Source organism: Cryptomeria japonica, chromosome 8, assembly GCF_030272615.1.
Source record: "Cryptomeria japonica chromosome 8, Sugi_1.0, whole genome shotgun sequence".
Taxonomy (NCBI): Eukaryota; Viridiplantae; Streptophyta; class Pinopsida; order Cupressales; family Cupressaceae; genus Cryptomeria; species Cryptomeria japonica.
The window spans coordinates 586444337-586516425 of record NC_081412.1 but is presented as its reverse complement, the minus strand read 5'-3'; positions in this window follow the sequence as shown (position 1 = coordinate 586516425).

Genomic DNA, 72089 nt, shown 5'->3' with positions numbered 1-72089 from the left:
ACCCATTCTCACAACTTCAGAGTGAAGATGCCTTATTGTTTCAAATTCTACAAAATAACTCTGATAAAGGTGGTTCATCTGATCCAAATGATACTCATTTACAATATTTCCTGCAGCAACCAGATTCTGAAAATTCACTGCCTAAACTTCCAGCGATTTTTCATAGTTTAATTCCACAAGAGATACAAACATTACCTATAGACTCTATGAGTGATCTCATGGAGTAGATAGAATTGTCTCAAGGTCATTGTCTGAATATCAATAATAAGCTGTCACAGTCTCAATAGACTGACCTATTAAAGATGCTACAAGAACAACATAAAGCTTTTGCATGGGAATATGGGGACATGCAAGGAATAGATCCTCAAGTTTGTACTCATAGGATATATATCAAAGAAGACTGTTCACCAATTAGACAACCTCGAAGAAAAGTAAATTCAGCACTTAGGGAAATAGTTAAAAGTGAACTTCAAAAATTGCTTGATGCTGGCTTTATTTATCCAATCTCTGATAGTCAATGGGTTTCTCCCTTAGTTGTTGTTCCCAAGAAAGGTGGAAAATGGAGAGTATGTGTAGATTACAGAGAATTGAACAATGCTACTAAAAAAGATCACTTTCCACTACCTTTTGTAGATCAAGTACTAGATTCACTGTCTGGCAAAAAATATTTTTCCTTTTTGGATGGTTACAGTGGATACAATCAGATAAAAATAGCCCCTGAAGATCAAGATAAGACCACTTTTACCTGTCCATGGGGAACATTTGCTTATTCGGTCTTGCCTTTTGGCTTATGCAATGCGCCAGCAACATTTCAAAGAGCAGTAATTAGTATCTTTGCTGATATATCTCATGAATGTATGGAGATTTACATGGATGATTTCACTGCCTATGGAGTCACATTTGAAGAAGCACTGCTAAATTTAAAAAAAGTATTGAAAAGATGTAGAGAGCAAAATTTGTCTCTAAACAGTGAGAAGTGTTTTCTAATGATGGAAGAAGGTATTGTTCTAGGTCATCATGTTTCAAAAAATGGAATTCAGGTTGACCCTGCTAAAATTGAAGTAATTCAGAATTTACAAACTCCTGCAAAACCGAAAGATGTCAGAAGTTTTCTTGGTCATGCAGGGTATTATAGAAGGTTTATAAAAGACTTCAGTAAAATTGCCAGTCCACTTTATGCTTTGTTAACAAAGGATTCCCAATTTGAGTGGACAGAAGCCTATGAAAAAACCTTCCTACAATTAAAGGACTTGCTTACTAAAGCCCCTGTTCTTCAAGGTCCAAAATGGAATTTGCCTTTTCACATACATGCTGATGCTTCTGACTTTGGCATAGGAGCAGTTCTGAATCAGAAAGAAAATTTAGTTGAACATGCTATTTACTTTATTAGCAAGAACCTTCAAGGTCCTGAGCTCAACTATATTGTCACAGAAAAGGAGTTGCTTGCAGTAGTATATGCTTTGAATAAATTTAGATATTATGTCACAGGTTATCAGATATTCGTCCATACTAACCATGCAGCAATCAAATATCTGATGAACAAACCTGCCATTTCTGGTAGGTTGGCACGTTGGCTCCTGTTGTTACAAGAATTTGATATTTTCATAATTGATAAACTAGGGAGAGCTAATGTTGTAGTTGACTTTTTATCAAGACTCCAATTAGCTACACCTTTTGAACATGAGATCATTGATGATAAGTTCCCAGATGAACACTTGTTTTCCATCACTGCACATATACCCTGGTATGCAGACATTGCCAATTATCTAGCAGCAAACAAGATACCAGACTACTTTTCTCCAAAAGAAAAGAAATTGTTAATAGAGAAAAGTTTTAACTTTTCGTGGATTGCAAATAGTTTGTTTTATACTGGAGCTGATCAGGTAATATGAAGATGTGTAAGAGAAGACGAAACTTATGACATATTGCATTCTTGCCATGATGAACCATGTGGAGGACATTTTGCAGCAAAAAGAACATCAATGAAAGTTCTTACAACAGGGTGCTACTGGCCAACATTACATAAGGATGTTGTGGCCTATATAAGAAAATGTGACAAATGCCAGCGTATGGGAAGACCAACTAAGTCCGATGAAATGCCACTACATCCACAGATAATAGTCACCCCTTTTGATAAATGGGGGATGGATTTTGTAGGACCAATTGATCCACCATCAAATGGAAAGTCATACATTCTAGTTTGCACGGACTATGTAACAAAATGGGTTGAGGTAACAGCTATGGCTCATGCTCGAGATAACAAAGTTGCTGAGTTTCTGTATGAACAAATTTTCACAAGATTTGGGGTTCCCAGATAGCTTGTAATCGATCAAGGAGCTCAGTTTACGTCTAATCTGATCATAGCACTAATGAATGAATATAAAATCAAACATAGGAAGTCTAGCCCTTATCACCCTCAAGCCAATGGTCAGGCAGAAGTAACAAACAGAGAAATTGAGGTGATCCTCACAAAGACAGTACAAATACATAGAAAATATTGGAGCAATAGACTTCCTGAAGTAGTTTGGGCTTACAGAACTACATGGAAAACAACAACTGGGTTTACACCTTTTGAGCTGCTTTATGGGAAAATAGCCATGTTACCCATAGAATTTGAACACAAAACTTTAAGGACAGCTCTTGAACTCAATATAGACATATCTGAAGCACAGAAGGACCGTCTCCTGCAGCTAAATGCTTTGGACAAAATGAGAAAAGCCGTCGTGCAGCATACAGAAGCAATCCAACAGCAAAGGAAAAAATGGCATGATCAGCACATCAAAACTAGAAAATTTTCTACTGGAGATTGGGCTCTGTTATATGATTCCAAATATCAAGAAAACCAAGGTAAGCTCACAACACGTTGGCTAGGCCCCTATGAAGTTGAAAATGTGTTCGACAATGGAGCTGTACAGCTGGTAACAATAGACCCAGTCTGCTTCAAATTGCTAGTGAATGGCCACCGACTCCGGTTATACCACAAACCAGTCTCCAAGGAAGAATTCATGTAGCAGTTCATTCAGGTTCCTCCCGCTACTCTTCCTGCAGCTGAAGGCTTTTGCCTTTCACCTGCCGCGTCACCGTAATTTTTAAAAAGCATGCCCATAATAAAGGTTTTCTTTTTACAAAAAGGAAACCCCTTTTCTCCATTCTCATTTATCACCCCCCCATTTCACTTCTTTCACTTCTGTCCATTCATTTCATTTGTTCATTTCATCCACCCATTTCACCCATCCACGTCATCCATTCGCATCAAGCTTAATTAAAATATCTTTCCCACTTGCCAATCCATGCAGCTGCCATCATATTTCTTCACACGTACGTGCAATTATCAAAGGTACGCCATATCTTTTCTTATCACATATTTTATTTATTTCATTCTATTCATTTTCTGATATGCATGTACTGATCATTATTGCCTAAATTATGCCTGTTCTTTGCGACATGTGAGGACACATGTCATATTTTAAGTAGGGGGCGGGGTAATCCATTTTTTAAAACCTGTCTTTTCGTCGCTGCCATAACTGCAAAATAATCTTCTTTAATACTTTTCTGGTACTTTCCAACTATGATCGCATGTCTTTCTTTATTGCACAATCATGATTAAGACTGCTTGTTCAAAAAAGTTTATTTTTGGAAAAGAAAGAAAGTAATGTGACGGCACGGAAAAAAAGAAAGAAACCAGAACAGAAGGGAAGCAGTGAATTTGAATCTTCAGCAAAGAATTGAGTTCAGCTGAAGGAAAAACTGTAAACATGGGTGGTCAGTTGGTGCAACATGAGCCTACAGCTCATGAAACATTATTGCAAAATCCGCAAACAGTCCACACATTCAGCCTCTGTGGATGGTTAAATTATTTTTTGAGCTTAAATGATTTCAATGAGGAGGCTGCTGCAGAATTTCCGAGAACCCTTTCTGAAGGGGAAGCCACCATATGGGGTCTAACGGTTGTTGCAACCGAAAATAGAATTGCAGAAGTAACAGGGCTTCTAGTTGTTGGAGAAAACTTTTCTTCAGATGCTGCAGCAGCAAGGGCCGAGTTTTCTATGCCTACTGATGGACCTCTGGAAGTCTCCAAGCAGGGATGCAAGCATGTATCGTTGCCTCCTCCTTATTCAGAGTATGCTATTTACATAATCAGATATTTGACCTGTGAAGGGCATTTTTCCTATCTGCATTCTCATCATTTCAAATTATTGAGCCATATGAGGCATGGGTTAGTTATAAATGTTCCAAATTTCTTGTTAAAATTTTTAGAACACAATACCCACGGAACTCAACAAGGAAAAGATAATTCTGTCACTCATCATGGCCTCATTAAATTACTGATTGAGTGCTCTTTAAGAGATGTCTCATCTCTCTCCTGGCAACAATTTGTTGCCCAAAAGAGTTTGCAAATTCCACAACCTCCTAGGGTACTTACCCCACGGCCTCAGAAAAAGAAGAAAGAAAGTCCATCTACCAGTAAAACAGGGCAAGGGTCATCTACTCCTGTAGCACCTAGTCCTGCAGCTTTCGTACCCGAATCCTCTGCTAGGATTCAAAATAGGTCTACCACTAGGAGTGAGAAGGGAAAAGCAAAGGCAGAAGGGTCCCCAGAATCTGACCCTCGGTCTCGGAAAAGGAAATGCCCTTCTCCTGCATCACCTTCCCCTGCAGCTGTTTCTCCTACAGCAACGCCTATTGCTATTTCTAGTTCGCTGTCATCCTCTGGTAGGGCAAAGCCCTCTAAGCAAACAAAGAAGAGGAAAACCTCTAGAACTCGTCCTGCAGCCGCATCAGTGTCAAGAAGGGTGTCCGCAAGGAAACAATCTAAGACCTCCCCTGCTTCACCACAACTAGAGGTGATTGTAATTTCAGAAGAATCTATTGAGTCTGAATTTAATGTTTCTCAAAATGTGTCTGAAAATGCTGCCTAGAGTTTGATCGTTCCTGAAGTGGAACAAGTTGAGACAAAAGAAACAGGGCATAATGAGCAAGGGTTACCAAATCTTGATGATTTGGCTACTGCTGCTATGCAATTTTTGGAGAAAGCACATGCTTTTCCACCACAGGAACAAGAAGAATTTATCTTACAACAAGAGGAAGAATAGACTGAACAATCAAATGTTCCTAGTGAAGTTGTATCTCATCCTGAAGTTTGCAAAGCCATTGTTGTGTATAAGAAAATATTTTTAATGGAGTTTCGAGAATATGTTAAAGCTAATTGGGAAACAGTTACATTGAAAACCCTGACTTTCCGATACATAGCCTAGACTGTCATGCAGCAAAGTCTATGGGAAATAGAAAAGAAGAAATTAAATAAGAAAATTGAAAGTCAGAAGCAAGAAATTGCTAAGTTGAAAGCAAAAACAGACGAAATGTTGAAACTAACTGGCCAGATTATGGAATGTAGACCCCCACCCAGAGTTTATGCTCTGTGCCTTAAAGAACAGTTTTTATGGTTCTAATTAATGAGAATTTCCAAAAACCAAGATCCTATAATTCATAATGCCAAAGACTTCTATGAAGCATACCAGGCAGCCCCTAACTGGTTAAGGAATTCTCTCTGTGAATTCTATTTGCATGGCTTTTTAATACCATTTGAAACAGAATGGAATCCTCTTCTATATATTGGTGATATTCATTTAAGAGAATTTATGTCATGGGCAGCAAATGAGACAAATTATGGCAGGCAATGGGAAACATATGAGGAAGTTCAGAAAACAGAGCCTGTTCCATTACGATCTCACAGTTCAAACCCTTATGCAATGTTGAAAGATTGGTTTGCTCTGACATATGGTGTTAATAATGTTTCAGCAAGAGGGAAAATATTTGATATCAGAAAACAGGTATATGATGAATTCCAGGCACAACAATATTCATTTTGGAAATTGGCATTCTCCAGAAGTGAGAAGAGATGGGAAAGGTTAACTGTTGGGTTAAGAAAGTCAGAACCGCATAGTCCCTTAAATTTCACAGCAACTCTCAAACGAACCAGCATATATATTCAATTGGGACTTCAAACAAGATTTGAACTATGGTTGCCGCTGACATTCAGACCCCCTGTGCTAATGTGGCCACTTTATCCTCACCAGGCTACAAAACTCAACAATGAATTAGAAGACCAAAGGTATGAAAAATGCCAGGATTTCAGAGGATTTTATTACAAGTTTAAAAATCCATTTCAGAGTCATGTAGCAGCCACCAACTTCAGAGAAACCACTAGGAAAGTTAATGCTGGAGGACCAGCATTGGGCTAAGTAGGGGGCAGTGATGAGCTTAAAATATGCTCATAATTTGGATGTTTTGATAAAACTTTTAAATGCCTTTACTTTTGTTATTTCATGGATGTTCAGACTTTGTGAAACCTTTTTGGGATATCCTGTAGCAAGAGACTTTTATATTCCTGCAGCTCTTTGTGATTGACTTGATTGCATTTATTGCCCCGTTGACTCCCTAAAATGACTAGTATATCATATACAGTTTTTGAGTGATGAAGTAAATCTAAAATGTGTGATTAATGAATGGATATCGTGTATGTGCCATATGCCTTTTCTGTTGCCTGTTACCTTTTGTTTTGCAGGTTGTTGAAGAATGATCGAGTCAAGCGCAGCCAATCTCGGCCTTGCAATAAAGTCCATTTCCTGCACAACTTCGAGGAAGCTCCGGCAAAGACTCTTTGACTGAAATCATGGGAAAGAATTTTAATGACAAAGAGTGGAGTGCTAGATTCTCTCTGGATTGGGTTGAATGCATAAACTCATTTATGAAGTTTGTTCCTTGATTCGAGGATATGTTTTACTTCCACGTCTTTCTTTAATGGAGTTAGTTAGTTAGTTGCTCCCCTGTTTTTAAATAAAGCTTCTCCTCTTGCGCAAGAGAGGGGCAAGAGAAGGATAGAATAAGAGTAGTAGATGTCATGTAAGAATCAAGATGATAATGAAATATAGAATCTGTTTAACCAGAAGTAGAGTTTGTTGTTAGTTTCCATATCAACAAAACAATGTATATCATTTTGTTTTTATGAATAAAGTTCAATGAAGTTCTGAGTTTCATATCTGTGTAATCAGGAGATGCTTGCTAAGGGGGCCCACTTAGTAGGTATCTGTAGCTAGTTAGTTAGTTGTTCTTTCTCGTTAAGCTTCAGTTTGCTTTCATCTTTAAAGTTTTTATACAAACTCAGCTTTACATTGCTCCTGCAGCACAAGGAATCCATCACTGTGTCTGTCCCTGTAGCATAAGGCCAGTTCATAGTTTGTGTTTCAGTTGTAGTTATTATGGTTTCTATCGTAATCAAATCATAGTTGAGTTAAAAAGCTTTGCATTTCCTTCCTGTAGCATAGGTAGGATTTCTTTTCAGTATGTATTTCCGCTAAAGAGTTGAGCAAAATAAGTTCCTAGTGCATATATTTTGCTGCGCCATTTAAAGTATGCGTCCGCTGGTTTGACAAGTAAATGAACGTCTATAGAAAGAGATAATGGTCGCCTGTTGGAATGCCCAATTCCCAGGAAAGGTTTTTTTTTTACTGTGATCTTCATATCCTTTTGTGGGTGCGACCATCACATCCATCTTATTTTATTCCCATTGGATAATATAAGACTATATTTATGGAAGGTAAGGCGTAAGGTATTTGAAGGCAAGCAAGTCAGGAAATAGTATTGTCACTCTCCCATTCACACACATATTTGAGATACGGTTTAAAACCCATTCATTCCTCGGTTGGCTAACTTGAGTAGTGCCTATCAAATATACAATGCCGGCTATGAAGAACATATGGTCCTTAATTCAAAATGCTCTGACAAATATATATGGCAGCTGCATGTATGATTTTTTACAGATTCCCTCAAAGGCTCAAGAGATGTCATCACTTGAAATCTAGAGATTACAAGATTTGAAGAAAATGATTTTGTTGAAAATGTTTTCAAAACTTTGAGACAAATCTAATTGGCAGGTATAAAGGCAAACTCTTTGACAGCATTCTCCTTGCCTGTGCGAAAATGGGAGCTTTTGAATAGGGCATGCAGATGCATCAAAGCATAATGGCATGGGGATTTTCATTAGATATTATAGTTAGAAATAATTTGGTAGACATGCATGGAAGATGTGGAATCATAGACATAGCATAAGGCTAGATGTCATCTTCCTCTCCTAAGAAATACAACAATTAAAATAGTAATCATGTAAGGATTCTATAAAATAAATAAAGGTCACAGGATCAATATCTTTAATGCATTGTAAAAAGGAATAGGATTCACTATTTTATCACTCATATTCTTTAATTTATTCTTTTTCCCCTATTTAAAACCTGCATAAATCATCAAGAAAGATAGTTATCCTTAGAAAAGATGCATAAAATAGCTATCTAAATATCAGGAAAAGAAGCATAATGCTAATAAAAAATAATTCTGGTCATAGCTTTGAGAATCTACAACAAAAAGGTTGTAAATCTTTTCTCAAAATCACTCTAATGAGATCTATTTATCTTGTTGGCTTCACTTAATACACAAAGGGGTAGATAATGTTTCATCAATTCTCCAAAAGGCATGACTCACTATTATGCATAGATGTTGAATCCATTCCAGCCATAAACCACATGGAAACTATCCTTGGACATGCACAATGGATCCATCGGAAAACACACTTCAACCGTAACACTAAACCTTAACGCTTTTGGCGGTGCAGTATTGGAGGAGAGAAGGATGTGGTTATCTACATATTCGTTTGATCTTTATTTACAAATTACTAATGCAATAGAGTAAATCTAAATCAAGGATATTTTTGCATTAAAATATAATAATTTTCCAGCCATTCATTAACCCTAATCGATTGGAAATTCTCATGCAAAATCATTTGCTCTTAGTAGATGCTATCTTTGCAGTTCAAACACTTCTCCTTTTCCAGATTGTAGTCTGGATTTCTATGTAGTTAGTGAGACTCCTTTTCCTTTTGTGATGAGCAGTGTTTTGGGCTTTCGTATTAAAGTTTTAATTGCTTAATTTTATGGTATAATTTGATTTAGGGCCAGAGTTCAATCAACTATAATGTTCAATTATCTTAAGAATTAAGATTAAATTTGTTTTATTGTTAAATTAGATCTAAGATTAGAATTCAATATTTCACTTTATTTATCTTAAAAGATATTAATGTCATAATTTTAAATTGATCATGAAATGTCAAATTAATCCACTCAAAGTAATCCCCCATGAGAATACATGGTTGAAGCTACAACAAAGCAACTCTAAATACAGTACAAGATTAGGGAAAAACATAGTGTCGACTGTCGAGGTAGCCAACACAATGAAATAAAGCATGGAACTATTAAATGAAAATATAAATCCATGAGAACTACCAAATACAAAACTAGTACACACTAAGGATTGCAAAACCGTAACAACATATGTAGAAATATGTGAGATTATATAAAAATTAATTGATTCAAAACAAAAAAAAAATTAATTATGTTGCCTCCAATCCTATCGTTGTCTCATAAATTATTCTGTACAAATTTAAAATGGAGCAGTAAAATCTCAGTATGAAGTGACTTACCATAAGATTGAGCACAAATGAAGGCATTCTCTCAATGATGTTGATATTGCAAAATCATAATTGTTTGCAGGTTGGAGGTGACCAATGTTTCAGTTGTAAAGAAAATGATGCTGAGCTTCCTTTTCAAATTCTTTGAGCTGTGTCTCTTTTTTCTTTATAACTAATCGATACATCTTAGTCACATCTTAATTGAAGATAAACATGAACTAGTTGGTCTTCCACATCACCATTGCACCTGAACCAGTTGGTCTTCCACATCATCGTTGGTGCAATTCACTGATTCAATTAAGTTTGGTAACTGACAGGGATACGAATTATTATTTTTTCTTATATCCATAGGTCTCATGACTTCTATTTGATGTCATTGTAGGTTAGGCCTCTTGACATAATAAACAATAGAAATTTAAAAGTAAAAACCTCTTAGAACATAAGAAATAAATTTGTTATAAAAACCATCTTTTACAAAATATTTACAGGCTAATTATTAAATATATAAAAATAACTTTAGAGTTGTTAAAAATCTTTTTAAAACTATTGTACTCGGTCTCTCTCGAGTTTTTGTGTATGCTCTACTTAGAGATTTTATTACCATTTTCTAATTGTAAAACACAATTTACATTGACAACGGATTACTCATATCCAATTAATATATATATATATATATATATATATATATATATATATTCTTTTGGACTTTAATGTGATATTCTAATAAAAGTAGACATCTAAAAAAGGATATGTTTGGGGTTATTCTATATATATTATTAAATATATAAAAGCTAATGCAAATTGGAAGACATTAAATAAATTAATTTTAAATTATATATTATTATATTGTTATATCATTATGTTAGTCTATAATATATTATATTATAGTTATTATATATAAATATAATTTTATTGTAAACTTAACCAAAAGTCTAGTTGAATCTAATAAGTATAATATTATTATATTATATTTTTTATTGTTCAATTTGGTTTAGTGCGAGGGTTAGGGTTCAATTTGTTTTCGTATTAAATTGACAATAAAAGAGGGGTAAAAATTTATTCAAAACAAGGAAAACAACAAAGCACCAAGGGTCAAACCACCCTATCCATATCCAATAAGTTATCTAACTGATGAGCCAAATCAAGAGACAATCAACTCCTATCAACAATACCAATTTTTTAAGTGTTTAGAGGCCCATTTGGCCAAAAAATCAACAACCCCATTCCAGTCTCTAGAGATATGCTGAAAAGAAACACATTCCAGTGAAGCAGACAGTTGAAGAATCTGACTGCATCCGATTTAGTAATCTAGCAACCACCTGCAAGTCAGACTCACAAATAATGCTATGCCACCCACGCTCACAAGCCTTCTCCATAACAAATAAAAGAGAAAGAGCGAGTCAAACTCACAAATAATCATGTGCCACCCACACTCACAAGCCTTCTCCATAACAAATAAAAGAGAAAGAGCCTCCATCAAATTATTGGTGCGATTTCCTTTATAAATAGAGAAAATAAACTGGACATTCCCCAAACTATCTCTCCCAACACCACCAATCCCAGCAGGGCCAGGGTTACCATGAGAAGACCCATCCGTGTTAATCTTCAAAACCCCCAGTGGAGGAGGGAGCCACTTCCCTTGCATATTAATTTTTTGGAAGGGGTGTCGGCCTCTATTTCTCTTGATTTGACACTGTGAAGGAGGAAAATAAAGACGAACATAGCAAGTGGTGTAGCAAGGTCAACAACCTCCAACATGTCACATTTGGCACACATAGTTTCTCCCAAAGAGTAAAGAATTTCCCTCCACAAGTGTTGAACTCCTAATTGAACATCCTGAAAAATTTGCTGATTCCTTTCCAGCCAAATATGCCAAATAATAAAAGATGGCCCCAAAGTCCAAGCTATTAAATTAGGCTTAGGGTTATGGTTAAATTTAATTTAGTGTTCAATTAGTTTTACAGTTAAGGTGGAATTTGGGTTAGTTTCTAATTAGGTCTAGTGTTACATTTAGGATTTCATTTGGTTTAATTCTAGATTTAGAATTATAGTTAGGATTGGGATTAAAATAGTAGCCCTAATTCAATAAGGATTTGGGTACATTTAAGTTTACTATTAGGGTTAGGGTTTTATTTGTTTTAGAGTTACAATATGATTAGGTTTAGAGTTAGTGTATGATTTAGCTTAGGGTTAGGGTATGGTTTGGGTTAGTTAGGGTTAGGAATCAATTTAGTTTAGTGTTTGATTTTGTTTCAAGTTAGTGTTCAATATGGTGTTAATGTTACTTTTTCTTTTGGTTTAGTGTTGAGGTTTCTTTTGGTTTATTGTTTAATTAGGTTTAGGTTTAGGCTTGAATTTTGTTTTAATTTTATGGTATAATTTGATTTAGGGCTAGGGTTCAATCAACTATAGTGTTCAAATAGCTTAAGAGTTTCGATTAATTTTGTTTTAATGTTAAATTAGGTCTTTGGTTAGAGTTCAATTTGGTTTAGCATTAGGGTTAGGGTTCAATTAGGTTTAGGATCATGGTTTAATCAAGTGGTAGGGTTAGAATTTAATTTAGTTTTGGATATGAGTTAGGGTTTAGTTTTATTTAGTGTTTAATTTTAGGTTTAGGTTTATGGTTCAATTTGGTTTATTATTCAATTAGGTTCAAAGTTAGTATTCAATCTGGTTTAGTGAACTTTCACCATAAATTTTAATTATAATTAAATATTCATTTAAGCCTAATGCTAATTGAACCCTATCCCCAATTTAAATTTAACCTTGACCCTTAACTCCAAGTTAAGTGCAATTTGTTTAAGAGGTGATTGGTATTTTCTTCTTTTAATCATGGATGTTGATAAATTTATATAAAAATCAAATTGATAGAAATATTCTAATCTATATTTTTCAACATAAAATATTATAGCACATTTAGCAAAAGTAATGTTTATCACTATAATAAATTTTTTATTATTATAATCTCTATAGTATACCACTATGATCATGTCATATGTCTAAAATTTGAAATTAAGAAAGAGAATTAAATGCTTCCATATAAAAAAGTTTAAATACTTTATGAAAAAATATACGAATGCTATTGAAATTTACAATATATGAATAATTATTAGAATATAAATTATATATATTTATTAAGTCGATAGGCTTCCTACAATAGCAACAAAAATATAAGTTAACATTTCTCTTTTTGAATAAATTTGACTTCTATTATCTTGTAATTAACTATCTAATTTCCAATATTAATATATAATTTGACTAACATAATAACCCAAAAATAATTAAAAATGAATAGTGATAAACTAAGATAGTTTCATAATTACATACTACTGATAGTGTAATTAAAATATGTTTATATTTTATTCTTTCTCTATGATTTTTCCATACCTAATTGTGCTTGCATCAAGCTTTGGGCATAGATTTTTTTTGGTACATAATATATTATTCCTAAAATATGTGTATTCAATGGAGGGGGGTTTCTTCTTTAAGAAAGAGGAGGAAACTAGATGGAAGTAGCCAAGTTCAACATGTCAATTCTCAAGGAGAGGTGGAGAGTTTGTAGTTATAGGAAGGGTTGACAACCTTCAATCAGTAGAGATCCCTATTTGTTATATATCATTTTTTTGTAATGTGTAGGGTATGGTAGGGACGAGGCCAAAACAAACCTTCTCAAGTCCCTATAAAAGTATTCTTAAAACATATTTACCTGAAGAATTTAAACCCAACTATTCTCTATTTTTTTTTATGATTTATTATCATGCCATGCCCTCCCAATTTCTTGATAGAAAATATTTGTTCATATCCTTCTTTTTTAAATCTATAACCCGTGGCTATAAGGGTCTTGGTAGGGCAGATACAAGCTTGGTGCCCATCGAAGGAAGGATCCAAGTTTATAAATATCATCTCATTCTAGAATGGATGTAATGAAAGGTGTGTAAAATATTTACATATCACTTCAAATATTTTAATCCGATTCCTGCTAACTAACATAAAAATCCAAACATTCCTTCCATTATACAATTTATTGCCGAATAAAGGACTTCTTAACATAAGTAATTTTCCTATTTAAACCTCTTACCATTGAAATGTTATAAATAATTTTAAAAGTAATTGCAAATAAAAAATATGCAAATTTTCCATATAAACATTTTCATTTATTGTAGCAGGGGAGCCCGTTGAATGTATATCTGGATGTGAAGTGTAACATGCAATTCTATACATATTTTGCCATTTTTTATTTGAGCATTTTCAAGAGCTTGACTAATGGCATCAATTACATATAAATTTCTTGTTTCTATTGTTCCTTTAACTATCATCAACAATGACACTCCATTTTCATTTCTCTACTAGTGTGTCATAATTATGTTAACTACCTTTTTTTGTTTATTATCGAGGGTTATATAGTTGATACATTGGGGTATATCATCATATATATGACATCCATGATCCTTCATGTTATTTATGAAATTGATTTCTCTAGTTGTGTACTCTTTACCTTGTCAATCAACAAACCAATTTGTATGTCTATCAATGTCTCTTCTACCCAACATATCAATTTCTAAAAATTGTATATTTTGATCTTGATGTAGCCTAGATATAATTTGTCATTCATGCTCTATGATGTTTCCTTAGATAGCCTCATTGTCTTCAATTTTAAAATCACTTGTATTTTCAATATTTTTCATAGTTGTTGTTAATTCCACATGCCAAGGATTGTAATTGAATGACTCCTAGTTTACTATTATAGATTCGTCACCATGACCAATATCTCTTTATTTGTCACAAAATGGTTTTTGCAATAATAACTGTAATAAATATTATAGGAAATCTAATTTGATGAAGCACAAATGTCAATTTTGTATGACGTTTAGCCTAATGTGACCTTGTATCCCTCAATGATGTTGCAAACCACATTAATATATCAACCAAATTTGAGTGAGGAACATTTTCCATATGTTGACACAACTCATTGATAGTTATCGACATGTCTTGGAAGTTTTTGTTTACAAACACTAAAGATGAATTATGTGCATAGTCTCTTATTATCATGTTCATCATAAAATATCTAAAAATTGGACGTTGATCAAAATGATGGTCTCTATACCACAATAGATGCTTCAAAAATTCATGGGGATGGACACGCTTAATTCTTGGTTCTAACTAGTCAAATCTACCATCATGAAAAAATGTTGGAAATGCCATATTAAGTAATCTCAATATGATGTGTTCATTTATAGGAGATGCACCAATACTCGACCAGTCAATTAGTGTAGTTGAATTTGCATTGGGGTTATTAATTCATGCTTGAATTAATTTTATTTATTTTCAAGCATTAGGTGGTCTTGAAACCATTGATTTTGTGTTCTCTATTATATTATCTCCATCTGTCCTCATGATTGGACCCATAAATATGATTTCACTTGCATTGGAATCAAATTCCATATGCACAACCTTCAATTTGTTAAAAACTCTTTCATCAGAATTTGTTGATAGATGATTGAGAGAATCTTCATCAATTGTAACATCAAAGCAAAAAACTTTATGCTCTAGATTGTATTTGAGTGCTTTGTACACAGGATCCCTATTCACTATAAAGTTATAGTTTGTTCAATGTTTATCCCTCTCTCTTTTCAACATATTATTTTAGACAAATGTAGCACACATTTAGCACTCTAGAGATATCTAATTGATCATGAAATTATATTTAGAATATTTAAAAATCATCACGAGGAATATCATTTAGGTTTTGTATATTTTCTACATTTCCTTCTTCAATTAAATTAATCCCAATTTGACTTGGAGAATAAGGTGTTTTAGACACACATTCTGTTATGCTTCAATTTACATTTTGAAGACTCAATTCCATTTTTTTTTAATGGTTGATTATACATCCCACTTGATTCAAATCAACTTGATGTCTTCCTTCTATATCAGAATGAGAGACTTCTTCAGATGTTCTTTGATGACTATTTATGTTCATGTTTCCTTGCTCTTTATTTTCAAATTAAAACTTCTTATACTATTAATGATGAACTTCATCTAGCATACCTCTATCTTTGAGCTTTGTTGTTCCTTTTGATTTCCTCTTCCCTTTGAGAATCTGTCATTTATTCCTTCTGTCATCTTCAATATTCCCTTTGAAATGCTCTTCGATATTATCTTCTTTCCTCCTCCATATCAAATTGTATTCTCGATGGGATGATAGATACAAAATATATATTTTTAATTCATGTGCTCTTATAGAAAATTAAATAAAATTAAAATTAAAAAAATAATATAGTAAATAAAGTTGATTTTTTATTTGTTAACTATGACATGTTTTGATGGCTAAGTTATAGTATTTTTGTTCTTTCTATCAAGGTTTGAACCCTATGAGGGTGTTTGTTGAATTCTTCATTGATTATGAGGTCCCCCATCTATTAAATCACAAATTCATAGCTCAAATTCAAAAGCGTTTATACCTGTTTTAAAAAAAAGACATTAGTTCCCTTATTAGCTAAATCGTTTATATGCATACATTGATATATTAATTAACTTTCTTGCCAATATTTACATAAACTAAGGACTTTATCAAAAAAAGAAATTATTTTGTTGAAATTTTTTATTTATTATTTATAGAATTTTTAATAATTTATTTTATTAAATAATTTTTGTATTGTATGTTGCATATAATTTTTAATTGATTATAAATATGGTTGTATCATTAATGTACTGCACTTGTATAGATTACACATTTTAGTATAATGATATTTTAAATTGTAAAATCTAATTTATACAGTCCATTTCTATAATGATCTACTATATCACGTCCTATGCTTCTAATTATTAGTCCTTTATTACAACAAACACTTTATGATACAACCTTAAATATTTTATTAATGTTTTCTTATATTTTTCTTCTTTTTAGGATAGCAAAAGTAACACAAGTTGAATATTGTTTATTTGTTGACATCAATTTTCTTGGGTCTCACAAATTAAAGATATTATGAGTATTTAAAAAAAAAAAATTATCTTACCCTTTTACAAGTTGAAAAGAGGATGGCATGCCACTTTTTATGTTTTCCCTTTGACTAGTGCAAAGTAGTATGTAATTCAAATTGGAGACAATTGTCCCTATTGCATGACACTCATAATTATTCTTTTCTCCTATTTTAGAATGCATTATGAGTTTTTTATTTTATTTTATGTGGTGCCTTGGCTCTATTTTCTTATATGTTGATTGACGGATTTATTATGGTCAAGTTCACTTTCCCTTGTGTTATCAATAAACACAATCTTCAACATTGGATGAAACTCTACTAAACTCTATGACATGTAACTAAATTTATCTTGTGTTAATAGAAATGCAAATGGTGTTGTGTGGTAACAATAAATACACTTCATATTAACATTTAACAAGAAATTGTGAGGAGGTCAGCTAAGAAAAGGAGACATCTGGAGTCCTCAACTATGATGGGGCTTCAAGCATCTATGTCTAGGTTAAACACCATGTCAAACTCCCCAACCATTTATTTTAGAAAAGAACACTATCTTAGAGAAAGGTAGATATATTTATTCAGAAAGTAAGTTGGAGTTGTATCCTATTTCTGAAGTCATAAGTTCATGTTTTTAGTGGGAGTGTGTTTTTGTTTGTCTATTTCTTTTTTTTTCTTTGTCTGGTGTTTGGTTCTCATTTCTGAGTTAGCTAGTGTATGTGGAAGCCTTTTGAGTTTTCTTTTTGGCAGTAGGATTCTATTCTTGGGTTATAACTCCTCACAAGTCCTTGGTTTTGTCTTTTTTTTTTTTGTTGTGGTTATGTAAAGGATTAGGCTTCTCCGAGTTTAATATATTCAAAACAATAAATAAACTTAATTGTTTATGAAGTCATGTAGCAAGAAGAGGAGAATTTTGTTTAAATTTTATGGGACACTGGTTATACTTACCACATTTTTTTATTGAATGAAATAGAAAAAAATTCTAATATTAAACTTTTTTATTCAACTGAGCAAATTACACCAATGAAAATAATAGGAAGTCAAAATGAATTGAAATAAGTGAAAGAAGAGGTCTCAAAATAACAAATTTGTCAGCACATATTTTCATCAATAATTACAACAATGCATATAAAATAGTTTTTCCTAAAAACTTTGTCTCATACTCTATAAGACAAGTGACCTTCCATGAGGATAAAAATCAGCTATATACAATTTCATTAACTGATCAAAAATTAAATTTGGAATTTGAAGATCTATTTTTTTTCCTATAACATTGAATACCATTAGCATGCATTTGAACAAATTGGTATTTTATTTAATCATAAGCTTATTTTAGGTGGCCTAAGTGCTCATTGCATGGTGACCCCTTTTCAAGGGTGCTTAAGCTTAGTGATCATTTCATGCGCACTATCCATTGTATTGAATTCATTCATCTTTTCCATCTTATTCTTTTCCCTAATAAATTATGATGGGGAATGTACTTGTATTCCTATGTTGTTCTTCCCCCTTGAGTAGTGTCTTACTCAAGAAATTCTTGGAGCATTCACAATCATCTCATCTTGCATCATAGAAAGGTTAGTACATGATCCATATATACATTACAACATAGAGGCATCCATATGCTATTTTGCATCACACACTTTGCTAGCTCATAATCATTTTACATACATCCATATAGTCATAAATAATAAGAATCATACATGAATGCATCACCTCCTGCATCAAAAATAGGTTTGTACATATCATATCAACATAATCATGTCATCATATCCATGCACATAGTCACCCTATATAATCATTTAGATATCACATCCTACATCACAAACATGTCAGTCTATCATATAATATGCATCGATACATAAACCACAATCCATAAATGTATGAAAAAATATAAAAGTATGCATACACATGATGTGACACTGAATCCCAATTATATATACCGTAAAGTGTCTACAAAAAATAGGTGTAGTTCATCAAATATCCATAGTAGATATAATTAAACATCAATGTATCTAAGGATGAAGTGAACAAAAGAATAATGTATGTCAATCATGTACATCAAATAATAAGGTATACAAATGAATGAATCAATTATGGTACATCATGTGCAAAAAAAATATGTATATCATATTTTACATTAGATGTTACTTTGAGGATCACTGAGCTAAGCCCTATCCAATGTGCTCTTGTGTGTTGTATGTCGGCTCTGCTCAGCTGTCAGTTTTTCCTTCTAACTACAACATTTTCTTGCTCCTTTTTTCTTTGAGTCGCCTACATTTAATTTTTATTCGCACTAATGCTATTCTAGCAACACTACAAAGAAGAGAAAAATGTAGAAACTTAAATTTGATTAATTATAATAAATAAGTTTAGTCATCTTAATCGCATTCAATTATGAAATTACTATGTATTATTTAATTAAAATATGTCATCCTCCAAGATAAATTAATTTAATTAATTAAGCTATGCGTTAGGGTAAAAGCACAAATTTGTGTCACATTTCAAGCCAACTTATCAACAAAAGTGCATTTAAGTAGTTCTAACTAAAAATTAATTAAAGTCAAACATATGGTCTATAGAGATTCATTATAGCTATCTTATATATGGGCTGCAACTTTTACAATTGGAATTTTCTACTAAGTGTATATTTTATACCACTTTGGATCTAATTATCAAAAAAAAATATTTAAAAAAAATAAAAATTGATGTTTCAACAACTCCTACTCTTATAAATAATATCTATGAGTGAATTTTCTAAAATATATATCTTTTAATATTTTAATTAATTCCAAAATATATATCTTTTAATATTTTAATTAATTTTTATATTTTATATTTTATTTTTACTAAAAGTAGCTCATCAACACTAAAATATAAGGTTATTATCTTGTAAAGGGAAAATACTAAAACTTATCCAAAATTTTTGAAAGAAAAAATGCAATAGAGAAAAGAGTCTATCTCAAGATGATATAATTCTTTTTTATTTTAAGTGATGTAAAATGGAAAGAGTTATATTTCAGTACATGCAACTTTTCAAATTTATTGAAAAATATATATACATAAAAAATAGTTCAAAATATATTTTTGCACTAAAATTTCAAGTTATCAATATACTCAAAAAAATTGAAGAAAAAAAGATAAAATTTACTATATAAAGTGTGGTGCCTCATGGAACTTCAATTTCAACAGCTAAATTATAGTGTTTACTTTATAAGAAAGTATATTCAAATAATATTTAAATTTTTTTTTAAAATTACAAACATAAAATACACAAAAAATATAAATTTGATTAGTTTACATGATTTCATTTTCTATTGATTCAATTTAAAAAATTGAATTTAGTTTACATCATTTCACTTTCTATTGATTCAATTTAAAAAGTTGAATTAGCATTGACCATTTCCTTTATAAAAGTGTGACACTTCTTTGTGCTTTTAACCCTTATTAATTAATTAACTATTCCCTTTGATCATTTATGAATTGATTTTCTCCTCTTCTATTAATTAGAATAAATAAATCAACTTGCATTTAGAATTAATGATTTGACACATATAGAATAGTAGTCACAAAAAATTTACATTTGGGTTTCTTTGCAAAAAGAAAATGCTCTTCTAAATTACCTAGAATTCTATCTAGATGCTTTAAATTATCTTCCCAAGTCTTGTTTAAAATAAAATGTCATGAAAGAATACTAAAACACATATTATTAATTTCTTAAGGAATATCCAATTCATGCATGACTTGGAGATAGTTAGTCCATCTATCAAATTGACTAACATGACCAAAACCTCGAAAGCGTTCAAAATGATGCCTATATTGCGTGACCCTTATAAACCATTAATATCAAAAAATATATTTTTAATATTAAATTTAAATAAATATAATTTTTATATTAAATTTGACTGTTTCTAAATGATATTCCAAAGTTAAATTTGAATTAACATCTAACTTTTTATGACCATTAGAAATTTGAATGCATAGAGATGTTGAAGAAAAAAACTGTCATAAAAACAAAACAAAATGAAAAAATAGTTGAAAATAATGTGTACTAATGAGTTTTTTTTTTTTTTTCTTTTATATTTCAAACAATGCACAAGTAGAAATTTTTTGGTGAATTTTTTTTGTTAGGAGTTTGACAAAATGTAGTCTATTATTAGAGACCAAGCCATAATCTCATGGTGGCTTATAATTATCACTTCATAGTGAATTTGATTAAGAAAATGACAAAGTTTCTTAAAATAAAATCTATAATGTTACAAAAAATTTAAAAACAAATTTAATTGAAATTTAAAAAAAAAAATGATAATTGTAGAGTTTTGGAATGAATGTTGAAAATAATATAGAATTTTGTTAATCTAATCTTTTTAAAACAAGATCTAAGATCTTATTAAATTTTCAATTTTTTTAATTTCATATATGAAAATATTGAAAAAAAATTATTTATTCTTATAAAAAATTACAATTTAAATGATGTCTCAATAAAATGAATGCAACACATATTACAAAAATGAAAAATAAAAAATACTTGGAAGTGCTTACGGTCAAATTCTGTTTATTACAATGGAAAGAGACAATCATAGATTACAATTTACTTGATATCTCAAAAAAAAAAAAAAGTGTAATATAACATAAATGAAGATAATAAGAAGTGTTATATCCACATCATCTCTCCCAGTATATTCTAATGGATTATTACTCAGACAGCTAAGGAAATTGCGAATAATGTGATTTTCCAATACCACCTATAACCAAACAATACCCAATAAAATACATTAGCACACAATGCCACCATTTTCTTTCTGGTGTCATTGAATGCTAATATGAGAGGCTATAAACCATCCTTATATAGGATGGTCACTCACAATGTGTGCGTGACTTGCTGTATGCTCACTCACAGTACGTGTGTGGTTTGCTGAATGCTTACTCACAGTATGCGCGTGAATGCAGAATGAATGACTCACCCATCCATTTCAACTCATACAATTTTGTTGAACTCATGCGAATTAATTTTATTCTATCTTACATTATTCGCGTTGTTTCTTCTGTTTGACTTTATAACACCCTCCACTATTTCATTCATGAGTTTCCAATATGTTTTCTTGTCGTATTCTAATTACTTAATCTTATTAATACTATGGTAATGAGTTTTTCGTTTTTGCATTTAACTAGTTATTAAAAAAATTAATTTGAACCAATCACAAACAAATTTGAACTTTTAATTTTTTCAATCTTTTTATTTACCAAAGTGTAATTGTACAATTTTTAAGATTATAAATTACAAAAATTATTTTTAGTAAAATGATAAAAAAAGAAATACTTATATCAAAGACATACTACAACAATATTTGTTAAGATTTATCATTAGAGTAAAAATATAAAAATTTAGATATGTATGTTTATTAAACAATAATTTTTATTAATGTTAATAATTTTTGATATTCATTATATATCTTATACATATTTAATTTATATTTTAATTTTAGTAAACATACATATTTAAATTTTCTTATAATTTTTTATATATTTAATAATTTAAATTATATTAACAATAAAAAAAATAAAACTATATTAAATATTTATATTAAAAATCAACTTTAAAATTTACTTCAAATATTTTCTATTAAAAAAAACACATAAAATATTGTTCTAGCCATAAAAATCCATTGAAAAAAATGAGAGTACATTTTTGTTAAATGTTTAATAGAAATTTTTGTAATTTATTACAATTACAATATTATTAAATTATCACCCCTAATTTATAAATAGTTTTTTTGTGTGAGATAAATTTTGCGAGAAAATATAATTATAATAATAATTACATAAGTAAAAAAACTTATGTTATGATTAAATTAATTGATTTGTTATTTTTAGTTACAGTTGTCTTTTATTGAATTAATATTTTTAAAACTAATTATACTTTTATACATATTTTATTATATTTAAATTACAATGATTTAAAAAAATTATTACTATTTTTTATTTAATTAATTTGACTTAATAAAATTATTATCTATCAAGACTATTGTTATTTAACTTTAGTTTGTGAAATTAAAAATTTGTTAGGATTTTCTTTAATTTCTATTATTTTTTCTAGTAAAATTTTAATATTATGAAATAATTATGTTTAATTTTTATCTTAATTATTATAATTTTTAAAATATAATCATTATTAAAATTAAATCATAATTATTATTAAAACTATACTAAAAACAAGGCAAGTACCAGCCACTATGTGGCACTTGTTGATTTTATTGACACATTCTTCACTTTTAATTTAATTGAGATTACTTAGGAATTAAGAAGCAACGTAGAATTTTATGGTCTTTGGTCACCCTTAGAACCAATGCTAATACTATAGGTTTGGAAAGAACTCTACCTCCTCTAAACTATCAAATAAAATGATAAATTATGGTAGACACTTACAACTCTAATGAATGTCAAGAAACAACACTAACGAATGATAAATTATAGTAGACACTTACAACTCTACTATGATGGACTGGATTATCTACTAATTTGATGACACTTACATTGCTACAAAATAATCTACTTCTCCCCAATTTCTTGTGTACCTATTGAGGTGACTGCAATATACTTTGCTTCTATGGATGAGAGAGCAACAATACTTTTTCTTTTCTGAGCTCCATGTAATCAAACCAGAACAACCAGAACCAAAACAAACATTTTCTAAATGCAGACTTATGGTTATCCAAACTACCTCCCCAATCTAAATAACTAAAGCTAGCATGATCACAAATCTATTAGATGATTAGTAATGAATACCAAAATTTAGAATTCTTTTCACATATCTCAAAATTTTCCTGGCTACCTTCATATGTATTTGATTCTCTGCAAAAAGGATGTTAGGAAACACATACACAAGACAAACAAGTCAAACGTTAGTGTTAGTATCATAAACAAAATACGATCCTAAGAAAGCATATCAAGAGAGATATCAAACATTTAATGGAAAGCATGCAAAAATAAAAGAAAGATACTAGAATCTTCCAAATGCTTGCCCACATGTTCATAGCTGCTCTTCCCTTGTTCCTCTGCTCTCCAAGATCCACATGAGTGTAGCTCTCAGTGGGTTTTGCACTATTATGGATGTCTTATGGAGATTTAAGCTTTAAAAATGATTAAAAGATGCAAATGTAAACTAAATATGAGAAAGAACCTAATTAAGCTATATTGATTTTAACCAAAATAACAATGTAGATTATGATTTACTCCTAAAATGCTCTCTTAAATTTCACTATAGATTAGATGCATACTAGATTTCTGGATCTGGATTATGAAGGAATGAGCTCTATTTATAAGAAAAATAGAGAAATGGATGGTTGAGATTGAGTAATCTCAACAAGGGTCAAGATTGAAAGATTTATGATCCATGTGAAGGCTTTCAACCCAATCCCAGGATGACAAATGTCAACATGAGATTGCTTGAGAGGAGAGGGAAGAAGCATTAAATGCTTGAGATGACATGAAGGTTACCTTGGGAGGCAAGGTTAAGTTTGAGTTGAATGAATAAAGCCTTTATCTAATGAATAATGCTTTTATCCAATGGAAAAACTCTTGTGCAAGAGTTAGTGGGGATAACCATGGTTAAAGAAATGAATGCTTGAGGAGACACATGAGTTAAATGGAGGTTGAGTTAGAGTTAAAGCATCTAACCATGTGGGCAAGTGGAATTAACCATTAATGGTTATGTAAGAGCTATAAATGGTCATGTAAGAACCATTGATGGTTTGGAAGACTTTAGGGTTTAACTTGTTGGAGAAAAAGTATTTAATCCTTTTCAAAGACTTTAGAGGCTTTGAGAAGTGACTTCAAGTTGCTTAGGAATGTGATAATAATTAGAGAGGGTGATTAGGCTAATTTGGAATGGTTTAGAAGAATCTATAATGGGTTTAGGATGCAAGTGGGTTTGGTGGGTTGGGGAAAATAGGATTTTAATTAAAATAAAATTCATTATTTCAACAAAATAGGTGCAACTTGCATTTGTGGGAGAATGCAAGTTGGGGGGTAGTTTAGGGATTAAATAAATATTTGATTATTTATTTAAAAGAGGAAAGGTGGTTAAATTAAATAAATGTGCTTTATTCATTTAATTGATTTTGAGTGTGGCTTAATGAATTAATTTAAATAAATTGAAGAGTTTATTTAATTAATAGAAGGGGTTGAGGATGAATTAATTTAATTAATTATTTATTGAAGGTTAATTAATCAAATAAATACTAAATATTTATTTAATTAAGTGGACAAATTTATGCGACTACATTTTCCCCTCTTTGAGATGGTGTGGTTTATTGCATTATTTCAAAGAAAGAAAAATAGGTGTGAAGAAATATGCCCCATAAATGTTAATTTAGTGGGTGGTATGCCCCCTCGAGAGATGGGCTGGAAAATTTCAAAAAATCAAGCAATCTCTCAGAAAAGAACGAGAAGTGGAGGGGAGGGAGAATAGAATAAATTAGCAATAATGGTGAAAAAATGGAGGAAAACAAAGTGAATAGGGAGAAACAGAAAGCCATTGAGTACCCTTAGGTCATGCAAGAGATACGGTGCAAATGTAGTTTTGTGGTTTTGATTGATGTTATACAATTGATCAAAAATGATTAGACAATTTGGTGCAATGGGTTTAATTGCCCTGGTTGAGTCAAAGTGTGACAATTGATGTCAGTCATTCACTTGGAAAGGATAAAGTCTGAGTAAGTGAGTCAAAGTGACCTATTGTCACTTATACAATTGATGTAAATTTTTTATGAAGTCAAGGTATATGAAGCAAAATACTCATTGAGATTTGAGACAATTGATGTAATTGTCCATTTTGATTGTGTTTGAGGTTGTTTGTGATGAATTATAATATCCCCATTGAGACTAGGTCATTGTGATAAATGTATGTCGTAATCTAGGTTTTCCATAATCGATTACTTGTTGAGACCTAAAGATACTTGATTAGAAAGTATATGTTGATAGTCTAGGTTTGTGTGAGTCGATGTACCTATATAGACAGAGTAACTAGCTTGATTGGGTTGATGACTTACGATGGGAAACGCAACCCCTTCTGTTAGAGATGGATGGTGATGAACATGGGCTGATTGGGTTTGATGGGAAACAATGTAGGGTATGTGATTTATGATAGAAGGTATGGAGGACCTAGGACCTATTTCTATGGAAGAAGATAAAAAAAAAGAGTGTATCCATTGTCATTACTATGTATGAATGATATGTAACTATATGGATTTATAGATGGATGGAATGCAACGAAATGCGATATAAACAGATGAGATGAAATGACGATCCATATATTATTTCATAGTGCTTTATTCTCATCATCGAGCATGGTAGTATCATTATTGGCTGAGGTAGAAAGAACCAAGTTTGAGCATTTCACTTGTAAGCAATAATTTATAGACAAGGAAAAGTTACCCTCCATTTTGGTTCATGTGCAAATGGTCAAGGTATATGCTATAGTTAGTAAGCCATAGTGATCCATGACTATGTTTTGCATAGGATCATGTAGCTTAGTGAACTTCCCATGTAGACACCATTAGTACATGCCCCAAAACTTCATTGGAACAATCTGCAGACAACAAACAAAACAATATTTTAGGAACCATCTTGGCTACTCTAATCACTTGTGGATATCCTGGAGTAGCGTAGGAACTTGATATAAATGAATAAATAACTAACAAACTGACCAAGTACTTGATAGCTTAAACACAATTTTCTTTTCAAAGAAAATGTTACCGTATCTTTGTTTTTGTAAGGAAGGATGCATCCTTGTCAAGACAGTTGTCTGTACTTGTTCTGATTAATTTGTTGATTTGATAAGTGATCATCATTAGAGTGGCTCAAAATGTTTGTCTGGTATCTATTGCAATGTGTACACACAAAGAATATTATATGGTGCAATGTTTTTTATTGTTTTTTTAATGTTTATCATGTTTTTGTATTTTGTGTGTTTTTTAATATTTTTGGTATTATTTCCAACCAATTTTGAATGAGGAACTTAATGAATCACAAGTAATGTAGAATCCACTTCCATTAGTAGGTTGAAGAGTATTGCCCCTAGTCTGATGTTGCTATGAAAGCATGATGTAGGACACATGAAGTAATAATCCTAATTGTAGATCCATAACAAGTCATGATTTGAATAATGGATGAATGGATGCAATGGATGTGATCGCAACAAGTGTGATAGACAATGGAGCCATAGCCTTTCTGAGTGGCACCTTTTTGTTAGGTTTTCACCATCATACTTACCCAAAGTGTCACTAGAGTGTTTGTTCACCATTTGGATGGATGATTTTTCTTTACTATTTTAATTTTTTTTGTATTTTCTTTAGGACATTTTTCTTAATGTTTTTGGTGTTTTCCTAATATATATTAGAGAGCTTGATACTCTGCACAACTTATGTATGAAACCATTTGAGGTGCATGTTGTTGATCGGATCTGCTAGTGGTTCTCCTTCTGAAGTTGCCAACTGATATGCCCCAAACCCAGCCAATTTAATTCAAATTTGCCCTGATGTTCTCTGTGTGGTTGATTACGAGGATTCTCTCTAAGAGAAATATCACCTACATCAAACACATGAGGTTTAACCCAATGATTATATATCTTTCTCATTCACTACTGATAGTCCTTGAGGTGGTTGTATGCAACTTGTCACCTTTCATCAATTAGTTCCACGTCTTGAAGATCTGAGACTCAATATGATTCATCATCTATCAGATTGTGCAAGGAAACCCGTAGAGATGGTATTTCAACCTGAATAGGAATAATGGCTTATGCTCCATAGGCCAATGAGTAGGGAGTGGCACTTGTAGGGGTTCGAATGCTAGTTCAATACGCCCATAGTGTTGGATTTAATTGAACATACCAATCATGAATAGCATCATTGACTATCTTCTTGAGGATTCTTAATATGTTCTTGTTTGATGCTTCGGCCTGACCATTGTCTTGTGGGTAATATGGGGTGGAAAAGCGGTGTTGGATGTGAAAGTTCTCACAAAGCTCACAGACATCTTGATTTTTGAAAGGAACCCATTATCTGTGATGATGGACATGGGTACACCATACTGGTAGATGATATAATTAAGGATGAATGAGGCTATCTGCTTGCCAATGACTTGGGTAATTGGAACAACTTTGATCCACTTTGTGAAGTATTCAGTGGTGGTAATGATAAATTTGTGGTCGTTGGATGAAGATGGGTGAATTTTACCCACATAGTCAAGTCTCCATTGACAAAAGGGCCATGGTATGATGATTGGTTGCAATTCCTGTGCAGGTGCATGTATCAGGTCTCTGTGCACTTGGCACTTCTTGCATTTTCTAACAAAATAGTAGGAGTCTTTTTCCATAGATGGCCAATAGTATCCAGCGCATGATCTTCTTTGCTAAGTAAGGACCACTTGAGTGAGCCCCACAAATGCCTTCATTTACCTCTTCCAAGGCCTTTGTTATCTCATCTTGTTCCAGACATTGAAGGAGAGTACCATCAAGACTTCGCCAATATAGGGTTTTGGCAGTGATGGAGTATCGAGCGGTGTGGTGGATGAAGGTTTTGTGTTGGTTATTGGATTGGTTGGGAGGAAGTGTGTGATCACGAAGGTAAGTGAAGAAATCATACCATGGGGATTCAGAATTGACTAAGCGACATATTATTTCAATTTCTGGGATATCATAAGTAGGGATCCAAAGTTGTTCTACCAAGAACTCGTAATGTGTCAAATTTTGTGGAAGATCTAGGAGAGATGCAATTGTAGCCATTCTGTCAGTAGCTTGATTATGATGTCTAGGTACTTTCTCAAGGGTGATAGTTGTAAATGATTCTTTGTAACTATTCACCATCTTTTTATATGGCATGATCTTATCATCCTTAGTTTGATACTCATCAGTGACTTGTCAGATAACTAATTGTGAATCTCCATATACCTGTAGCTCTTTTAGATGCCATTGTATATCCAATCTAAGTCCTATGATCAAGGGCTCATATTGTCCTATATTATTGGTGCATGGAAAAGTGAGCTTGTGTGAATTAGGGATGCTATCACCTTGAGGTGTAATGAAAAGAATACTTTCCCCTCAGCCATATCTAGTATATGAGTCATCAAAGTAGAGCTTCCATGGTTGTGTTGCTATGATTATGAAGATCTCTTTGTCTAGAAAGTTGGAAACAAGAGGATGGTCACTTGCGAGGGTTGCATCGGCCAACTAATCTATAATAACTTTCCCCTTGATAGCCTTGCATTCCACATACTCAATATCAAATTCACTTAGAATTATAACCCATTTGGCCAAGCGTCCCATTAATGATGCCTTGCTGAGTAGGTATTTGAGTGGATCAATTTTGGTGATGAGTTGTACCTTATGTGTCAACATGTGGTGCCTTAGTTTGGTGGTTGCCAAGATAACTGCTAGGAAAGCTCGCTCAATAGGTGTGTAATTGAGTTCCTAGCCTACCAATGTGTGAGAGATATAGTATACAACACATTCTTTTCCTTCTACATTGTGTTGTGCCAGCAGTACTCCTAATGTTGTATTAGTAGTTGAAATATATAGTAATAGAGGTCTACTTGGATTTGGTGGGATCAACAACAGTGTATTCATCAGGTAGTCTTTAAGCATTTGGAATGCTTGCTGGCACTTTGTATCCCATTGAAAATAGATATTCTTTTGCAACAGATGCATGAAGGGATGACACTTATCTACAAATTGCACAATGAATCTCTGAATTGATTGTAGCCACCCTTATAGTGTCCTTAACTGACTGATGTTCTTGGGAGGTGGCATGTCCATGATTTCTTTGATTTTCACTAGATCTACTTCAATGCCCTTGATTTAGACAATATATCCTAGAAGTTTCTAGGAGGTTTAGAAGTTTCTAGGAGGTTACTCCAAAGAAATATTTCTTTGGATTAAGATGAACATGATATTGCTCTAATCTATCAAAGATTTGACCTAGTATTGCCAGATGACCTTCTCTTGTTAATGATTTATGTAGTAAATCATCGACATATTTTTCCATTATAGTGTGCATCAGGTCATGAAAGATGGTATTCATAGCTCTCTGATAGGTTTCCCCTACATTTTTTAGACCAAATGGCATCACATTCCAACAGTAGGCTCCCCATGGACATGTAAAAGTAGTTTTATGTTGATCCTCTAGAACAATCTTGATCTGGTTGTACCCTGAAAAGCCATGCATAAGAGAAAGCATTGCATGACCTGCTATGAGATCAACGATCATGTTGATGTTGGGTAAGGGGAATTCATTTTTAGGGCATGCCTTGTTCAAATCTCTAAAGTCTATATAGATATAGATGCCCCCATTAGGCTTGCTGATAGGTATAATGTTGGAGATCCAATTGGTATAATCGATTGGTCGGATGAAACCAACATCTAAGAGCTTTTTGAGTTCTTCCTTGACAAGCACAACAATTTGTCGGTACATCTTTCTGAGCTTTTGTTTTGTCATTTTAGCTCCTTCTACCATGGTGAGGTGATGCATGACCAAATCAGGATCTAAGCCAAGCATCTCTGCATAAGACCATGTGAAGTTGATTTGAAACTTCTAGAAGAATTCCACAAATTTTTACTATTCCTCTAGAGTTAGTAGAGATTCCAAATGTATTTGGTGAGGAGTCTTAGGGGTCCCCACATTGAATTCTTTTGTTTCTTCAATTAGGATCATCGATCTCTCCTGATTTGTTCTAGAAGGGAGGATGTCAAACCTTTTATCCGCAGGTGCCTTAGAGAGGTTTTCACCTTTGGATACACTCTTTATTTTTACTTTTTTGGTATCAACAAGTGCCACTGTGTGGTTTTCACCAAAAGATCCATGTTTTATTCTAATGTTTTTGCAGCTGAAAGGTTTGGCATTTGGCCCAAAGTACGCTATGCTATTAAGTTCGATGGAAAATCCAACTTTATGATCCCCACTTGGTCTGTGATCCCGTATTTCTAAAAAGTCTATGAGTGCCTTATCATTTTGGAATTGTTAAGACATGGGGGATTTTGTTGGTTCTAGTTAATGAGTTTAGAGGAATCGTTAGTGAGGGTTCATATTTATGAGTGAAGTTCAACAATGGTACTCTCCTTGTCAGGTTTTGGTGTTGGATTTGATGTAGGGTGTGTGGAAGGTGCTTCTTTCTCATGAACCCAAAAGGTTTTAATTCATGCCTCCTCGTAAACTATGATATCTTTACGAGGCGGGGGAGGGGATGTGTCTTCCTCATCTGAAGTACTTAGATTCACTAAATCAAATTCCCACTAATGCGAGTCAGTCTCTGAATCACTCTAACATTTGATTATTGTACCATTTTGGGATGTCTTTATGTATTGAAGAGTGTATTGGTCACGGGTTTATGCACTTTTATAGGTGGGATTGTTGGTGCTGCTAGCAAGATTATCGGTGTGGTTGATGTTGTTGGTGCCACTACTGCTATTGATAGTTTAGTAGGTGCGGTTGGTGTTTATGGTGAAAATGGATAACAATAATAACAATATTGAAAGACTAAATGAATTCAACCACCAAACCCTAGCCTAACAATGAACAAAGATCCACCATAACATATGAAGATTACCTAAGACAATGCAAATAACTCAAAATCACAAAGATTATACCATCACATGTCCAATAGGGTTTTGATCTCCATTCTTCCTATCTCAATTGATCTTGCTTGATGTATATTTGCTGTCAGATTTTTGTGTGCACAAGAGCTCGACAAAGAACGGAATGTGGTTGCAAGTAGGATCGTAGTGTAGCCAAGTCCTCCAAATTGTCGATTAGGCTGAGTGATTAGAATGCATAAAATGATTAGGATCATTAGGGTTTGATAATGAAGGAAGCATCTCCTTATATAGAAGACACTATATGAAATGGAGGGTTAAGATTGAGAGGTGTAAAAAGAGAGGTCGGCTAGGATTAGAGGGTAGGTAAAGGAAATAATAAAATAATGAAAGGGGTAGGTAGTGTATGAATTAAGAGATGAATGACATGTGTCATAGGTAGAAAAGGCTAATGAATTAATTAAATGAATAAAGATTTATTTAATTAATAGAAGAAGTGGGATCAATTAAATAAATAAGATATTTATTTAATTTAGGAAGAGGATAATTTAAATAAATAAATGTATTTATTTAAATGAGAAATAAGGCTAGAAGAGGACAAATGAATTAATTAAATAAATAAAAATTTATTTAATTAATAGAAGAATTAGGCTTAGATAATTAAATAAATAAAATATTTATTTAATTAGACATGACAATTTTAGGTGTTTACATTTTGCCCCTCTTTGAAACAATGTGGCTTGTCGCGTTGTTTCAAACAAGATAAGATGAACTGATACAGAGTTTCCCCAAGATGGGAATTATATGCCCCCTCGAGAGATTGGATGAAAATTTCTGAAAAGATTGCAGACAATCTCTCGATAAGAAAGACGGGATAGAATGGACTGATCAGATAAAGTGACAAAGTCATGGGATAAGGAAGACTGACTTGGGAAATGAGAGCTAGGGCAATCTATAAGATAGACCACGGGGGAAAATACATCCTCATTGTCATCTACACCATCACAAGAGCATAGTGCAAAGTGAAAATAAAGTAGCAACAGTCAGCAGCGATGGCTTTTGTTCATAGATTCGACCGTGTTCGCCGATTCTAGAGGCCAACGGAGGCATGAGAGCCAGTGAGTACCACAAAACCTCCTCGTAATTTGATGCATTTATTATTGTCATTAATGCATACTAGGTAATGTAATAAATGTGCATTTATGTCAAGAAAATGTGTTTGCATTTGAAAAGTATGAATTTGCATCTTCTAGGTCAAATCGGCAGTTCTGTGATGAACATACGCTGTCGATTGGATAAGCTGCTGAGAGGATACACTCAAGCAGGTCCTCTAGGAAGACTAGGATAGATCAAGGCACTTTGTGATGAACAGTGAGTACCAAGATAAAGTACTTTGTGATGAACAGGGAGTACCACTAGGATAAATAGCAACACTTTGTGATGAACAGTGAGTGTCACTAGGTTAAATAGCCATATGCATTTAGATAGCGAGTAGCATTTTGTGATAAACAGTGAATGCCACTATAACTGACATGATTGAGTTGTTTGACTGCAGGAGTATTTGCTGATGCTAGAGTCATGGGAGACATTCCTGTTGACGCAGAGGTTGCGACCTGAGTTGTCGCTCGAGGACAGAGTTGCCATCGAGGAGATGGGTTTGAGACATGTGTTGTATGTGCCTGAGTTTCGGGCAAACATGGGATTGCTGACTGTGCTGGCTGAGAGATGGCACTCTGAGACGTGCACGTTCCATCTGTCGATGGGTGAGATGACAGTCACCCTGGAGGATGTATATAGGATTATGCGAATACCGATTGATGGGGAGTTGATTCCGTACGATCTAGATGGAGACAGGGATTCCCTTAGATGAGTGTTCTAGGATCCAAGACTGGAGATGAGGGTGGGACACGTGGCATGGGGTACCATGACATGGATAGGATTAGCACTACCAATAGTGTTGGCAGGAGTGATCAGTGAGTTCCTCTGTATCAGTTTTGTACCATTTTGTATAATGATGTAGACACCTGCGAGTGATTGTAGCCATATGATTTTGACATCATTGTATCATGACACTTTATATATATATGAGATGATGCATCTTTGCGGAAGCTATATGCATGTGTACCTATGTGATGAGATGTTCTTATGTGATGCTTATGATATGGATGCAAATATGTATATGATGCAATGCAATATTTTTTTTTGTTCTTTTATGTTTTATATGTGTATGCATGATGCAAATGTGAATGTATGTAATGCAGATGTAAATTGTGCTAATAGGTGTTGTGTGCAGGATGTGATGCAGTTGTGATATCTATATGTATGTATGAAATGCTTATATGTGGTAATGTAGGTGCAGCTACATGAAATGCAAATGTTTTTGGTGTGTCATTATACTCAGTCATGTGATAGCAGGCTACGCGGACTCGAGAAGGACGATGGAAGTCAATCAAGAAAGGGGGATGAAAGACAGAAGATATGAAAGTGAAAGAGCTTCTTGTGCGTTATCATCATTGAGATTTATTATGGCAAGTAGGTTATGACAATCGAGGCATATGTTTGACCCAGAAAGTCATTGTACCCCTTTGCATGGAGATAAGACAGTCACAAACAAGGAATGCCCCAGTTCATACTAGACTCACAGTGTCCTCATATCCTTGGACAAGTCATAGCATTACTAAGAGACAATCCACAGACAACAAATGCAAATAGGTGACGATACCCCATCCTTTCCTTTCTAGTCAAAGACATCCTGGAGATAGAATCTCTAGTCAAAGACATCCTGGAAAAGCTAAAAGACATGTCACCAAAAGATAAAATCAAAAGAAAACCAAGACTCGATACCAACATCCACTGTAGTCCTCAAGTTTAGTGTCTCTTGTCACTTGTATAAGTCTTATTTGATTATGGTCACAATGTTTACTTTCACAAAAAGGATAGATAGCACTGAACCATATGTTGTCTGAGTCTATTGAAAGATTTGATTTTGTTGAAGCCCATTGTTGCTGCTGTGTCTCATTTGAAACTGACTAAATCCATGAAACTGATACTTTATTGTGGAGAAGATGGAACTTTATTGTGGACTGGCGATGCAGATGTTGCTTTATTGCAGATTGTGCACGGATAGACTTGAAGGAAGCTGGAAGAAACTGTACTCCTCGAAACATGTGATGTTCTCAGTTCCACACCCATTACTAGACGTAGGATTTGCCTTAGCCACAGATAGGATCTGATTTATTATGGATGGAAAGGGAGTGAAAAGGGAGGGTTATGGATGGCTAACCAATCTTAGGTAGATCAATAACAAGCCATGATGGGAATGGGTAAGTTTATTGTGAGTGAATAGGTTATGAGTGGGTGCAAAGTGAAAGATGAAAGAGAATCCTGAAGGATGGAGGAGCAATGTCTCTACGCATGGCGCTGGTGACCCAGTTTTCACCATGGTACTTGCCCAGGGCGCCACCGAAGTGATTTTTACCATTGGACGAAATTATTTCTCTTTACTTTTTTGGATTTTTCAATTTTTTTTGTGTCACAAGGCGCCTGTTTGCCAGGTTTTCACCAAGTAACGATTTTTTTGTTTTTATAATTTTTTTGTATTTTTGTATTTTTTTGAATTAGGATGTTCCGAAGAGCTTATGTGTAGAACCTGCGAAGGTGCATGTTGTTGATAGGATCCTCCAAGGGTTCACCTTCTTTAGTTGAGAGCTGATATGCCCCAAATCCATATACCGCTGTGATGATGTAAGGACCAAGCCAGTTTGGTTCGAACTTGCCCTTCTTATCTCTGTCTTGCTGATTCTTGGGATTTTCTCTGAGAACTAAGTCACCCACCTCAAATGTGTGAGGCTTGACTTTGTGATTGTAACTGCATTGTTTCTTGACTGAATGATGTGTAGCTTGAGTGACTGTCTTCCTTGATAAAGGAACTGAGATAGAATTACTAATGTGTGGACTACACAGACCCATATGCGTGTCACCTGAAGAAGTTTGGGCATCCCTGATAACAAAGTCCTTCGAGGAAGCTCCATTAAAGGTCCATGATGTATCGCTAGAAGGGGATGGATGTGTGGAACAAGTGGAAGAGTTATGAAGGCTTATGATTGTGAAAAGAAGTGAAAGTAGGATAGCATGATGGAGACTTAGGATCAACAAGTATGCTTTTTTACTTAAAATTGTAGAACTTTTGCCCCCAGTTATTTTGGTGTTAGGGGAGATCAACTCTTGCTCTTTTTGCTTCATATGAGTTTTATCCTTGACTTTGATTTTTGTGGAGTCCAATAGCTTTTGATTTTGATTTGGACTGAAGCACTTTTCTTTATTTTTGACTTTTACATTTTTCTTTTCAAAGCTTGATTTTTGATCCCTAATGAGTAAGGGCTTGTGTGATTCTTGTTGATCCAAGTCTGGGAGTGGAGTGGAAATGGAATGAGTGGATGATATGGTAAAGCTATGTGAATTCTCGAGAGGGCTGGAGATAGACTCAATAGATTCTTTGTTGGAACCACTCTTAGGACTATTGATATCAAGAGTTGCTTGCACCGCTAGAGGAGATTTGCATTCAGACTTAGTAGCCACAACACTAGGTGGTTCACACCCAATTCCTTGGCATTGAAAATTGTTTGTAGGTTGTTCTTGTTGACAGAATACCTTAGGAGATAATGGGAGTTGGTCAACATGAAATATATACTCACCACATCCTAGGTCTTTAATCTTGAACTTTTCTTTTAGCTCTGCTTGTTTGGATGTAGAAGCTTTTAAGGATTCAGTGCCGATGAAGGAATAGCTTCTCGATTAGCTGGAATTGTTATTTCGGATCTAGGTTACAGATTGTTGCAATATATGAATGGATTTGGATCCGCTTTGATGGTCACTTCAACTCCATTGTGTGGAAACTTGATACATCGATGATATGTAGATGGGACTGCGCTCATTTCATGAATCCATGGGCGTCCCAAGAGTATGTTATATGTGAGATCGATGTCTAGGACTTGACAAACCACATCCTTTGTAACTGGCCTAACTCTGAGAGGTAAGGTGACTGTGCCCTTGGATGAATGCTCTTCATCGTCATATGCCTTGATGGTGATTTTGTTTGTAGAATTCACAGCTTTATCAGAATATCCCAATTGTTTAATGGTGTTCAATGTACAAATGTTTAGACCAGCTCCTCCATCTATCAGGACTCACTTTATTTAATGTTTGTGTATGAAGGCTTCAATATGTAATGGTGCATTATGTGGCTGACTTACGGAGGCATCATCGGCGTCTGTGAATGTAAGGGAATGTGGAATGGAAAGGTATCCCACCATGGCTTGAAACTGGTCCACGTTCAGATCAGTAGGAACGGCGGTGTCTCTCAAGATTTTGTCTAAAATAGCTTTATGTGCGGGAGATATGCGTAATAGCTCAAGGATTGAAATGAGCACGGGTGTCTTCCCTAACTATTCTACAAGGTCATACTCAGGTTTGGTTGATGAAGAAGCGGTGTTTTTAGTTGGAGCACCTTGCAAAGTAATTTTACCTCGGCGGGTTGTAACATGACACTCAGAGGTAGGTTCGGAAGAAGATCCAACACCTCTTAGGACAATCTTGGGTCGCTGAGGAGGATTCTCAGGGTTTTTGTTCTTGATGGTAATAGTAGAGATATGATTGTCCATCGAGATATGATTGATAGTTGAATCATAGTTGTAAGGTGCTCTAGTATAGTTTGCTTGATCATCTGTGACTTTAGCTTTTCCATTGTCGTGCTTTGGGAATGGTTCCTTAAACATCTCATGTTCTTGATTGGATGAGTGTCCCTCAATCTCAATGTCACCTCTATCAATGAGATCTTGTACGATGTTCTTCAGTCAATGACAATTTCTCGTCTTATGACCCTTGCTCTTATGAAATTCACAATACTCATCATCATTCCACCAATTCGGCTTAACCTTTGGTTCATATGGAGGAAAATATGGAACTGTGATTACCTTGTTTGCCACAAGCTTCTTGAAAACTGACTCAAGTGGTTCTCCCAATGGGGTGTACTTCCTTCGTGATCTGGAAGTTGTTTGAGTATTCACTTGATTGTTTGTAGAACTTGATCCTAAAAAGATGAATTTGGGTCGCACCGTGTTGGCATCAACAACACCATCATTGACTGTGTTCTTGTTTTTATTCCAAAATCTTGGCTTGTCTTTTCCTTTAAAGTCATCTTTGTTTTCCTTGAATATCTTGATGACTCCCTGTTCAATTAGAACCTTTTCTGTTGCTAAGCCCTTTTCAATGACATCCTTGAAGGTGGACAAACAAGCTTTCCTTAGATCATAGCCAATGTCTTTGTTAGCATTTTGTGTGAACATCTCTACCATTTGTTTTTGTGGAATTTCACAAGAGCATCTGCTAGCTAGATTTCTCCATCTTTGTAAAAATGACGCAAAAGATTCTCCTTCCTTTTGCTTAGTATTGCATAGAGTAGTGACTGAGATATCTGTTTCTATGTTGTAGGAGAAATGTTGAATAAATGCCTCTGCTAAGTCGCCCCATGACTTAATACTGGGAGGTAATTGAGAGAACCATTCCATAGCTTGATCTCCTAAGCTCTGCGGGAATAACCTCATCAAATATGTTTCTTCTGCCGCTACCTCAATGCAAGCTGTGAAAAATTGTCTTATGTGTGCCTTGGGGTCTCCTTTTCCTCTATACTTATCAAATTTTGGTGTCACAAAGTGTGCAGGAAATGGAGGCATTGGAATGCTCTTATCAAATGGATAAGGACATATATCTCTCATAGTGTATGTTGGTTTTGGTGTACTCATGTCCTCCATTTTCTTTTGTAAATCTCTTATTTGTTGCTCCAAATTGCTCTTGGGAGGAGATCTATTTCTTGTAACATACCCCGTGTTTGAAACACCCATTTGAGGAGGAGCTTGTTGCATGTATGGATGATACTGATCGTAGACATGTCCATATGGAGGTCTATATTGATGCGGCATATAGGGAGCACTTGGCATAGCTTCATGTTGAGGAACCCCATATCTATTTTGCGCATATATACCATATTCAATAGGCATTTCATTTTCCATTGTGTTGCCCCCAAATTTGACATGAGCTTTCCTTATGTCCAAATTTTGAGGATGCCTTTGAGTATCCACTTGTTTTGATTGATCCATAGCTTGAGCATGTGATTGAGCATATCAATCTGCATAAGGCTTCCATAATGGTCTTCGAAGGTAAGTATCATATGTTTGACCATGTGTATGTGGGACCTCTGGTTTTTGAAGCAAAGCTGATGGTGATTCAGGTACCATATGCGGTTCTCTATTTCCTCCACTATTGGGTCTCCTTTGATCCATGTTGGATTGAGTTTGTTGTGAGGGTCGATTTTCCATAAGTTGAGACATGTCAAAGTCATGAGGTATTTTAGCTCCACTTTGTGCCATCATGTGTAAGAAGTATTGTCGATCTCTCCTCATTATCTCTTCAACCAATCTATTGAAATGAGGATTCATTATGGATTCTTCTATGTCTACTGATAGTATTGAAGAGTTGTCCACATTGTCATTGTGTGTAGTATTGTTGTTTATAGTGTTTGCGCTTTCCACATTTGGATTGTTTCTATAAACATCCATGTCTGGTAATGTAGTGTGCTCAGGATTGAAGAATAAATCATTGTCATACTCATAAGAACTCATGTTTGCGGATTCTTGAGCTTCTTTAGCTATTCTCCTAGATTTTTGAAGGCGTGTTTCAACCATGAACTAGGTATTTGACCAAGACGTGAGAGACTAGATGAAAAATGGAAAAATTCTGGAAGACCAAGAGTTGTATGGAGTGTAAATGAATCTGAGGTGTACTTGCAATGTCCAAAGTGTAAGATCAAGTATGTAAGTAGTAGAGTAGGTGTGACTTCCAAAGAGACGATCGTTTCTCTTGATGAGGTAAGTTGACCTTGACCCTAAGTAAGACCAAATGAGACCCAAAGGTAAAAAACCTTGATGAGGGACCACTTAGCAATGTGTAGTTGTATGTAGTGTGTTGACAAAGTATGATGAGGACAAGCAAGTGACCTTTTTGACTCAAGTTTAGACAAGTATGAATGTAAAATGAGATGTGAAGCAATGATGGACTGTGTGAGACCCAAGGACAGGTTGAATGCTAGATGAAACCTGAAGAAACAACCTAGGAAGCTCAAGTATTCCGAAACTGATTTCTTTTGTTTGCTGGACTGTGAAATTTTTCCAATTTGTGAAGTTTTTGGTTGTGACCAAATCTGAATGTTTGACTATTTTTCATGACAAGAGGACAGAATGTTGATGAGGACTCAATGTTTGCAAGTGTTTAGACTGACAATGACTCCAAGAAAAGTGTGTTGTTTGATGTAAAATTGTTTTGCATACACTTGAAGACACAAAAGACACAATGTTTTGCTGTTTGGTCTTGATTGTTTGAATGTTTAACATAAGTCAAGCACAATTCTTATGGCTGGCCAAGACAATAGTTATTGATCCCACATGGGGTTTTACCCCCGAGGCTACGCTATTCAGAGCGGATACTTAGATGCTTGACCTCACTGGCTCCACCCTCGGCACTCACTTCTCGGGTCAGCCAAGCATCAGTCCCCATGAAAACTCCCCATGGCGAACTTTGTATCTCTACTAAGAACCGTATGTGTGTGGGCCGCTACCAGAGGTCCGACCTCTTGCCCCAACAAGTAGAAGGATTTGGGCTTCTAAAACAAAAAGGTGCTAGTAAGGGCATCCGCTCGTGTGGCCATACATGCGGCACTTTCAGCTCTGTAAATACAGAAGGCTCCCAGCTGGTAGGGGTTACACCCTACAAATGATCAAATAAATTTGATCAAATGGGTTTATGGGGAGACATAGTGTCGGTATGAACTAATCAGCACACGTTATTCATAGTTTTCACCATGAATACATTTGATTATAGTGGTTTGGATGAGGTGGGTTTTCCTCGCTACCACTTGGGTCATTCTCTTCTCACTAGTAGTCCTAATGACCACACGGGAAGACAGGCCCTCTAAAGATTAAACAAAAAGAGCCTATTGCTCAAGACACAAAAGACAATGATTCAATTTTAGTGCACCAATTGAAGTGTTTGCTAGTCTATGAAAACAAGGCACATAATAAAAATCCAAAAACCCTTGCCAAGGACCTGCAACAAAGATTTATTAGTAGTTTGGATTGTTTGAAATAATCACCCCTTCCTGCAAGCACACAAGTTAGGTAAATTTTAGATCCAAAAGACTTTGTGAAATAGGGGCCTTCAATAATGCGTTTTGTTGACCAATTCAAAGATCTGATTCATCATAAAAAAGGATCACCTGTAAAATTTCAAGAGATTTCCAGAAATGTAAGAAAATCCAAAAAATTTGCTAATTTGCTCCAAAAATTAATTTTTTTATGAAAAATCATAAAAAATTAATATAAAATGCAAAATCGATCCAAAAAATCTGAAATTGTTACTGGAGAGTCTTGATGGTCTTCCAAACTTGCAAAAAAAAATTTCTGCAACAAATCCAAGTAGTTTGTGAGATATGAGTAAAATAATGCAAAACCCTAATTTTCAAAGATCTGATTTTTGAGGAATGATTTTGCATCAAATTTAAAATAAAAAAGAATAGATCCTATGTACAAATTCTGAGATATTTCCAAAAATGTAAGAAAATCCAAAAAATTCTCTAATTTTCTCTCAAAATTAATTTTTTATGAAAAATCATAAAAAATTCATATAAAATGAAAACTCGATCCAAAAAATCTGAAATTTTTATTGAATCTTTTTGATACTTTTCTTGACCTGCACAAAATATTTTATGTCAAAATTCGAAGCCGTTTGTGATATCTGATCAAAATAAAGAAAAACCCTAATTTTTAAAGATCCGACTTTTATGGAAATATTTTGCATCAAAATTAAAATCACAAAGAACAGATCCTGTGTATAATTATGAAATATTTCCAAAAATGTAAGAAAATCTGAACAATTCTCTCATTTGCTCTCAAAATTAATTTTTTATGAAAAATCATAAAAAATTCTTAGAAAATGAAAATATGCTCCAAAAATTCTAAATTTTGCATTGAGAGCTCCTGATACGTTCTTCAACCTACCAAAAACATTTGGTGCAAAATTTCTTATCCATTTATGAGATATGATCGAATCTCTCCAAGATCTTGATTTTGTGTCCAAAACCCTAGCTGCACAAGGTTATTCTCCAAATTGTTTTACAAAACAGCAATATAGGGTTAGAAAAATCTGCAAATAAACATAGATCTAAGAAAAATCCATGTCCCACCGGGCGTGCCAAAATGTTTATGGTGAAAATGGATAACAATAATAACAATATTGAAAGACTAAATGAATTCAACCACCAAACCCTAGCCTAACAATGAACAAAGATCCACCATAACATATGAAGATTACCTAAGACAATGCAAATAACTCAAAATCACAAAGATTATACCATCACATGTCCAATAGGGTTTTGATCTCCATTCTTCCTATCTCCATTGATCTTGCTTGATGTATATTTGCTGTCAGATTTTTGTGTGCACAAGAGCTCAACAAAGAACGGAATGTGGTTGCAAGTAGGATCGTAGTGTAGCCAAGTCCTCCAAATTGTCGATTAGGCTGAGTGATTAGAATGCATAAAATGATTAGGATCATTAGGGTTTGATAATGAAGGAAGCATCTCCTTATATAGAAGACACTATATGAAATGGAGGGTTAAGATTGAGAGGTGTAAAAAGAGAGGTCGGCTAGGATTAGAGGGTAGGTAAAGGAAATAATAAAATAATGAAAGGGGTAGGTAGTGTATGAATTAAGAGATGAATGACATGTGTCATAGGTAGAAAAGGCTAATGAATTAATTAAATGAATAAAGATTTATTTAATTAATAGAAGAAGTGGGATCAATTAAATAAATAAGATATTTATTTAATTTAGGAAGAGGATAATTTAAATAAATAAATGTATTTATTTAAATGAGAAATAAGGCTAGAAGAGGATAAATGAATTAATTAAATAAATAAAAATTTATTTAATTAATAGAAGAATTAGGCTTAGATAATTAAATAAATAAAATTATTTAATTAGACATGACAATTTTAGGTGTCTACAGTTGGTACAACTACTAGGAGTGTCAGTGCTGGTGATGTTACTACTGTTACTAATGGTATTATTAGTGTTGTTAATGCTACTGAAAGAATTATTGGTATTGTTGGTACAGTTGGTATTATTGTTGTTACTTATGGAATTATTAGTGCTATAGATGCTTCTACTAGGAGTATTGGTACTGTTGGTGTGATTGATGCCATTGACTTGATGATTAGTTTTGTTTGTGCAGATGGTCTTGTTGGTGCCGCTGATTTGATGATTAGTTTTGTTTGTATAGTGGGGTTTGTTTGTGCCGCAAAGATAATCAAGGAGGGACTCCTTGGAGTAACTATTTGATACATGGGTTTGTTGGGTTTACCTTTGAATTTGAGCTTAGGAAGAGATTCCTTTTGAAAACCTAATCCGGTTTTATCTTTAGGTTTCAACTTAGGTTCTAAGGGCTCGTGTCATCCCTATTTGTAATGTCCCAAAACACTCTAACCATCATAGAGGATTCTTTGTATGATAGTGAGGCCTTTTCCATATTTATCAATATGAAGCATAGCCTTTGGGATTTCTATGGTGATAGGGTCTTTGTATATCCATTCTTCTAGGTCCTCATCTCCAGTTTCCTCTTCCTGACTTTTACCAGGGGTGAAGTGTATCAAAGTGCATGCTTTCTTGGTCAGTACTATTTGAAGAAAATTTTGAGGCTAGCCATAAGTTCTAGGGGGAATGGGTAATTGCCCAATGCAAAAGAGTTGGCTTAGATTATATTCCCTAGGACCTTCCTCAGCCATTTTCATTTTTAACTTCTCTTGCTTTGGTACTAGGGATGATTGAACTAGAAAGAGAGGCTGGACTAACATAGGATGTGGAAGGGATAGCTTCTCTGTTGTTAGGTATGGTGATCTCTGGCTGATGGTTAATATTGTTAGAATATGCAAATGGATTTGCATCCCCCAGGATTGTGATTTCTATACCGTTATGCAGAAAATTGATACACTCATGATTGGTGGATGGAACGGCTTCCATGGCATGTAACCAAGGACTTCCTAATAAGAGATTATATGGTAGAGGAAGGTCTAGAACTTGATAGATGATATGCTTTACCACTGGGCCCACTCTGATAGGTAATACAATAGCTCCTTTGGAAGAATTCTCTACATCATCATAGGCCTTAATGGTTATCTTTTTGCTTGGATCCACTAATTCTACTGCATATCCCAATGCTATGACCAACTGTAAGGTGCATATGTTTACGCTGAGTCCATTGTCAATCAAGAGTCACTTGATTTTGTGTTGGTTTACAACTTCTTCAATGTTAACGGATGCATTATGTGGTTGTTGGAATGAAGTGTTGTCACTTTTAGAAAAAGTGAGGCATGGTAATGACCTGAGACTGCCAACCATGGCTTGAAATTGGTCTGTGTTAAGGTTGGTGGGGACTAATGCTTTTTGGAGAGCTTGATCCAAGATTGTTTTGTGTGAAGGAGATAAGTGCAAAAGTTCTAATATAGATATGAGTGGGGGCATTTTTTCCAACTATTCCAGAAGATTATATTGCTTGGGCAAGGGTGTCGTTCCTTGTGGTGTAGCTTGAATGGTAATTTTTCTACGACGCGTAACAACATTGCATGTAGAATTTGGACCTTTTATGGTGAGGGTTGCAACTTGTTCATTAGCATCATAGAAGTGATTCAAAGTATAATTATAGGTAGCTTGTGTATAATTAGTTGTGGTATCTACGTTTCACCCTGAGGTGGAAGGACCCCTTTGATCATGTTATGGAAGAAGATTCTTGACCATTAGATGATCATCATTTGATGTTTTAGGGTTGTGTCCTTCAATTTCAATTTCTCCTTTGTCAATGAGATATTGAACAAGATCTTTTGCTCGATGGTAATTACTCATCTTATGCCCTTTTCTTTAGTGGAATTCACAATGTTCATTATCTCTCCACCATGGACGTTTGACCTAAGGTTCATAGTTACATGTTTTTGGTAAGGTTAAAATATTGGAAGAGACCAATTGGCATAATATTGTTTCAATGGGTTCCCCTATGGGTGTGCATGTGCATTTTAGTTTATAGTTTGGTTGTCGTTGTCTTGGTTCTTCTTGTGGCGCATTGCAACATTGATTTTGTGGATGAGTGATGGTGTTGTTTTTAGGAGAGGGATTATGCCCCGCCAATCTGACCATAGGTTGTGCAATCTTTACGATCCTTGCATCTACAACGCATCATTGATGATGTTATTGTTCTTGTTCCAAAAATTGGGTTTATCTATATTATAACAGGGCCGAGGGCCATCTTTTAGTTCATTGTAGATTTTGATAAGTCCCTTTTTGATAAGGGCTCATTCACATTTTAATCCTTGAGTGGTCATCCTTTCAAAAGATTTAGTACCCTTCATGTCTAAATGAAATTCCATCTCGTCATTCAAGTTGGAAATGAATATTTCCACTAGTTCTTATTTAGGAAAATGAAGAGAACGTGTACTAGACGTTGCCTCCACTATTGTAGGAAAGATGAAAACAACTCCCCTGGTTTTTGTTTGGTGTTGCATAGATCTACCATGGTAACATCTCATTCTATGTTACCTGAATAATGTGTAATGAGCTTTTGTTCTAGTTCCTTGGATGTTCTAATGCCACCTAGTAATTGGGAAAACCATTGCGTGGTTGTGCCTCCCAAACTCTGAGGAAAGAGGCACATTAGATAGGTGTCCTCATAAGCCACCTCTAAACAAGCCTAGAGAAATTCCCGGACATGATCTCTAAGGTCTCCTTTGCCCCTATACTTTTCAAACTTAGGTGTTTCAAACCCTCATGGAAAAGGTGGCATATGCATGTTCCTATCAAAAGGATAGGGCCAAATATTGTTAAGTGAAAACCGGTTCACACCACTATTGAGTTGTTGAGCAAGATTCTCAACTTATTGTCTCAACATGTCTATTTCTATAGGAGGAGGAGGTAGGGGATTCCCTTGATGATTAAGGTCATATAAGAAGTAATCTCTACCTCTTCTACCGTCGTTATGGCTATGCTATTCTGATGTCTACTGTATTTGTGTGGTATCAAAATTAGAGGGTAGTTTAGCACCCTCTTGAGCAATTCTTAGAAAATGAGCATCTATGTTGTTTCTAAGGATTTCGTCAAAAATTCTATTGAACCTGGGATTGTGTTGTGCTCTTTCTATAGCTTTGGGAGTTGGAGTGATAGGATCTTTATCATTTGTACCTCCTCCAATAGCCTCATGGAAATCATTGAGGTTTTCTTCCTCCTCTTCAATCACTAGTTGTCTAGTTTTCGATCTGGTGTGAGCCATTTTGTTTGAAAGTTTTGAGGTTTTAGTGATTTATGAAGGATGGTGATGAAATGTTTTGTCGAGAGATAAGTGTTTTTGTGAAATGTTTAGAAGATGGATCTGTAACACTGAAGGTTGGATTTTTAACAAAGTTCTTTGTGAATTTCTCTTGTGTTTTTGACAATTTGGATGTGATAAGGTATAGCAAGGTTTGAGATGTGTTACAAACCAAGCTACCTAGCAATGAGATGATGCACTCACAAACTAGTTTTAACCTGCGTAGAAATGCCTCTTAGGATGATTGATCCTAGATATAGAGACACCCTAAAAGTGATTTGTGTTGGCATTATAACATACAATAAGAGATTGTTGGCATTTCAATTAGGATATTGAGAAGGTTGTTGATAATTATGGATATAACTAATTAAGGATGTTTACTATCTTCACAATATTATTTTGTCATTGATGTCAAGAAATTGAGTTTTTGATTTAGTAGGATGTTGCCATATCTTAAGAAGTATGTTTTGAAGAGAATTAAGATGTTGGTAAAAGACACAAAAGAATATGATGAATAAGGGGAGGAATAAGTTATTCAATGGGCAACTATTACCGAGTTAGACAATGATGAGATCATGTTGTTTAGATTGTTTTGATATCCTACATATGCTATTGTTTGTAAGGTTAATACTATACTATGTTACCGAGCAAGGAACCTAGTCGGTAAACCCTAAGGTTATCGCTATCGGTTAATGAAGGTGAAATGTCTACCAAGAGAAGTTTAGTATTTAACGAGTTGCAACCGAGTAATAACAAAATGCATTGGATGTATACATGCATTATTTAATGAATGAAGCTGATGAGATGGTTATGATTAAATGATTGATACAACGTGTATGAAGTTTGTTAAGGATCTATGGCAATGGAAGATCGGCAGGAAGATCTACAGCTTAGATTGAACTACAATACACTAGCACAAGTTCTAAGAAATATATGCAAGTTCCAAGGTGAGGTAAAACATTTTTCAATCGAATGATACATTGAACCTGGTCAAGTTTAAAGATTTGATGGCCATGATTGATCATGGGAAATGTGATCAAAGAGATTAAGCGGTTAGCAAATTGTTTATAAGTAAGGAACTATTGATAAACAATGTATGCGGGCAAGTGTAATCACAGAATCTTGAAGACCTGTTTGAAAAAAAGAGTAAGGAGCCCAGCAGAGGGACAAGATAAGTCCTATGACTAGATTGTATTGAGAAAATAAGAATCTTCTTTATCATTTTAGATGCAAAGTTGCAAACATACTCATTATTATTATTTATTTGTAAGTGACAAAAAATCTCTTAACCGAGTAGACTTAACAGTCTTATTTGTAAATCCTCTAGCAAGGTGACATTCTGATTGAGTGTTTGAAACCCTTTAACAAGGTCACTTCTAACAAGGTGAAGATCTTAATAGATCTGAGGGAAATCCCTTAACCGAGTCACATCTAGCAATGTGTTTGTAATATTTAACAAGATTTTCTTTTAACTGAGCATACTCTAGAAGAGTATATTTCTTAGTGGGTCTGAAATCCCATAGTGGTTTTTCCCTATTTGGGTTTCCACGTTAAATCTGGTGTTATGAGTGTTATTATGATTAGGTGTTCTTAAGTTTGCATGTTTTACAATTTTGGTTACATATATCTGTTAAAGCTATCGAATATATTGAAGATTAAGTATGTATGATTCACCCCCCTCCTCTCATCTTGTTAGCTTGGCATCTTTACTTAACAATTAGTATCAGAACTATCAATTTGTTGGTTCGATTTAAGCAATATTTAAAAGAACTTAGGACAAGACCTTTTTGTGTTTTGAGAGTTGAATGGTTTTGTGATGCTGTGAAGGTGAAAGTGGATATAATATGAACCTCAATTAAAAATTTTTGTCACAAAGTGGTTTTTTACTAATTCCTCTCTCTTAGGGGTTGGTGGTTCCCCTCGAGATATGTTGTTGGTGATACAGATTTTTGGAAAGAAAGAAGGGTTGATCTTGCCCCCTTTGTTTTTTGATAACTCAAGGCTCTATACTGAGTAAATGCTCTATTTTTCAAAGCTTCTTTTGTCCAATTTGTTGGATTTTCCTTGAAGATATAAATGCATATGACGCAAGAAGGTTCTATGTGAGAGAAAAATTTGTCTATTGACATAGAAAAAATTCCTTCTTCTGATAAGAGCTTTTGTACTGAATGGTCTCTTTTTCAATATAGTCTTTTGATGAAGACTCCTTTTTCTCAAAATGTGAGTGATGGTCATACAAATTGATAATTTGTTTCACTTTTTGATGTTTGTTTTCATTGGTCAAGGTTGATGTAAAATTGTGTTGGATGAATACTTGGTTTAAATTTGTTTTTTAATTTCTTTGACAAGAAAACAGAGAAAGCACACAAGCACAATAATCTTGCCTCAAATGGAATGATAGGTGTGGGTCTAGATCAACCCAATAATGAACTTTATTCACCTTTTTCAAATGTTTTGTATGTATTTTCCCAAAAGCCTGAAGTCAGCTCAAACTATTACTGGTCTGACACAAGACGAAGACAATTCAAACATACTAATCACTAAGGTCAATGGCTAGTTGTGATATTTTCAGCCCACATCTTGATATTTCTTCAACTTTGATACTACATACTATATGAATCCCACCGTGGTAGGTAAGGATGTGATATACTAATTCTTGCATAAGCATAACAGATAGATGATCCCTATGATGGGGGAGTCACCTCTTTTATCAAGCTACAAGTAGCCTTTCAAAAATCCTTGTTTCTACTCAAGGAAATATGTATGTTGAGTATATTGGGAGAAAAACCATCTATGCTCTTACACTAAACTTTTCACAAATATTATCAATCAATAGAATGGGTGGGCTTCTATAATAAAAGGTGTCTAGTGATGTTCAATGTTTTTGGACATAAGTTCATTCTACAATGACTCAATTAAGAGCCTTGTAACTTGTGTTGGGGCCCATAAGTCCTTTCGACAAGTTACATTGTAGGAACATCTATATCCAAGGCTACAACTTTCACTCTCACCTAATTTCTATAGTGGCTCAAAGGATTTACTGTGCAAGGTCATTCTTAAGAGTGATGTGTGTTAGAAGTAGGACCACTCTACAAATTTTTGCACAAGTGTGCCAAACACTAAAAACACTTGATCTTTTTAACTGGTTTATTGCAATGTGATTTAAATTCTATTTGGAGATGTTGCTCCAACAAACATGGTGTTCTTTTTAATTTCAAAGAAAAATGTTGTCTAACTAGGAAAATGAAAATCCCGGTGAACCAAATTTGAAGCATGTTTTTGCTTGAAGTAAAATCGAGTCTGTAACAAAAAGGGACAAGTTGTTTGTTCTTTTTAACTTGCAAAAATGAAGTGTTGATTGTGAATTTTAGCTTTTGGAAGAAAATGAAATTTCATCTTGTTTATTTTAAGCTCAAATGATAATTTGTCCTAACTTTGCAAGAAAAACAAATTTTGTTCATTTGAATTTGTGTTTCTTTCTAACTTGCAAGATGAATTTCCTTTTAAAGCCCAAACTAAAAAAATGTGATTGATTTTATGACCCAAAGTAAAAAGTGAGGTTGTTTTTAATCCAAAAGGGAAAATGAATCCATTTTTAATCGAACTTTGAAACAAATTTAGAAAGAAAAAGGAAATTAAGATTCCTAACCTAACTCCTCAAATACTGCATAGAAGTTAGCAAAAAGAACCTGAACAAGAAATTCGATTTGTTAGTGAAATGAAGGTCTTGGTGGGCTTCTACAAGCCTAAAGTTTTAAATTTTTCAATTACACAATTTTTGCTACTCCCTGTTACAATAGCGTTACTCTGTGCAAACATAGAAGTGATACTTTACACAAATGCACTAAAATAATGCCAAAGGCGCTATGAAATGGACAAAAGTGCTCTAAGACATAATGAAAATTCTGTCAAACAGAGAGTGCAAAAGCACAAAAGTAGTGAGAAAAATGCTATTTAAAGCACATAAGCACTAATGAATAGACAATGGTGCTAATTCGTCATCAAAAGTGCCAAAACACCAACTTTTGAAGGCGCTAAAGTGTATTCAATAGCGCTAATGCACAACTTGTGTGTCAATTTCAACAAGAAAAAGTTAGTAGTTTTATCAAAAGGTTGCGTGTTTGATTCATGTTAGGTTCACCAAATGATGCTCTGTAAAAAGGATGTTAGCAAACACAAACACAGGACTCAAGAATCAAACATTAGTGTTAGTATCATAAATAAAATATAATCCTAGGCAAGCATATCAAAGGAGATATCAAAAATTTAATGGAAAGAATGCAAAAACAAAAGAAAGATACTAGACTCCTCGAAATGCTTGCCAACATGTTTATAGTTGCTCCTCCCTTGTTCCTCTCCTCTCCAAGTTCCACATTAGTGTAGCTCTTAGTATCATTTTCTCTATTATGGACGTCTTATGGAGTTTAACGATTTAAAAATGATTAAAAGATGCAAATTCAAGCTAAATATAAGAAATCACCTAATTAAGCTATATTGATTTTAACCAAAATCACAATGTAGATTATGATTTACTCCTAAAATTCTCTCTTAAACTTCACTATAGATTAGATGCATACAAGATTTTTGGTTTTGGATTATGAAGGAATGGGCTCTATTTATAGGCAAAATAGAGAAATAGATGGTTGAGATTGAGTAATCTCAACAAGGGTCAAGATTGAAAGATTTATGATCCATGTGAAGGCTTTCAATCCAATCCCAGGATGACAAATGTCAACATGATATAGCTTGAGAGGAGAGGGAAGAAGCATTAAATGCTTGAGATGACATGAAGGTTATCTTGGGAGGTAAGGTTAAGTTTGAGTTTAATGAATAAAGCCTTTATCCAATGAATAATTCTTTTATCTAATGGACAAACGCTTGTGCAAGAGTTAGTGGGGATAACCATGGTCAACACAATGAATGCTTGAGGAGACCCATGAGTTAAATGGAGGTTGAGTTAGAGGTAAATCCTCTAACCATGTGGGCAAGTGGAATTAACCATTAATGGTTATGTAAGAGCCATAAATGGTCATGCAAGAACCATTAATGTTTTGGAATACTTTAGGGGTTAACTTGTTGGAGACTTGAAGCATTTAATTCTTTTCAAAGACTTTGGAGGCTTTGAGAAGTGACTTCAAGTTTCTTAAGAATGTGACAATAATTAGAGAGGGTGACTAGGCTAATTAGGAATGGTTTAGAAGAATCTAGAATGTGTTTAGGATACAAGTGGGTTTGGTGGGTGAGGGAAAATAGGATTTTAATTAAAATTAAATTCATTATTTCAACAAAATAGGTGCAACTTGCATTTGTAGGAGAATGCAAGTGGGGGCGTACTTTAGGAATTAAATAAATATTTGATTATTTATTTAAAAGAGGAAAGGTGGTTAAATTAAATAAATGTGCTTTATTCAATTAATTGATTTTGAGTGTGGCTTAATGAATTAATTGAAATAAATTGAATAATTTATTTAATTAATAGGAGAAGGGTTGAGGATGAATTAATTAAATATTAATTTAATTAACTATTTATTGATGGTTAATTAATCAAATAAATACTATATATTCATTTAATTAAGTGGATAGATTTATGTGACTACTGTATTTATGGTGGATTCGTTATGTACCTTGAAACAAGTGAAACAAATATGCAATATCAAGCCTTGTGTGGGTTAGAAACATAAAACTCCCAAGAATACTTCTATAGGTTGTCTTATCAACTATTTTAGAAGCATCATCTCTACACAACTCTGTGAGCACTTGGAGTGGAGGTTGGGTTCCAATCAACCATATCAATTTTCTTCAACATATCCTTTGCATACTTTGACAATAAAACTTTCATCCTTTCTTTGATAAACCTCCACTACAAGAAAAAAATTCATGAGATGTAGACCTTTCATCTCAAATTCATACATGATAAGAACTTTTAACTCATCTTTCATCTTAGAACTACCACCCATATACAATAGATCATAAACATACAAATTTTTAATAAAAATATCATTACCTTCTTGTTTGTAGTAAAGGGTAGGTTCACTCTTTCTTCTCTTGAAGCCACTATCTTTAAAGTAGTCATAAATCTTTGCATACCATGATATGAGTGCTTTCTTGAGGCCATATAAATCCTTCATTAATCTATAGACATGATCCTCTTTTCTTTCCACTTCAAAACCTTATGGTTGTTCTACATTGCCTTTCTCTTCTAAGTACCCAATTAAGAAGACACTTTTCATGTCCATATGATATATGATCCAATTATTTTAATTTATTAATGAAATCAATATTGTAATAGTCTCTTGTCTTGCTATTAGTGAAAATGTCTCTTCATAATCAATGCCATACTTCTATGTTAAGCCTTTAGCAACTAACCTTTCCTTATTGCTTTCAACACTCTCTTCACTATTGTGCTTTATCTTGTAGACCCATTTGGTGCCAATCTCATTCTTATCATGTAGAAGATCCATAATCTCCCCTATTTCATACATCTGAATTAAATCTATCTTTTTTTCATTTCTTGCATTCAAACCTCGTATTAATTAGTACATGCATCTTCAAAATGTGATGGTTCAAACTCATCCTTGGCAACTAAAGCAAAATTCACTGTCTCACCTATTGTAGAGTTTCTTCATGTGCTTGATTTGCAATCCTTTGATAAATATCACTCAATATTCTTACCTTCTTTATATAACTTGGAGTTGGATTCGGGCTTGAACTTGGGATTGAAGAAATAGATGAGGGGTCGCTTTGTGGAATTTTAGCACTTGAAACAAAAATATTAGTTTACTACTCATGATCAATATTATCAATAATAACATTATTCCAAAAATATTTTCTCTTCTCAACATGGCCTTTTTGATGACCTTAAGGTCCCCCTTCATAAAAATTTACATCTCCTGACACAATAAGCCTATTATTGAGAGGATTATACAATCTAAAAGCCTTACTTTCCTCACTATACCCAATAAAAATGCATGACTGATTTTTTGGATCTCCCTTTTATCTTTTTTGATTAGGTACATGTACGTAGGACAAACAACCAGAAAAATTGAAATGATTAACATTCATCTTTCTCTCATAATAGACTTCCTAAAGAGTCATCTTGTCCATTTCATTGGTGGGGATTTGATTGAGAATGTAGACTACTGTAGAAATGCATCTCCTAAAAATGAATTATTGAATGCCTTGGTTTGTAACATGTTCCATGCCATTTTAACCGCTATAAAAAAATTATTTTTAGGTACACCATTTTTTTTTTGTTGTGTATGTAGTGGTGAGTTTCCTCTTTATGCCATTCATATCCATATATCCCTGAAAAAATATTGAACAAAATTCTTTTCCATGATTAATCCTTAAGCATTTGATTTTGCACCCTTTCTCATTTTCCACTAGGGCTTTAAAAATCTTTTGAATGTATCAAGGGCTTCATCCTTAGCCTTCCAAAAATACACAACATTTTTATGAGTAATCATCAATAAAAGTGATTAAATATGATGACTTATCCAAACCCTTTGTTTGTGTGGGATAATAATTATCTAAATGAACAAGTTAAAGTGGGTGATGGTTCCTCCCTACATTGCCCTTTAAATTTTTTTCCCTTGCATGGTTTCCTTTAGCACATCCTTCACAAATATTCGTGTTCTATTCAACCTTGGGAAAACTAGAAACTAATGCTTGTGATGTTTGAATCTTCAAACAATGAAAATTTAAATGTACATATTTAACATGTCATAAACAACTTCTATCCTCATATGCCATATTGGAAAGGTGTTATTATGCTCACCAAAATTTAATGGGAACATTCATTTTTTTGTCATAGAGATAATTATAACCACCCTATTGCCTTGGCTCTTATCATAGATTGTACATTTCTTATTTTCAAAGACAACTTTATATTTCTTTTCATATAATTTCTCAACTCTTACTAAATTATGCTTTAGTTGTGGAGTGTAATAGATATATTTAACACTCATCATACTTAATTTTGCATGAAATTCCATAGCTCCTTTTACAACAACCTCCAATGATTTGTTGTCACCAAACTAGACCTTGGATTTGAAACTATCATCCTTTGTTGAAAATAATTATCCATTTCTTGACATATACTTAGAGCATCTATAATATAGATACCAAACATCTTTACTAGTTTTTTTATCTCTAGAATAAGATAAAAATAAATGATTGAGAAGATTTTCATCACCTTGTTGAGCATAATATACACTTTTGTGTTCTTTTAATCTACAATCCCATTCAAAGTGTCCATACCTATTATAATGGTAACCTTGAACATTTCTCTTATCAAACCACACTCTACCTCTATCTTTGGAACCACCTTTGCCTTAATTTCCAATTGAATTATTTTGATTTTGACCTCTATCTTGGCCTTGATTTCTTTTGTTGTTGTAGATGAAGGATACAAAACTTGTTTCTTGGTCTCAAAAACTCAACTAGGATCCAAAAAATCAAGAAATGAAATTCAACATCAAACAGTGGAGCTAATCCCTATAAAATGAGAGAAATCAAACAAATAAACAACTTTAACCATAGATTCAATGGATGCTTGGTTGCATTGCTTTCCTATCAATCAAGGCCTTTCACAATAATGATTTTGTTCTCACATTTTTACACCATGCACAAGAGCCTATGAAAGAATGAAAATCTATGAATCAAACATGATAGTCAAAATTATTTGCGAAAAGAGATGAAATGTGAATAGAACTCAAAGTGATGTTATGAAACCAAGATTTCAAGAAATGAGAGAGGCATATGTGAGAGGGGAAAATATTTTTATAGGCCGCCTCATGAAGAAAATCCATTGCGAGAGAAATGTGGGATTAAAGAAGGTAGTTGGAGATAACAATTTATCCCACATTCTCTAAATGGTTGTATTGGATGGGATAAGAAAGGGATGAATATGATGAACAAGATAGGGTGGATATTAGGTGGAAATGAGGGTTATATTTAGAAGTGTAGAGAGCTTAATGTTCTAGGTAAATGAAAAAAATATTAACGAATTAATCAAATAGACCTGTAAAGTCCATTTAATTAATAGAGAAATTATGACAAGCATGAGGACATTGTATTGAAAAATTTTGTGTTTAGGTTTTACCCCTCTTTGAGACAATGCAACCATTTGCATTTTTTCAAAGTAAAATTAATTAATTTATATATTCTCCAGAGATATCCTGGTAAGGATGATGATTGATATGAAAAATTTGGTATATGCCATGTCAAGAGATTGATTAAATAGAATGTGATGAATATTTATCTCTCAATATATTACTAGAAGATGATTGGATGATTAATTTTGTGTAAGTGATTAAGTTGAGATTCATATTTAATGAAAATGCACAAATAAGAGGCATAACTGAACAATTGATGAAAATGAGCAATATAGCTATGTTAATAAGCTGATTATGATGATTGACGTGATTAAGTTGAGTAAGATTGATGCTAGTACAAGATAAGTGAGTCCAATGATTGAATGACTAATTGATCCAAGGGAAATGAGATTTCAAGAAGAAAGTTGATTGATTTGATAAATCCATTGGTTAAAAACATTAAGAGACATGTATCAATTGAATAAAGCATCTGATTGATCATTGAAACAAGAAGGATGATGAAGTGAATGATGGAAAGTTATGAAAAGGAGATGAAATGATGATATAAATGAAGGAAATTAAATGATAAAATAAAGGAGATGATGAAGGAATAGAAGAATTGATGAAAGGAAAGATATGAATATCAAAGAATTGAAGATAATGAAAGCAGAAGATGATGAAATAAATGAAGATGAAAATGGAAGTGATGAAAATTCTTGTACTTTTAACGAGCTTATATCATTATTGAGCTTATTATGGAAAAATGATGAAAACATCTTGATATGGATTAGACATAAATGAATCATACTAGTTGAATATAGGAAGACACATCAGATAGTGAAGGAATGATCCAATTCACATGAGACCCATAGATCCTCAATGATCTTAGACAATCATGTCCTAAGATGAGTCACAATATTACTAAAGAACAATTTGCAGGTAGCAATCAAGTGAACCTACCCCATCCTCGCCCTTCTACTCAAAGACATATCTGGTGATAAAATCTCTATTTAGAGACATCTTTGAAAAACTAAAAGACATTTCACCAAAGATAAAAAATAGAAGCAATCAAAGACCAAATAAACAAATAGACATCATGTTTCATGCAAGAATGGTTCTTGTCACAATTGAATTTGAATAATTTGATAGGAATATTTTCCTATCTATGCGATCGTAATCTAATCATGTCATGATTTTACTGAATCTTAGAAGATGCATTGCATGCATATCTAAAAATATACTCACTTTTTCAAACTAAATGCTTTATTATCAAGAAAAGATGAAATGATTCCATAGTTCCTCTAACCATGAGATGTCAAGTATCCCTTGATCCATTGTAAAATAAAGAATATGCCCCAACAACCTAGCTTAGTGTGGAGGAAAAACCATGGATGTCTGGGGAATTGAAAAAAAACTCACATATCATTATTGTTTCTACTACTACTTGTGCTACTACTATTTTCACTTTCTTGGTCCTCTTGAATGTCAACACGTGGTTCTTCTTCATCAAGTGGTTCATGATGTTTTTCCTTTTCATATTCCTTTCTTATTTGTTCCATTTCTCTTTCATGGTCCATTCTCAATTGATATCTACTCTTAGGTGGCATGATTGATAATTTTGACATTTTACCTATATGACAATGTATATGAGACTCAAAGTTGGATGAAATGAAAATTAAAAAATACAAGGAGAACCTAAAGAGTGTATTGTGACAAGACTTCAAATGGATTATGAAGATGAATATGAGGTTTCAAATTGACTTAGATGATGACAACTCTAAACTGGGATAAAGATAACTCTATCTCTAAAAAATGATTATGTAGGCAAGATTAACTTATGGTATGATGGATAGACAGAAGGAAAATAATCAAAGGAGGGTATGATAAGGTAGGAGATGATGAAATCCAAGTAAGTGACCCTATTCTAAGACACTAATATGATTCCCAGCTCAAGTATGATAGAACTCAAGTGGTAAACATGATATGACAACCAATGTTTGATTTAAGACCAAAGAGAGTAACCTAGATGCAAGATAAGAGTTTAGTTTTAGAAATGATGGATATTCAAATGGGTGTGACCAATTGAAAGACTTGGATATGCAAGGAATACTGACTCAAATCATAAATGATCAAAATAGGAAAGATGATGCCAAGACAAAAAGATTTGTTTATGTTCTCATTTATCTATCACTAAAATGTAATGTTCTCAATTCTTTGTCACTGAAGTGTAAATTTCTCAATAAAATATGAAAAGTTTTGATAATGTGACAAGTCTTGTTGATCTCTGAAAAACTTGTTGAATTTTCTTGTTGGTTGTGATAAATTGTGACAAGAAAATACTCAAGCAAAAGAACACAGCGTCTAAATGTCTAATAGGAAATAGTGTAAATGTGATGTGTATGTTCAATAACCCTTCAAGGCCAAGTTTTCACTAGTCTCAACACAATTGAGAACACATGAAGATAGAAGTATATGGTCAATTGGATTAAAATGCAAATCATTCAACCCACAACTTGGTATTTATTCAGCTCAAATGCTCAACATGTTACAAAGTGTTTAGCAACCCTGGATTTGCAAGAGAGGATAGGTAAGGGGCCCTACGGCTGGAGGCATAACCCAATCACCCTTTTTCCAAATAGCTATAAATATCCTATACAATGTTGGAAAGGTCTATCTCATCTCAAGGAAATATATGGTGAGTATCTTTGGGGGAAAACCGATTATCCTCGTACACTAAAATCGCCACACTAAGGCAAATAAGGGTAGGGTTCTAACTTAGGTGTCTAGTAAGATTTTGGGGACTTGATGTCCATTCGAGAATCAGCTCTCCCCACCCTTAGATAGGGCTCCCCTCATTGTTGTAAGGTCTAATATATTTCACACAAGTGTGGATACATAATGGGCTGGCACAATGGCTAAAAACCAAGAAGTAGAAGACTTTCAACCTTTGGCCAATTTATATAGTGAGTCAAATTGAAAAAACCTCTTGGGTTGATCGATCTATTGGAATCAAGGAACAATGAGAGGGTAGGTGATTTAATGTTCTACAATTTTCAACCTTATTAAATCAAGTTCATTTAGCCACTTAATGCAAATGTACAAAAGAAAAATGCAGAAACACAAAGTAATTAGCAACAACATCATAACACAAAATTTTATACATGGAAAACCTAGTTGAGAGAAAAACAATGGTGCGGATGAGAACCACAATATAAATATACTCTATAGAAGTATAAAAAATATTACATAGGGGAATGCACATGCATTCAGGCACACTGCCTAATGCACACTGCTCAAAGAACAATAACAAAGAGGGCTACAATCCTTGGGAAGACTAACTATCTTACAATATATTTTATCAAATATAACTAGAATGTTTGAACTAAAAAATAGCATCTACAAATTAGTTTTGGCTAAAAACAAAACTCTTGATCTCAAAGTTCTCAGCTATACTGCTCTGTTATGTTGATCTGTAATATTCCAGAGCACAAATCCTTCACTTGTGCACAATTGAACACAAACACTTTTCATACATCCGCTGATATGCAAAATGATCCTATCCACTAGTCTTGTATATCCACAACATGAGATTAGGTTTTCTACAGGTTGGCTTCAAGAGCATTAATACAAATGATGAAACATGTATGCTTAGTCGGCTCAATCTGAACTCCAATGCATATGCAAAGCAAAAATAATTGTCCACACTCTTCCTAGATGTTGGCTAGACATCCTCAAACACAAAAAGAATGACCAAAATTACTCTACCAATTCTGCACAATGATCAACTATCTAAAATGTCCATACCACATTGTTCATCCAAAAACTTGTACATCGTATCTTCAAAATCATGAGAGGCTAAGATTATAGAATAAGATGCTCCAAATAGCTAACTATCTTCTACTAGCTCCACAACACAAGATATTCAATCAAAATTAAATGACAACCAAAATACTGCATTCTACCGAATGGACTGTCTAACTTACTAGACTTAACCAAATCTCCATTTTGACTTCCGGTAGGTTCAGATCACACACTATGGATAGGATAACTAACTCTAGTTTCCATAAATGACAACATCTAATTCCTTGTACAACATCTTTTGCAAACAATACCTCGCTTGGGAATTGATGGAAACACTTAGTGAAAAATGACTAAGTGTCGTAAACAACAACAACATATATACACTACAAAACTAAAAAATGCACAATTCCAAAACTTCCCCTAAGATGAATACAATGATTTTCACTACCCTATACTTCCCCCTTGACATAAATGGCAAATATAGAGATCTAGATGCCAATAGTTCAAACTAAAATTTTATATACAGACCACATATATACACAAATCTTACTGCCTTACAAAACCTTGAAGATATCAGCAAAAGTGTTTTTCAACAAGATCAAATGGCTATCCCAACCCTTCTCGAGACCTTAAAGAATTGAAATGAGGCCATTGAATAGGTAAGCTTGCAATTTTGTCAAATTGATATTTTATAGTTCACTAGCAGCCTAAGCATCCCGAGCATCCTTCAATACTCTAAGCAATGTATCGAACTTAGGAGTGATATGACTCCAAAGTTCACCTAACCTACCAATAATTTTCTCCTTGTCATAGCTAAAAATATTGATTTTGTCAAGTAAGGATATTACTTGAGTATCATGACTGCTCACCGAAACTAACAAGGGGTCAAAAGACTAAGATATTTTAGCTAATTGATTTTCATGCTCCTTGGACTTCTTTTCAATATCTTCAGTGAACTTGGAAAATGATAGACATGATTTAAAAATATTGCCACCTATGGATAATGCATCTCCAATGCTCTTAACATATGTGTCTAATACAACTATTTCATCTATAATCATCCTCTTCAATGTTAGGAACCTCTTGGCATTAAACTCATTGCGGACCTTTACCTCAATTGACTTCTCTAACGACTCAAAATGAGTACTCATTGAATTGATCAAAATTTTTATCTAGCCAGAAGGGGAATCAGATGTATCCTTCTAAAATGTAGGCATTATTCTCTCTAGGATACCAGATGTAAGATTTACAACCTCAGTGTCCTCATTGTGTCATTTTAATATCTCCTCTCTTGCCTTAGCTTGTGCTAGTGATGCTAGCTTTATCTTATGGATCAAAGAGAGTGATTCTAAGTTAATTGGACCTTGTGATAGTGTTGGATAATAAAAAATTTGCTTGTATTTTTAAAGGAAATCATTCAAATCATTTGCAATGTATGTTATTGCATCCCTTTTATCTTCTGCATCTATTTTTGTCTTAACCTTTTTCAGAGCTGCATCATCATCAATGGGAGAAGACAATAGAAGGTGTGGTATCCAATTGCTAATCTAGATGATTTTGTGTATCCTCGTCCTTATTATCATCTCTTGTCTCCTCTTCACCTTTTCCTGACTCATCTCCCTACTTATCTTTAACATCATCTTCCTTTACCGGAGCACTTACATCAGCATGATCATGTTTTAGCTATCCTTCTTGTGATGCGGGGGAAGACGAGACAATATCATATTGATTTATTTCCAAAATTGTCTTTAGGATTGCCTCAGTGTCCCTCATCACAACTTCTATTTGTCCAATCATCATCTTATTTATCCTAGTTTTACTTCTAAAATATTGATGATCTTCCTTAAGTATTATTCTTATTTCTTCTACTGCTATCATCAGATATATGTAGGCTATTACATATTCCTTGTCTTACATCTTCAGCTTTAGTAGTCTATCTTCTCATTTCTAGAATATTGTATAAACCTTTTGGTATCTTTGTAATTATTTCTATTAGATTTTTGTGTAGTGTCATAAAATTGTGACCCCTACATTATTCACCACATTTTGGGTCCTCACATTGGCAATGGAATCTCCTTTCTTAACCGAGACCTATTTTTGCATTCTCACCCCTTCACCCTTCCTCCTTCATGTCCCGTGTCTACTCTAGAATCTATCTGGGCCCCAAAATAGGGCAAGACAGGGGCATGGCGCCATATCCCCACCCCTTAGGATGGCCCTATGTCAGGTCTACTCGATCTCCTATGTACAACTTATCTCTGGGGTTTGCAATTCCTCTTTGTTGGCCTTTGGTGGTTGGAAACTAATCATGTATATAAAGGAGTTCAATACCCTCATTCAGGGATGATGAATATACAAACGATAAGGGATAAGAGGCATAAGAAGAAGATACAAGATTTCAAGGTTATCATCAAGCATTCAAGCATTCAAGCATTCAAGTCTTCTTCATTCATCCATTGGAGAAACATTATAACATTAATTTGCAAGCATATGTGTGTTAGGGTTTTGTCATGTTACATGCCATTTCATATGACATTTGTGGTTTCATTTAAGAAGGAAAGAAATCATCATAGGTATACATTTTCATTGTTTATATTCATGCATTTGCAATTGCTTTCTTTCAAGGTTGATTCCTGAAATGGGGTTCGACTGTGGCAAACTCTCATCCACAACCATTCTCCCTCTCTTTTTTAGGTGTAGGTTGCAGGGGCGCAATTGCAATTGCAGATTTGGCCTTCATTTGCAGAGACAGAAGAACCCTTTTCATTTTGCGGATTTTGTGGAGGACCATGTACATTTCTGCCATGGTGCCGACAACTTTTCTCCAAACTTGAAGGGTGGATCCATATCAATCTAATTAGCTCAGACTCAAAGTTATAGCATGATCCCACACCGGTACCTCCTCATTTCACTCATTTGTTCTCTCTTTTCCACATAGTCAACAAGTCAACTTTCTCATTTACAAAAGAGGGTAAATCAGACTTCAACCACTTGCAATCCAATTAGAATTCACACCCTTGTTTCCCTTGGATTTTGATCTAGTGGATTCATGCCCCTCTTTTGAATGTAAAGTATCTCCCAAGTGAAAATCATCCTAGTGGCTTCCTTTTTCTCTCCTAGGTGGGGAGTCGCTAGGATCCAATTTTCCACTTTACATTTTGGTGAACCCAATGTCTTACACATTAATTCTAATTTGTCATTCTTAGATCTGATTAATTGCAATTTTAATTTCAAATTTGATATATTTGCAAATTTTAGAGGTTAATTGCATAAAAACCCTAATTTTTCATTTTGAGAAAATTAAACTTGTGGGGTGTAACATTTTAATTCCTTGTTTCAGATCTAATTTCTATTTCAAAATTGCAATTCAAATTTGTCCCTCTCTTCTAAAAATTAAATGGTTAAATCATAAAACCCTAATTTTTAAGATTCTTTTATTTTTGATATTTGACTGCAATTTTGACCGATCTAGACATCTCCAAATTGGTTGTTTTTTTGGATTCCACATTAAAATAATAATCTCTATCATCCCTAAAAAATTGAACACAGTTGGTCGGTCTGTGTGCGTTGTTGGCACGGTCCTTGACTTTTTTCCCAAAATTTTAGGAGACAAAATTGACTATATTTTTTGCTCAGATCCAAAAAATCAGTGTACTTTATGAATTTTAGCACTCTCTAAGGTCAAACACAAATTCAAAATTCATCAAATTCACATCTTAAAATTAATTTTCATAAAAGGTCTTAATTTTAGATCTTTTTTCCCAGCAAATTTAGATTTCACTTAGGAGACTTTTAATGGCTATTAATAAATTGGATTTACTTGCTCTTTCACATGTGATTACATTAATTTTTGCATATATTTATTGTCTGTCAGATAAGAGTTTCTTCCATTTCCTATTTCTTCTCTTTCTTGATAGCACTTGGTCATATTGTGTTGTTAGGATTTCCAAATTATTAGATCTCAAAGATTTCATGTATCATTTATGTTTCATTATGGTGATGTTGTTAACAACATGGATTTCCTATGTTAATCACCTTAAATCTTTTGTAGATACTAAACCTAAAGATCCTAACTCTTGTACCTCTCCTAAGGTATCTTGTGTGAAAGAATGAGATCCATTTCTGATGATATTTCTACACGAGAGCAAGCATTGGAAAGTAATATGGATCCATCTTCTTCTTCTACACACACCCTTTATGAATGGGGAAAATACGATAGCTCACCATTCTTACATCTTTAGATCCTCCTTATTCTCCTAAAACCTATCTTCAACATCAAAGTCTATGTAGGGAGGATGATGTGATGCATTTTATTCATGACCTTTCCCCTCACATAGAAATCACTAAAAATGAGCCTATTGATGAAGAAGATGTTCTTCCCCAATCTTCCAAAAAGGATAAGCTTGATAAAGGCAAAGATATTGTCATTTCACATGATACTCTTCCTTCACCTACAAATCCTTTTCTACCTCTTTACACATCATATTTCAAAGAAATTCATTATCATGTTTCTCCATCTAGGTAATTGCAACATTCTTATAGTCGTGGCTTTCATATAATTACAAAACAAGGTTTTAAAGGACAAGGAATTGGGAAATTTGAGCATGTAAATCATGTCCCTATAAACCGTCCTACACAAACTACTACAAGAGGCCTAGGAAGTGGTACCCCCCTTTCTATGGACAAATTCCTTATACTTCAAAACTTTCAAGATTACCTTCAAAAAAAAAAAATCAAGAGAGCCCACAAGAATGCTTCTAATTCAAATTATCCTTTTTGTTCATTTCATCAAACCCATGACCATGCAAGAATCTATTGGAAGTTGAAATGTGACAAGAACATTTCCTTTCCTCCTCAAAATAAAAATAAAAATCTTAAGAAATTGAAAGGTATTGAATATTACATTTTTCATTAATCATATTCACATTCTCTTGGAAAAAATAGAATTGTGGATATATAAACCAATATTCGGCTACTAAGAAGCTAGAAGTAGCAAATTCTTTCTCTACCATAGGAAATTTTGCAAATATCAATGTAAATCCCAAGATGAGAAATGTAAAAGAAAAAAGAACAAGATTCCTCTCCAAATGGGATGAATTTCAATAGAGGAGCCAAGGGAAAATGATCTTATACTCTCAAGTAAGGATAGGTAGTTGCTTTCCAAAAATCCAATAGTTCATAGATAGATACATTTTGGAAAGCTGTCAAAAATTATGTGTGGCCTATGGTGCAGACATTTTATTGCTAGTTAAATAAGAAAGAACTTCAAATTGTGAAGTTTATCCTATGTTACATGGAGTCCCCTATTGTGAGGGTTTGGAGGATCATAAGGATGCTAAAAGAGAATACCTTGAACTATTGACAAACCCCTGTATAATATTTGATCAAGTATTTTTAGCTATTTATCTTCAATTTCATTTTGCTATTCCAGTTTATTTTAGTTTCAAGAATACATAATTTTTTTTAGAAAATAGATAAAAATATAAAAAGAGGACACTAAATAGATACAGGCAGAGTATGATATCCCCTACCATATATTTACTAGAAGAGTAGCAACATGGACATTCATATATTTCCTATTCATTTTAGAGTTCATCTTGAAACTTATTAGGGATTAGGTGTAGCTTGACTAAAAGTATTGGTATCATATTTAAAATCTTAAGATAATACAAATATTTTGGACAATTGAAATTAAATGCTTGGCTATCCATTCTTCTCCTACATTGAAGGATTAACTTTTTTCAATATAAAAAAATGAATAGATCAATTTATCTTGACCATCCTTATCTCAGTTCCTATTTAATCCATAGATTATCCTATATATGTTGTATACTAAAATGTTTATAAATATTCTATGGAACTACTATAGCACCTTTTCTTTTGGGATTCTCTCCTTGTAAATTTGAGCTTACAACTTGGGTGTTACACATGGTACCTCTATTCTAGAATTAGTGCTAGCATTTGAGAAGGTTTTGGGAAAGGTTAGTCATAGTTTTACTATTGAAAGCCACTGCTTCAAACAAAGAGATAAAATGGTGTTCATTTATTGTTGCTCCTACACTTACATTACTGTCTTGCACTGTAGAAAATTGTTCTAAAAGACATCCATTAAATGCATTGCACTTTTTTGTAAGAATCTCTTAATTTCCTACGAAAATAATGTATGTGGCTTATGTTTTATGGGTTCAATGTAGAAAGTTGCTATCAAGATCTATTCAATGTAGCCAGGACATGCTATAGGTGTTTATGCTAATATAGAGAAGGTTGAGGATGGATTGGGTTGGAATTACATTTTCCATCATATATAGGACTATTTCAGTTCAAGAATTCTATATTTTATTAATGTAAATGTTCCAAATTGTCTTATATCATGCTGGTGTTCCAAGTTAGCAATTTTTGAATGTAGTGATTGATTGTGTTTTTATCACTTTCAAGTAAACCCTAGGAACAATATTCTATATCTTTGTCATGACTGTATACTAATTTTTGGGATTGTGACATTTATAAATGACAATTTAATGTGATGTGAATGCAATTTAATGTTGTCTATTGGAGGGCCAAAATATGGGATAGAAGAAATATGTTGTGATAATTGCTTTAAAACAATATATATATACACATATATACATATATATGTGTGTACATATATATATATATATATACATATATACATATATGTATATATATATATATATATATGTATATATATACATATATGTATATATATATATATATATATATCAAAATGTACAAGAGAGAAAATTTTGATAGAAAATTCAAAATTTGCATATTCAGTAAAAAGATTGTTTGCTAAAATGCATTACAAATATTCGGGAAGTCTCCTGTTGGCAATTTTGAGGAATTGATTATGTGTTGCATTGTTGGTTGTCATTGATGGCAACACTAGCAACACTGGAAACACTGGTTGTGCTAGCTGTTTTGGTTATTTACCAGTATCCTTCTGGGCTTGATAGGTTGTTTGTTTTCTGGTTGGATTAGATCATGATGATCCAGTATGCTCTGGTATGCTTTGGTCTATGGAATTGGTTTGGATTGGCTATTCATGTATTCTTGATGCGTATCACATTTAGTTGGTTTTGATTTGGTGATCGAATGCTATCATGTATGATAGTAAGCTTAGTTTGTTGTTTCGACGAGGCTTTCACTGGCTGAGCATTGTTGAAGATCTTTGATGTTATGCATAAGTGGTGTTGGTGCGGCTTCTAATAGAGATTCAGGATATTGATGGTTATCATGTTTGAGACTTCGTTGATTGGGATCATTGCTTTAGCATGTGTGGACTTAAATTGGGTCCAAGCTTATCTAGGTTATGGACCGGTTTCTATAACGTGTTGGAGGATGTTCTTGATATGCTTTCGATGGGATTTAAGGATTGCTTTACATTTTACCTAAGATGACTTGGTTGATAATTTCATTATGGATTTAAATTATGAATTTATTGTATTATCTTTTAGGTGGCCGACCTAATTGTTTAGGTCCTGGTTGGTATAAATATTTGAAAGATCTCATTGTAGATCATGGTATGGAATATGATGTCAGGTTCATGGATATGTAAGGAGCGAACAATGTAATAATTATTTAGGCAGAGGATTTTTTCGATCATTTGCTATCGAATTGGGTTCGTGGAAGAGGTTTTAGGCCACTGGTATTGAGCTTAACCACAACTATACTTAGGCATGGGAGATGCTATACTTGCAGTTCAATCTTCATTCTGGATTGTTGTCCAATGTTTTATGTAGTTAGTGAGACTCCTTTTGTGATGAGAAGTGTGCTCTAGGTTGTTGGCCTTTCTACATGTGCAAGCCCCTTATTGTAATATTTATTCATCTAGTCAGTGGATAGATATTGTGGGTCTCCATTTCCACCATGGTTTTTCCTCTTTGATTTTTTCCACGTATAAATCTTTGGTGTTATGGTGTTCATCTTTGTGATTACATTATTGGTTATTGTTATATGCTTTTATTTTTACCAGTTGCTAAGTTGTTGTATTAATAAGGTTAAGTTTCTCCATTCTAGTAGAACACTGATCCCCCCCCCCCCCCTCTTAGTGTTCTTAATGCTTTTTATAGTTTACCAGACACTTGGAGTTGTGTATGGAGATATTGGGGTATGCCCACTTTATACATTCTCTTTTATAAATATTCATAATCCTAAAGACAAAGATCTATTGGGTACATTTTCAAAAATTAAATGGGCTTGGAAATCCCACATTCAAACCCCATACAAGTTGAAATTGTGAAGTTGCAAATTGGAATTACAAATTTACAAACAGATGATGTGGAGGCTACATTTTAGAAAATGATGAAAATACTACATGAAATTTCACATTCAACATGTGTATCAATAAGTAAAATTCTAGTTGAGAGTCCTGAATGACTTTCATTAAAGAGATGAAGAATTAAAATTGGTTAAGATACTACATCCAACATGCTAGATTCATTCCATCCTAACACCTAAAGTTGAGGGCATGACCTATCACAACACCAAATATCCTTGATAGTGGGATTAAATCTTTAAAAAACATCCAATACATCAAAACCAGTCTACCTCAACAATGAAGACGTGTCAGGTGGAAGTGCTTGATAAATTTGATAGAAGAGATATAATGTTGAAATTGGATAAACTTTTACAATTGGTAAAATAATATTGCACCCAACATATTGGATTAAATTTGCTCTACCCCTACAGGAAAAGAGGCATCTAAGTCTAAAATTTGGACAAACTATATAACAATGATTTAACGAATCTAAAAAAATACTGTAATTGACAAATATAGTATCATCACAAAGAAGAAAAAAGACAAAAAAAGGTACCCAGAAGAAGAAAAAAAACAAGTTATAAAAAATATGAATGCAATGGGGTTTGTAATTTTGCATGAGCATCATAAATACATTACACACATAAATGCCAAGATCAATCAAGTTAATAAATCTTCACAGTTTGAACAATTAAAAACATCTATTAAAAATATACTTTTTTTTTTTAAATAGTGAAATAAAAAAAATTACAATACATATATGTATATTATACCTACTCATGACAATTGCTAAGAATAAAGAGACATTTCACAAATTTTTTTAGACAATCTGAGAAAAGAAGAGAAATGTAGATCTACAACTAGTTCACATTCAGAACTATTGGAAGCACCAAATCAAGTTGCCCAAATCAAACAGCTCGCATCAAATCAAACCTTCTTGCACCAAATCAAGCTGCTCTCCATACTCAATGAAACCTTCCAAACTCTTTCTCTATTCAATTTAATTTAATTTAATTTAATTTAATTTAATTTATGTTGTTTGATTAAATTGATTTTTCTTTTGTTTCAGTTAAGTTGTTCTATTTTATTTTTTAACTCTTGTACATTTTTTAAATTTTAATTAACTCAAATTTTACTATTCTTAAATTATTTAATATAATTTAAATTATTTTATTTGATTAAAATTGAATTTAATTGAATTGAATTTAAATTATTGAATTTAAGCTGAACTATTTTTAAAATTTTAATTAGCTTAAATTTTACTTTGGTTAAATTACTCAATTTAATTTAATTTACTTAATTTCAATTAAGTTAAATTATTTAATTTAATTTATTAATTTAAATGATGTTGTAAAGAAATTTAATTTCAATTTCTTCTTTTTTTCTAAAGAAAGAAAACTATTAATTTCATTTAAATGATTTAAATTTAGTTTAAGCTATTTAAATCGTTTAAATGAAATTAATAGTTTTCTTAAAATCATTAAATAAAATAAAATAGCTTAAACTAAATTAAATAACTAAAACAAATTAAATTAATATATTTTTATTAACATGTATTTCATTTAAATTAATTCAAGTTGTTTTATTTTATTTTTTACCTCTTATATAATTCTTAAATTTTAATTAGCTCAAATTTGAAAAGGAAACCATCAAACATAAAAGTTAAAACTGACGAATTGATAAATACTATGAAATGAATGATGGGAACATAGCTCGCACTTTTCATTAGCAGATTGAATATGCTACGACAACACCCTAGCATTTACATAGTGAAATTCACAGGGCGCGAATTGGCAATCAAATAGCGATAGGTGCAATGGTTGAGATAGATGCCGAAAGAGAAGAGTAGCAACAAGGGACTGCCTATTTCAACATCTGAATTGGTCCATACAAACATAACAAAGGGATCGAAATTGTGAGTTGGTCATCATTATGGAGCGGCAGTGGCACTAGTGTATGACAGCATCTACACAGGTGTAGTAGTAAGGTTGGTTGTCACCTAGAAATATTAATTAAAATTCCAATGCAGATGAAGGAAGTGAGAGGACAATCAGAGTAGTTATAAAGGCAGCAGTCACAATGGTGGCACCACTTTTGCCTTTTTTGCTTCCACTCATAGAATATAGATGAACGGTTACAAGAACAATATTTCTAGTGGTGATTCCTCTGACCATCAGTTACATTAGAAGAAGAAATGCATGATCATGACATCATTTATAATAACGAGAGAGAATAAGGATTTTGAAGAGAGCACGAGAGATATTAAGAGAAAACTGATCTATGTGAGCAGAGGTACATCAGCTTCCATTGCTAGTCATCTGAGGTTGCAGAGGGCAGATTTTTTTAAAAAGGGTGATTGCGAATCTGACATCTGCGATCCTCGGGGCTTGCGAGCATTAAGTCTGGTTGTATGCAAGTTGTTTGAGGCAATTGTTGTGACATGGACACCTTGGCATCTTTGTGGAGGGGTTAATTCTCCTCCACCTGGTTTGAAACTCCTCTCCACTACTAGTTTTTTTGTTCTTTTGTTTCCTTCTATTTGCAAATTTAATACTACACTTCATTTAACTCACAACTCCCACCACCTTCCTGGTCGCTCGTGCGGCTTAACATTTGGCTCCTTATGGAGTTAGAATCAGATGGCGGTGCCATTAACTACCCTAAATCTACAGATCAATCTAAATCTCCACCAAACAAAACTTTCACCGAAACCGTCTCCCGACCTACAAATGGAGTCAACCCTAACGCACGATTTTCTAAGGCTCTTGGCAAAGAAAGATCCGGTGAGGAAGGTAAGTCCCCTAGCACTATCTTAGGTTCCCTCTACATTTCACCCAATTTGGAGATGTTGAATGAAATTGCCTTGGAAAAGACTAGGTTAAGTAATACGACCATTTTCTTTGCATGTGTTGATGTCGAGAAATGCCCACCTAGGAAATTTTTAGATGACTGGTTTTATAACCTCTGGAATTTAAAATTAGGGCTTAAAATATCATTTTGTAGACAAATTCAAAAGGGTCTCTACCTTATTTTCTTTAATTCTCACGAGGCTCAAAGGAAGGCACTAAAGCGTCAATACTAGACAGTTGGAAATACTTCCTTCCGTGCCCTAGCTTGGTCTCCAGAGGTGGTCTGTGATGAGGTTCTCACACTATCCTCCCCTAGGTGGGTCATCCTCAAGGATGTCCCCCCCTTCCTTTGGCATTTTCTTCCATAGTTAATCGAACCTTTTGGAAAAATAATCCGTATTGATGAAACGACCCACCTTGTCCCTAACCTAGATGCTAGAATGCTTGTATCGATTAAGCCAGGGATTGATATCCCACAATCGTTAACCCTAAACATCAATGAAGAAACCTTTGTCTGCCCTATTGAAATGCTTGGAGGATTAAATGCATGCTTTCTCTACAAAAAAGAAGGACATCTTCAGAAAATTGCTCAATCATTAATCGTAGAAATCATAAACCCAACAGTAACTCAATTGATGCCTCCACGAACCCTAGAACCAAGATTTCTCAACACTCATCTACCTCACTCCCTGTTAACAAAGAAGTCGCTATTCCCATCACCAATTCTTTGGAATTAAAACCCATGCACATTGATCAATCACCCCTTGTCTCTAATCACCTCGGTCTAGCCTTTGACCCATCAATTGGTCCTCTAGAATCACCCTCTGATTGTTTTTAGTTGGTCACTTCTAGAAAGCATAGGAGGAAAATTAGCAACTTGAATGCCCTAAATCAAAGCCATCCTACTATCCCAACTATCAACCAAGTAACGGGCATCTGCGATTACCCCCTCCCTACAAATAATGGCTCACTTGCTCCCGCTCGAACCCCAACAAACTCTATGGTGAAAAAAATGGTAAAGAAACTTGAGAACCCTAGTTGAAGTGCTGATGTTGCTAGCACTAGTGATAACCCTGCAAGTGTGATGATCAGATCTGAAATCCCCAAGAATTCAAACTCCTCATCACCTGCAAGGCTTACCCCTGAAGTTAACATCACCAACCCTTTGATAGCCTCTATGCTCAAAGAGTTAGAAGATAATCATGTTATTGTAGTAATCTACACCAATAAGGGTCTTGAAGAAATTAGGTCTAGCACAATGCTCCTTGGCTTTCCAAACTCCTAGATGTCTAGGTCCAACATAGGAGGAATTGCAGCTACTAGGAATGAACCATCTGAAGTTAGTGAAGATGAGAACCTTATAAAAGGATCCTCCTTGACTAAAAAAAAAGGTAGGCTTATGGGCTCCAAGAATAAAAAGAAGTCTGGAGATCCTTGCAGTCTCCCTAGTTTAACCTCTTAACCCTCCTCTCTAATGAAATACATCTCTTGGAATATTAGAGGCCTTGAGTTGCCTGATAGGAAGTTTGTCATCAAAAGATCTCTGAGCCACCACAAGCACATAGATTTCTTGATGTTGCAAGAACTTAAATCCATGGGTTTCCATCTTGACAGCTCACTTGACTTTATCTGGAGAGATGCAATCAAAATTTGCACCAACCACCTGAAACGAAAGGGAGGAGTTGGCCTTCTTATCTCCCCTAAGTGGGAAAACAACATTAGGGATAAAGGGATCTCCCCTTGCAACAGAGCAACTTGAGCTACCCTAGATATTAGGGGCTCCAACTTTGGTGTTTGCTCTATCTACACACCTAATGACTACAAGGAAAGAGTGTCCCTTTGGATTTGGTCGACTTCCCTCCCAAGTATCCCCTGGATAGTGGCTAGTGACTTCAATATGACTGAGCATCAAGATGACAAGGCTGGGGGACTTCCTTTTCAATGGAAAAATGTAGAAAAACCTCACTAGGACAAACTTAAACAAAAACTCTAGTTATTTGATCCCCTCGAGAGCACTAAAACTACTGCTTCTAACCTATGGTACACTTGGTGCAACTTTCAACAAGGCTCCAATCGTATTTACTCCAGACTGGGCAGATTTTATGTTAACAATGACTTCTTCTCCTTCTCCCCTAACCACTTGGGGAGTGTGGTTGTTGTCCTACCAGTTACCATTTCTGACCATTTCCCTATCCTTCCTGTCATTAACACTAGAAACGCTATCCCCATCAGCAACCCCTATAGCAAGAAATTTATTCTCAACACCTCCCTCCTCAAAGACCAAGGTGTTCTAGGTGCCCTTAAGGTAGTTAGGCTCTTCAACCTTCAGCCTCAGCCTCCCTAATCCTGCACTCTCAGCTGGAAAAGGAATGTCTCCTCCTGGCAGAAAGTACTCCAAACCATTGGCCAAAAAAAAGCCAAGGACTCTAGAGCCATAGAAAAAACTCTCACCCATCACCTCCATTCCCTAGAGCAGGATATTTAGACTAACCCCTCCTCCCCCACCTTGGCCATGCATGTCTCTTAAGCCAGAGACATC